This window comes from Salvelinus alpinus, chromosome 3 (assembly GCF_045679555.1).
Source record: "Salvelinus alpinus chromosome 3, SLU_Salpinus.1, whole genome shotgun sequence".
NCBI classification, from domain to species: domain Eukaryota; kingdom Metazoa; phylum Chordata; class Actinopteri; order Salmoniformes; family Salmonidae; genus Salvelinus; species Salvelinus alpinus.
The window spans coordinates 41,991,271-42,045,267 of record NC_092088.1 but is presented as its reverse complement, the minus strand read 5'-3'; the positions used below and the strand labels follow the sequence as shown (position 1 = coordinate 42,045,267).

General features: G+C 43.1%; 1 protein-coding gene and 2 pseudogenes across 1 annotated transcript; 2 read left to right on the top strand and 1 right to left on the bottom strand.

Annotated features, from left to right (window-relative positions):
- The first annotated feature begins 4,107 nt into the window (after positions 1–4,107).
- Positions 4,108–19,767, top strand: LOC139569808 (pleckstrin homology domain-containing family H member 2-like; annotated as a pseudogene).
- A 933-nt stretch (positions 19,768–20,700) lies between these two features.
- Positions 20,701–25,126, top strand: LOC139569807 (pleckstrin homology domain-containing family H member 2-like; annotated as a pseudogene).
- A 7,202-nt stretch (positions 25,127–32,328) lies between these two features.
- Positions 32,329–35,806, bottom strand: LOC139570731 (epithelial cell adhesion molecule-like). The gene is made up of 7 exons (XM_071392867.1): positions 35,321–35,806; positions 34,330–34,431; positions 33,871–34,129; positions 33,578–33,643; positions 33,307–33,469; positions 32,918–33,157; positions 32,329–32,720 (listed from the first exon to the last, which is right to left on the bottom strand). The coding sequence occupies exons 1-7, from the start codon at positions 35,376–35,378 to the stop codon at positions 32,697–32,699; spliced, it is 912 nt and encodes a 303-aa protein (XP_071248968.1). The 5' UTR covers positions 35,379–35,806; the 3' UTR covers positions 32,329–32,696.
- Between the last annotated feature and the right edge of the window lie 18,191 nt (positions 35,807–53,997).

Here is a 53,997-nt window from a genome sequence, read left to right as displayed (position 1 = left end):
CTTAGACCGCTGCGGCACTCACTAGTTAACTTATAGTTAGTTAGAAGCAGTGGCGTAGCACGCAAACCTGCAGTCGAGCTCAACCCCACCCCCCACCCCCTAAATGTTGCAAAACTATCCACAGAGTAGTGTAATTAACCCGACTTTACCTACGCTGCTCTGTACCGAATCACAGACCAAATGGCAAAATCTTCCCACTGATTGAGAGGAAACGGGCTTCTTATTGTTTACATATTGTGCATCACATGCAATGAGTCAAGAGATTGAAAATACAAGTGACAGAACCTACCGGCGCCGCAAAAAGTTGGGTAAACAACACTTTCCTGTGTATACCCGATATCCACCTCCTACTGCCAAAAGGACCAACAGCATGCGCAACCGGTAGAGTACACTCAAATCTATTTATTCAACATTCTGGCTTGCGTCTTTTTTACAGAGACTTCTTTCAGACTGATATCCATGGAGTAACCATGGTAACAGTCTGATGTTTAGGCAAAATAATCAGGCGCTAACACCAATTCCATCTGCTTACCTCTCAAGACCACAGCCTCCACTTTTACAGTTTTCTTGTTTGTCACCATGATTTGAACCTGTGACACAACAACCAGGGTTTCGCGTGAGATATCAAGCTACAGAAGTTATACTGTTGGGAGCACAGTTGAGTAGTTGAGTCAGGTGTGGTGGTGTTGGGCTGGAACAAAAGCCTGCACACCCTGGCTGTAGCTCTCCTGGAACAGGATTTGTGACTAGGGGTGTTGTGGTGACCATATTACAGGCCACACCGGCGGTCTCGAGTCACAAAGACAGTCAAATTCCACGTGACCGTTTAGTCAGGGTAATTAGGCTTCTCCAAGCTCTGATGCTGCTGATGGTCATTAGTAGCCTACCAAACTTGCTAACTGCCTGGTACTCAGCACTTTATTGTCCCTCTAATGACTGACTATGCAAATGTAAACTAAAATCTAATGAAACACTTAATGAAAACCCATGAGCACATGTTGTGCAACATTTATACAGGCTATGCAATTGCGTGAGAAATCAGTGTGATGCCGCTTAAGAGGAAGATCCCATCAGCTTTCTATAGGCTAGGCCTACTATATTTATTTCTCATCTTTCCTAATATTAAGCACATTGCTTCTCTTTACAACAGGAGTATAGCCTACCTGACTGGCATGAAAATGAACCACTTGAAAAACGTCCTCCATTCGCTATTTATGTCACACCCTGATCTGTTTCACATGTCTTTGTGCTCGTCTCCACCCCCCTCCAGGTGTCGCCCATCTTCCCCATTATCCCCAGTGTATTTATACCCGTGTTCTCGGTTTGTCTGTTGCAAGTTTGTTTTGTTTTGTCAAGCCTAACAGCGGTTTTCCCTTGCTTCTGTCTTGCTCTAGTTCATGTTCTCCAGTTTTTGACCATTCTGCCTGCCCTGACCCTGCCTGCCGTTCTGTACCTTTCGGACTCTGCTCTGGAATACTGACCTCTGCCTGCCCTTGACCTGTCGTTTGCCTGCCCCCGTTTTTGAGCTTTGACAATCTAAGTGCATAGATGACATGTATTTTTTCCCCCTCTTTCGAGACAGGTGCATGATAATGGTCCATCCTAAATCAAAACAAATTTCACTCATTATTTAGTATATGTAAAGACAAGATTAAATCAAGAATAGACTGATGGGTGACAATATTACCTAATGGAAGAGTCGCGCTTATAGCCTACTGCCATGTGCGCATTGCTGCGCTTATAATGTGAAGAAATAGCCTAATTGATTATCAACATTTTACACTAAACTTTCTGATCAGTTTTTTTGATGTATTAATTTGGGATCGACCGCATCCGACAACTGTCCCAGACTATGTTTGGAACATTTATTTCTCGCACAGAATAGGTCAACTTTTGTACTATGGGGATAGTAGATTGACATAGCCTAATGAGCAGCAAAACACAAGCCTTTCTCATCTTGTTGGCTGACAAAAAGTAAATGTGGACAATTCTTCCCATATCTTCAAAATACACTTCGAATTGGATAAGGACGTGCACAGTTGCGTCCCCGATGTGTTTGTCTTCACTTGTAGCCTGTGAGAAAGACCGGATCACATGATGGAGAGCCATGTGAGTGAGAGGTGCTTCGGAGCACGCAGCACTCAGGGAGAAGGGAATTCTATTTTTTATATTTAGCCCAAGGGCACAACGGCCACTGGCCGCAAAAGGCCTGGATTTTTTTTAGGGTGCAACACGGCCACGCAAAGGGGATGCCGCTGGGAAATTTGAGGCATTATCAAGTGCTTGTCAAATTGTGAATGAGAGACTGATGAAGTGTGTACAGCCTGAAGAAAAAAAAATAAGCAGAGCTCATGCATTTCAAGCAATTTTTTCAAAATCATCATTAGAGTACCATCATGCAATCTTCCAATGTATTAACAATCAAAACATACAGTGCATTTGGAAAGTATTCAGACCCCTTGACTTTACACATTTTCTTACATTACAACCTAATTTTAAAATGTATTAAATAGTTTTTTCCCCTATCATCAATCTTCACACAATACCACATAATGACAAAGCAAAAACAGGATTTCAAAAGTTAAAGCTACTTTTAAAAACTATTTTTTTGTATTTAAAATGTATAAGTATTCAGACCCTTAGTACCTTGTTGAAGCACCTTTGGCAGCGATTACAGCATCGAGTCTTCTTGGGTATGACGCTACAAGCTTGGCACACCTGTATTTGGGGAGTTTCTCACATTATTCTCTGCAGATCCTCTCAAGATCTGTCAGGTTGGATGGGGAGCGCTGCTGCACAGCTATTGTCTATTGTCAGGTCTCTCCAGAGATGTTTGGTCGGGTTCAAGGCCGGGCTCTGGCTGGGCCACTCAAGGACATTTGTCCCAAGCCACTCCTTTGTCTTGGCTGTGTGCTTAGCGGTCATTGACCTGTTGGAAGGTGAACCCCAGTATGAGGTCCTGAGCGCTCTGGAGCAGGTTTTCATCAAGGATCTCTCTATACTTTGCTCCGTTCATCTTTGCCTCGATCCTGACAAGTCTTCCAAGTCCCTGCCGCTGAAAAACATGCTTCACCGTAGAGATGGTGCCAGGTTTCCTCCAGACGTGACACTTGGCATTCAAGCCAAAGAGTTCAATCTTGGTTTCATCAGACCAGAGAATCTTGTTTCTCATGGTCTGAGAGTTTTTAGGTGCCTTGTGGCAAACTCCAAGCGGGCTGTCATGCGCCTTTTACTGCGGAGTGGCTTCTGTTTGGCCACTCTAACACAAAGGCCTGATTGTTGGAGTGCTGCAGAGATGGTTGTCCTTCTGGTAGATCCTCCCATCTCCACAGAGGAACTCTGGAGCTCTGTCAGAGTGACCATCGGGTTCTTGGTCATCTCCCTGACCAAGGCCCTTCTCCCCTGATTGTTCAGTCTGGCCGAGCAGCCAGCTCTAGGAAGAGTCTTCCAAACTTCTTCCACTTAAGAATGATGGAGGCCATTGTGTTCTTGGGGACCTTCAATGCGGCAGAATTATTTTTGTACTTTTCCCCAGATCTGTGCCTCAACACAATCCTGTCTCTGTGCTTTAAGGACAATTCCTTTGACCTCATAGCTGTGGGACCTTATATAGACAGGTGTGTGCCTTTCCAAATCATGTCCAATCAAATGAATTTACCACAGGTGGAGTCCAATCAAGTTGTAGAAGCATCTCAAGGATGATCAATTAAAACATGATGCACCTGAGCTTAATTTTCGAGTCTCATAGCAAAGGGTCTGAATACTTATGTAAATAAGGTATTTCTGTTTTTTATTTCTAATACATTTGCAAAAATGTCTAAACCTCTTTTTGCTTCATCATTATGGGGTATTGTGTGTAGATTGATGAGGGATGAGTCTCATAGCAAAGGGTCTGAATACTTATGTAAATAAGGTATTTCTGTTTTTTATTTTTAATACATTTGCAAAAATGTCTAAACCTGTTTTTGCTTCATCATTATGGGGTATTGTGTGTAGATTGATGAGGGAAAAATGTATTTAATCAATTTTAGAATAAGGCTGTAACGTAACAATGTGGGGGAAAAATCAAGTTGTCTGAATACTTTCCGAATCTCTGTATTTTGGGAAATGGGCTTATCAGGCTCATCAGAAAGTATAACCACGCGAGAATCAGGTGAAGGCCAAGGATAGTTTGGCATTGTTTTAAGAGCCTTTGAGATAATAGGATTTCGAATTCTCACCCCTGTGTTCCACAGAGAAAGGGACAGGGGGCATGGTGAAGGCAGAGGAGGCCCTAGGACAGGAGGACTGGAAGGAGAAGTGTTTCGTCCTGGAAGCCCTGCTCATGAAGTTCCGGGTACAGAAAATCAAAATCAGAGAGCTAACGGCAGACAAGGTTGGTCTTAAGTAACAAGTTGTACCAAATTATAACAAATTGAACGTGTACGTTGTCGAATGATGTCAAGTAGCCTTTACATCCCAGGCTCTCCTATAGGATGCAAACTAAAGTAAACACATCAGCGGTAACGCATCACCTAAATAACACGACTGTAGCAAGTATTAACTCATGAATTATGGACTCATGAACTAGAGTGTAAAACATGTTTTGATTCAACTCATGTATTATATTGAATGTAGGCTACCTGTTCTGTGTGTGTTCATGTGTGTAAAACTGCCTCGGCTGAGAGGTTAGGCTACCGGCAGTGGTGGAGGGTAAACGCAAGTAAACACCATTTACTCACCTTTTTCAGAAAGGCATTTCAAGTATCGACCATTCCGTTTCAGACCAATTTCAGGTGTCCCAAACTTTTCAGGCTACAAAAAAAGGTACATTTGTCAGCAAGACGCATCAATTCATCTAGGCCTAATCAATCGCAATCGCTGAATGTCATTAGGCACACTGTTTGACGTTTCGTAACAGATTTCCATTCATCGAATGGGGCGCGTATACACTCAGTTTGGATGCTGGTATTTTTTGGGAGTGGACAAATCTGCACAGGTAGAATACTTTGTTTGAAGTGATTTGTTTGACAATCGGATGAAAATATCAAAACTGGTTGTGTTTACGCCACATTAAAAGGTCATTCATTTTTACAGTTTAAATTGTCTTTATTATTTGCACCATACATTTTCTTTTTTCGTGCACCTCAATAGAGACCCCCCCCCCCACTGAATGTCATGGTGTAATTCCTCACTCTGCTCAGCAGAATCCTCCCTCTCACTAGTAGTCAAGTGTCTGCTGTGTGGAAGTATAATCTGATGGAACCACTGCATGGAAATCAGTTGTTACCACTAGAGATGTAGTGTAGGCCTGCTGGTTACAGAGGAGGGCTTTAGGAGCTGGCTAGAGGGTTGTATGTGTGTGGGGTGCATGCTGGCTGGCTGACCACAACAAGGCAGGCCTAGAATTCCAGACAAACTGGAGTTTGGATCCAGTGGAGAGGTTGCAGGGTGGAGTGATGGAGAGATGTTAGGGGCAGCTAAGTTGAGCATGTTTTTGTGCTTCAATTGTGTAAACCTTCTGTGTTTATGTTGACATTGTTTTTTTTATTGTTTTTTATTTAACCTTTATTTAACTAGGCAAGTCAGTTAAGAATAAATTCTTATTTACAATGACGGCCTAGGAACAGTGAGTTGACTGCCTTGTTCAGGGGCAGAATGACAGATTTTTACCTTGTCAGCTCGGGAATTCGATCTAGCGACCTTTCGGTTACTGGCCCAAAGCTCTAACCACTAGGCTACCTGCCGCCCCAGGTAGACGTTGGATGGCGAAGACATAGCCTACAGTAGGAGACAGGAGGAGTGGTTGTCTGACTGGAACTGGGACTTGCTAATGGGCCATAACACAGATTACCAAACTACTCCAGTAACTATCATTAACAAAGTCCCATCAGAGCTTTTCAGGAAACGATGGACAGTGATTCAGCCTTGAAGACCGAGATGGCAGTGTGTGCATGAGTGTAATTTCTCCCTTTCTCCAGCTGTACTCTCTATGATTACAGTTATATTCTCTGCCTGATGCTATATGTGTGAATTGACAGAAAGCTGTGGTTTGTCATTTGTGGATGACCTTGGGCTGTAGAGAATAATTTCTAAGAAGATGTGGCTAAGTGTGTGCCTGCGTCTCTGCGTGCATGTGCGTGCATTTGTGTTCATGTGTCTGTGTGTGTGCGTGGTGACCTATTTGCAGGTTTCATGTGTGTTTTGGATCAGAACACACCCTTTGGTCCAGCTGGCACACCACTGGCCACAGTTAGGGTAGTGTGTGTGTACAGTCTGCCTCTACTCTCTGCTGTGAATAGGCCCAAGGCCTTCCCTCCCTCAGCCAGAGTTGGAAGACAGAGTGGACTAGACCAGTTCAGACAGGATTTGCTGTGTACCACTGGCTTCACTGCCCTTATAAAATATATCACTAGGCAGGTTTACTGAAATGCCCATATAACAACTTCCTTGATCAGACAGGATTTGCTGTGTACCACTGGCTTCACTGCCCTTATACAATATATCACTAGGCAGCCTTGTCCTCATCAACACTCACACCTGTGTTAACGAGAGAATCACTGCCATGATGTCAGCTGCAGAAGGTGGTGTCCAGTCCAAGCCAGGGGAGGCCCAGCGTCTCAGCAGCCTGACGTTTGGCTGTTTACAGGTACAAGGGAAATCCCCCCAGTTCCTAACAGGCCCGAGCCCACCCAGAGGACCCTCAGCACCCAGCCTGAGGGAGAGGCCAAAGGGGGAAAAAACACCAGTCAGTCCCTACCTCCTCACTCCACATATCTACTGGATGACCACCACCGATCATTTCCATGACTATCAATGTATACTGAACAAAAATATAAACGGAACATGTAAAGTGTTGGTCCCATGTTTCATGAGCAGAAATAAAAGATCCCACACATTATCCATACGCACAAAAACCTTATTTCTCTCAAATTTTGTGCTCAAATTTGTTTACATCCCTGTTACTGAGCATTTCTCCTTTGCTAAGATAATCCATCCACCGGACAGGTGTGGCTTGTCAAGAAGCTGATTAAACAGCATGAACATTACACAGGTGTATCTTGTGCTGGGGACAATAAATGGCCACTCTAAAATCTGCAGTTTTGTCACACAACACAATGCCACAGATGTGTCAATTTTGAGGGAGCGGGTAATTGGCATGCTGACTGCAGGAATGTCCACCAGAGCTGTTGCCAGAGAATTGAATGTTAATTTATCTACCATATGCCGCCTCCAACATAATTTTAGAGAATTTGTCAGTACGTCCAACTGGGCTCACAACTGCAGACCACATGTAACCACGCCAGATCAGGACCTGCACATCCGGCTTCATCACCTGCAGGATCATCTGAGACCAGCCACTTGGACAGCTGATGAAACTGAGGAGTATTTCTGTCTGTAATAAAGCCCTTTTGAGGGGAAGAACTCATTCTGATTGGCTGGGCCTGGCTCCCCAGTGGGTGGGCCTATGCCCCCCAAGGCCCACCCAATGCTGAGCCTCTGCCCAGTCATGTGAAATCAATAGATTAGGGCCTAATGAATGTATTTCAATTGACTGATTTCCTTCTATGAACTGTAACTCAGTAAAATGATTGAAATTATTGCATGTTGTTATATTTTTGTTCAGTATAGTACTATGTTTTTTACTCCTGGTCCCGGGGACCCACAGAGTGTGCAGGTTCTAGATCCTCTCCAGCACTAACACACCATAATAAACTTATCAACTAAGCATAATACCTTTGATTAGTTGAATCAGGAGTGTTAGTACTGGGCTGGAACAAAAGCCCTGTAGGTTCCTGCACACCCTCTAGGTCCCCAGGACCACAATGGAAGAACTCGATTTAGTACAGAGTAGTTATTTAGTAGTGCGTTATTGTTACATAGTATATTACATTATATAGACATGAAGAGTGAGAGGGGGGAGGTGTGTGTGAAGGGGGTGTATGTACGCTGCAGTGCAGTCGTCCCGGCAGCGACACCTACCTCACTGCGTCCAATGACAGCAGCTCTCTGTTCGACGGTGACATGGAGCGCACCAAGCGCCCCCCACTTCCACCTGCCGGGGTCCGTGGAGGGGGGGCTGGTGGAGAAGGAGGGGATCAGAGAGAGGAAGCTAGAGGACTGATCCTCAGACAGACTCGACAAAACGCTTCCAGTCTCAAAGACTAGACTCCTCGCCCTCTTCCAGTGACCCCTCCGTCAACCCCAGCCCCATCCTCACCCCAGCCCTCACTCCCAAGTACCCTACCCATAACCTTCCAGAAGGACAACCAGCAGCACTCCACCAATCAGGCCTTTATGGTAGAGTGGCCAGATGGAAGGCACTCCTCAGTAAAAGGCACATGACAGTCCGCTTGGAGTTTGCCAAAAGGCACCTAAAGACTCTCAGACCATGAGAAACAAGATCCTCTGGTCTGATCAAACCAAGATTGAACTCTTTGGCCTGAATGCCAAGCATCCCGCCTGGAGGAAACCTGGCACCATCTCTACGGTGAAGCATGGTGGTGGCAGCATCATGCTGTGAGGATGTCTTTCAGCGGCATTGGATTGGGAGACTAGTCAGGATCGAGGGAAAGATGAAGGGAGCAAACTACAGAGAGATCCTTGATGAAAACCTGCTCCAGAGCGCTCAATACCTTAGACTGGGGCAAATGGTTCATGTTCCAACAGGACAACGACCCTAAGCACACAGCCAAAACAACGCAAGAGTGGCTCGGGACAAGTCTCTGAATGTCCTTGTCACGCCCTGATCTGTTCCACCTGTCCTTGTGATTGTCTCCACCCCCTCCAGGTGTCGCTTATTTTCCCTGGTGTATTTATCCCTGTGTTTCCTGTCTCTCTGTGCCAGTTCGTCTTGTATGTTCAAGTCAACCAGCGTGTTTTTCCCATGCTTTTCTATTCTCTTTTACTAGTCAACCCGGTTTTGACCTTTGCCTGTTTTTCTGGACTTCATTCCCGCCTGCCTGACCATTCTGCCTGCCCTGACCTCGAGCTTGCCTGCCATTAGGTACCTTTTGGAACTGTGAACTGGTTTTGACTTTTTGCCAGTCCACAAACATTCTCTTCCCTTTTGGAGTGTTAATAAACATCTTGGACTCTAACCATCTGCCTCCCGTCTGCATCTGGGTCTCGCCTTGTGCCCTTATAGTCCTTGAGTGGCCCAGCCAGAGCCCGGACTTGAACCCGATCGAACGTCTCTGGAGAGACCTTAAAATAGCTGTGCAGTGACGCTCCCCATCCAACCTGACAGAGCTTGAGAGGATCTGCTGAGAAGAATGGGATAAACTCCTCAAATACAGGTGTGCCAAGCTTGTAGCATCATACAAAAAAGACTCAAGGCTGTAATCGCAGCCAAAGGTGGTTCAACAAAGTACTGAGTAAAGGGTCTGAATACTTATGTAAATGTATATTTCCGGGGTTTTTATTTAATACATTTGCAAAACATTTATAGAAACCTGTTTTTGTTTTGTCATTATGGGGTATTGTGTGTAGATTGATGAGGGGAAGAAACAATTTAATCAGGCAGTATGGTAAGGCAGGCGGGTTCAGAGTCAAGGCAGGCAAGGGTCAAACCTGGGAGGACTAGCAAAAGGGCGATAAGAAAAATCAGGCGCACGGAAAAACACGCTGGGTGACTTGACAAGACAAACTGACAGACAAACAGAGAACACTGGAATAAATACCCAGGGACTAATGGGGAAAACGGGTGACACCTGAAGGTGGTTGGAGACAATCACAAAGACCGGTTGAAACAGATCAGGGTGTGACACACAACAATAGACAAACATAGTGTGCTTCAACTAATAACACACAAATTATTGTCTTTTTCTTGTCTATATTAAATACGTCATTTAAACATTCACAGTGTAGGTTGGGAAAAGTATGTGAACCCCTAGGCTAATGACTTCTCCAAAAGCTAATTGGAGTCAGGAGTCAGCTAACCTGGAGTCCAATCAATGAGACGAGATTGGAGATGTTGGTTAGAGCTGCCTAGCCCTATAAAAAACACTCACAAAATTGGGGTTTGCTATTCACAAGAAGCATTGCCTGATGTGAACCATGCCTCGAACAAAAGAGATCTCAGAAGGTCTAAGATTAAGAATAGTTGACTTTCATAAAGCTGGAAAAGGTGACAAAAGTATCTCTAAAAGCCTTGATTGTCATCAGTCCACGGTAAGACAAATTGTCTATAAATGGAGAAAGTTCAGCACTGTTGCTACTCTCCCTAGGAGTGGCCGTCCTGCAAAGATGACTGCAAGAGCACAGCGCAGAATACTCAATGAGGTTAAGAAGAAACCTAGAGTGTCAGCTAAGGACTTACAGAAATCTCTGGAATATGCTAACATCTCTGTTGACGAGACTACGATACTTAAAACACTAAACAAGAATCGTGTTCATGGGAGGACACCATGGAAGAAGCCACTGCTGTCCAAAAGAATTGCTGCACGTCTGAAGTTTATAAAAGTACAGCTGGATGTTCCACAGCGCTACTGGCAAAATATTCTGTGGACAGATGAAACTACAGTTGAGTTGTTTGGAAGGAACACACAACACTATGTGTGGAGGAAAAAAAGGCACAGCACTCCAACATCAAAACCTCATCCCAACTGTAAAATATGGTGGCGGGAGCATCATGGTTTGGGGCTGCCTCAGGGCCTGGACAGCTTGCTATCATCCCCGGAAAAAGGAATTCCCATGTATATCAAGACATTTTGCTGGAGAATGTTAGGCTATCTGTCCGCCAATTGAGCTCAACAGAAGTTAGGTGATGCAACAGGACAATGACCCAAAACACAGAAGTAAATCAACAACAGAATGGCTTCAACAGAAGAAAATACGCCTTCTGGAGTGGCCCAGTTAGAGGCTTGACCTCAACTCGATTGAGATGCTGTGGCATGACCTCAAGAGAGCAGTTCACACCAGACATCCCAAGAATATTGCTGAACTGAAACAGTTTTGTAAAGAGGAATGGTCCAAAATTCCTCCTGACCATTGTGCAGGTCTGATCCGCAACTACAGAAAACGTTTGGTTGAGGTTATTGCTGCCAAAGGAAGGTCAACCAGTTATTAAATCCAAGGGTTCACATACTTTTTCCACCCTGCTGTCACGACTTCCGCCGAAGTTGGCTCCCCTGCCTGTTCGGGCGGTGCTCGGCGGTCGTCATCACCGTCCTACTAGCCGCCACCGATCCCTTTTTCGTTTGTCTGTTTGTTTTGTCTTATTAGTTTCACCTGTGTTTCTGTTTGGTTTAATGAGCTTCCCTATTTTTAGTAGGTGGACCCGCCCTTGTTTTGTGTGGGATTGTCTTTATGTTACGTGTGTGCGTTTTAGGTAGAGGTGGATTTATTTTCTTAAACTTGGCACCCTGTGTTTTTTGGGTTGTCACGTTGTTGTCCGCGCCCTGTATTGTTGGGCTTATCATTTTGTGTGCCGAAGTAAAGAGCACTTTTCCCCAGTGGAACTCTCTGCGTCTGATTCCTTCACCCACCTAGTCCCGCATGACATGATGTGCTGTTCAATGTACAGTTGAAGTCGGAAGTTTACATACGCCTTAGCCAAATACATTTAAACTCAGTTTTCATCATTCCTGACATTTAATCCAAGTAAAAATTCCCTGTTTTAGGTCAGTTAGGATCACCACTTTATTTTAAGAATGTGAAATGTCAGAATAATAGTAGAGAGAATGATTTATTTCAGCTTTTGTTTCTTTCATCAAATTCCCAGTGGGTCAGAAGTACACTCAATTAGTATTTGGCAGCATTGCCTTTAAATTGTTTGGGTCAAACGTTTTGGGTAGCCTTCCACAAGCTTCCCACAATAAGTTGGGTGAATTTTGGCCCATTCCTCCTGACAGAGCTGGTGTAACTGAGTCAGGTTTGTAGGCCTCCTTGCTCGCACATGCTTTTCAGTTCTGTCTACAAATTTTCCATGGGATTGAGGTCAGGGCTTTGTGATGGCCACTCCAATACCTTGACTTTGTTGTCCTTAAGCCATTTTGCCACAACTTTGGAAGTATGCTAGGGGTCATTGTCTATTTGGAAGACCCATTTGTGACCAAGCTTTAACTTCCTGACTGATGTCTTGAGATGTTGCTTCAATATATGCACATAATTTTCGTACCTCATGATGCCCTCTATTTTGTGAAGTGCACCAGTCCCTCCTGCAGCAAAGCACCACCACAACATGATGCTGCCACCCCGTGCTTCACGGTTGGGATGGTGTTCTTCAGCTTGCAAACTTCCCCCTTTTTCCTCCAAAATGGTCATTATGGCCAAACAGTTCTATTTTTGTTTCATCAGACCAGAGGACATTTCTCCAAAAAGTGCAATCTTTGTCCCCATGTGCAGTTGCAAACCGTAGTCTGGCTTTTTTATGGCGGTTTTGGAGCAGTGGCTTCTTTCTTACTGAGCGGCCTTTCAAGTTATGTCGATGTAGGACTCGTTTTACTGTGGATATAGATACTTTTATACCTGTTTCCTCCAGCATCTTCACAAGGTCCTTTGCTGTTGTTCTGGGATTGATTTACACTTTTCGCATCAAAGTACGTTCATCTCTATTGTTGGTACAGATGAACGTGGTACCTTCAGGCGTTTGGAAATTACTCCCAAGGATGAACCAGACTTGTGGTCTTGGCTGTTTTCTTTTGATTTTCCCATGATGTCAAGCAAAGAGGCACTGAGTTTGAAGGTAGGCCTTGAAATACATCCACAGGTACACCTCCAATTAACTCAAATGATGTCAATTAGCCTATCAGAAGCTTCTAAAGCCATGACATCATTTGAACTTTTCCAAGCTGTTTAAAGGCACAGTCAACTTAGTGTATGTAAACTTCTGACCCACTGGAATTGTGATACAGTGAATTACAAGTGAAACAATGTCTGTAAACAATTGTTGGAAAAATTACTTTGCCATGCATAAAGTAGATATCCTAACCGACTTGCAAAAACTACAGTTTGTTAACAGGAAATTTGAAGAGTAGTTGAAAAACAAAGTTTTAATGACTCAACCTAAGTGCATGTAAACTTCCGACTTCAACTGTACATGTAACCAGGTCAAAAATCCCGACCTACGGTTCGCAATGCTCCCATTTAGGGAAATAGAGCTTGCGAGAAGAGCCCTGTATCTTCAGGCTATTCGGTGTGGGAGAGTGGGAAATGTGCGGACCTGGTGTCCAGGTGGGCTGCACGTGAAACAGTATGTGTGTGGAAAACATTTCATCACACAAGACATTCAACTTGTTAAGTATAGTCCGTTTGTAACTTTGTAACTCACTACTTGTAGCTGTATAGTCTGTTTGTTTGTGTTGTTGGTCATGTCTAGCTTAAAGGGATACTTCAAGATTTTGGCAAACACCTTACAAAAAAGACAGCAGAATAACTGCAGTGTACTGCAGTTCAACTGCAGGTATACTGCACTCTAACTGCAGTACACTGCGAATTTACTGCAGTAAAAAAACGGTGTTATTTTGGACTCTATTTTGGACTCTATTTGCAGCATACTGCAGTTATACTGTAATCTGACTGCAAAATGTTTTTGTAAGGGAGAATCAGATAAACTCGTGGATACAATTTTTATGTCTCTGCGTACATTTTGAAGGAAGTTGCTAACTAGATCTAGCGCAATTGCTAACTAGCATTAGCACAATATTGCTAGTTAGCATTGGCTATCCACGAGTTCATCAGACTCTGGGGAAGTAGATAAGGGGCCTCACTGCCAATATCCTGAAGTATCAGGTCGGTAGCTAGCCAGCACTCACTCACGTGGTTGCTAGCACCGTCATTAAAAGGGGCATGAGGGAAGCCCTACAATATTATGTTTTTCTAAGTAGTGAGAACGCTCGGTAGTAGGCAATGTTGAAACGTCATCTTTAGACATGTTGTACTTTTCTTAAATGTAGTTTTGTAATTGACTAAAATAAGCAGACAAAAAGAAAATTGCGTTTGAAAAATGTCACGTTTTTGCTGTGAGCCAATGACATAACCAAGGTGACCACAGGTTGTTTTCCCCACAGGCCCCGTACAAAAAAGAAACTGCAGTAAAAGTGCAGTAACTGCAGTATTATTTCGGACGCAGTAATTGCTGTACACTGCAGTTATACTGCACTCTGACTGTTATCTGCAGTTACAATGCAAATTTTTTTAAAGAAAGTGTAGTTACTCTTTAATTCAAGTGTGCAGGCACCTAGCACTATTGTTTGGTTAGCAGTGTTTCTGTAGCACTAGCGATGGAGTTTGCAAAACAACTGGATAGATGCAAATAGATGCAAATAATCATGATATAATTTTGCCAGGTAGGCATAGGATACTTTGTAACTAGTTAACATTTAATTAATAAGGTTTTTGGTAAAGCCTTTCCATCTACCAGAAGACGGTTAGGCCTATCATTAGCATCGCTCAATTTTTCCTATTCCTTTATTGTTTTAAACCTGGGTGTTTTACTTCATATTATGAGGCATGTCTTTCTTTGCTTCAAAGTAGCCTATAGCCAAAATCCCACCATAGAAACGTGGAGGCAATTATTTTATAAAGACTTCCTCATATGCATTCTCCCTTTCTCCTGTTCTTCATTCAACTTTCCTTCATTGTCTAGCAACCAAAGGCATTATTAGTAGTCATATTAGCAACCCATGATAGTTGTTACATCTTTAGATCTCCCCTCTCAAAATTTCGAATGGATATTTCTATTACTGTCCATGAAACCGCTTGTGCGGTGTGCATTTTAGAACAGATGTTTTACCCCAAATTGTATTTTGGAACATTCGCACTGTGTGAAGAAATAATAGTTTATCAACAAGCTAAACATTCTGATCTTTTTAAATGGATTTATTTCACCTTTATTTAACCAGGTAGGCTAGTTGAGAACAAGTTCTCATTTACAACTGCGACCTGGCCAAGATAAAGCACAGCAGTTCGACACATACAACAACACAGAGTTACACATGGAATAAACAAACATACAGTCAATAATACAGTATAAAAAAAGAAACGTCTATATACAAAAAGTGCAAATGAGGTAAGATAAAGGAGGTAAAGGCAATAAATAGGCCATGGTGGCGAAGTAATTACAATATAGCAATTAAACACTGGAACGGTAGATGTGCAGAAGATGAATGTGCAAGTAGAGATACTGGGGTGCAAAGGGGCAAGATAAATAAATACAGTATGGGGATGAGGTAGTTGGATGGGCTGTTTACAGGTGGGCTATGTACAGGTGCAGTGATCTGTGAGCTGCTCTGACAGCTGGTGCTTAAAGCTAGTGAGGGAGATAAGAATCTCCAGCTTCAGTGATTTTTGCAGTTTGTTCCAGTCATTGGCAGCAGAGAACTGGAAGGAAAGGCGGCCAAAGTAGGAATGGGCTTTGGGGGTGACCAGTGAGATATACCTGCTGGAGCGCGTGCTACGAGTGGGTGCTGCTATGGTGACCAGTGAGCTGAGATAAGGTGGGGCTTTACCTAGCAGAGACTTGTAGATGACCTGGAGCCAGTGGGTTTGGCGACGAGTATGAAGCGATGGCCAGCCAACGGACAGGTCGCAGTGGTGGGAAATATATGGTGCTTTGGTGACAAAACGGATGGCACTGTGATAGACTGCATCTAATTTTTTGAGTAGAGTGTTGGATGCTATTTTATAAATGACATCGCCGAAGTTGAGGATCGGTAGGATGGTCAGTTTTACAAGGGTATGTTTGGCAGCATGAGTGAAGGATGCTTTGTTGCGAAATAGGAAGCCGATTCTAGATTACATTTTGGATTGGAGATGCTTAATGTGAGTCTGGAAGGAGAGTTTACAGTCTAGCCAGACACCCAGGTATTTGTAGTTGTCAACGTATTCTAAGTCAGAACCGTCCAGAGTAGTGATGCTGAACGGGCGGGCAGGTGCGGGCAGTTATCAGTTGAAGAGCACGTATTTAGTTTTACTTGCATTTAAGAGCAGTTGGAGGCCACGGAAGGAGAGTTGTAAGGCATTGAAGCTCGTCTGGAGGTTAGTTAACACAGTCTCCAAAGAAGGGCCAGAAGTATACAGAATGGTGTCGTCTGCGTAGAGGTGGATCAGAGAATCACCAGCAGCAAGAGCGACATCATTGATGTATACAGAGAAAAGAGTCGGCCCGAGGATTGAACCCTGTGGCACCCCCATAGAGACTGACAGAGGTCCGGACAACAGGCCATCCGATTTGACACACTGAACTCTATCAGAGAAGTAGTTTGTGAACCAGACGAGGCAATCATTTGAGAAACCAAGGCTGTTGAGTCTGCCAATAAGAATATAATATCTGTTCCAACAGCCTTATTAATTGATACTGCATATACAGTGGCAAGAAAAAGTATGTGAACCCTTCGGAAATACCTGGATTTCTGCATAAATCTTCATATTGGTCACAACAATAGACAAACAGAGTCTGCTTAAACTAATAACAAACAATAAGTTTTCATGTCTTTATTGAACACACCATGTAAACATTCACAGTGCAGGTGTCACGTTCTTTGTTTTAGTATGGTCAGGGCGTGAGTTGGGTGGGTTATCTATGTTTGTGTTTCTATGTTGGGGTTTTCGTTTGGCCTGATATGGTTCTCAATCAGAGGCAGGTGTTAGTCGTTGTCTCTGATTGGGAACCATATTTAGGGAGCCTGTTTTCTGTTGTGTTTTGTGGGTGGTTGTCTTCCGTGTCTGTGTGTTCCACACGGAACTGTTTCGGTTTTTGTTCGTTCAATTTATTGTTTTGTATTTCAGTGTTCAGTTTGTTCTATTAAAGTTTCATCATGAACACTTACCACACTGCGCTTTGGTCCTCCTCTCTTTCTCCAGACGAAGATCGTTACACATCAGCTTTTCGGCACATTTTGTTGTTTCTGTATAACTAAACTAATGGGGCTCAATGGAAAATAATGTTTGTTTTGGCCAATTTGTGAGCATCGTTGAGGGGAATTCCTTCTTATGAAGTGAATATTGACTTGGAGTAGACAGTGACACAGTCTACACATATACCCTACACCTGATACTGTACACACCACTCTCCACCTCCGGTGTTTGTAGGAACCCATGGAGAAGTCAGGGTACCTCTTGAAGATGTTGAAGAAGACTTGGAAGAGACTTTGGTTCGTCCTCAAAGATTGAGAGCTGCTCTATCTTATTTTGAACACTCTTTTGTTGCTGAGAATGTTCCTGCAAAGTAGGAAATGCAAACTTGTAGTGCATTTGAATTTTAAAAAGGCTTTTAACGTGTGTAATTTCCATTTCAGACTTGATTTGCCCTAACAAAAAATGTAACCACTACAAAAATGTTCATTAATTACAATACCCATAATAATTCACAATTCCTGCAGGATTATTTTCCTATTTCCCACTGGCTCAAGATCTTACATCTGTACAGGCTACCCAGCTAGCACATAATGTTCTGAGAACCATATGTCTCTTAGAGCTTGGTGAGAGCGCGGTTGTCCTATGGATATTTTGCATACAACCTTCCAACAACTTTCTGGGAATGGTGAAGGATATTTGCCTGGCTTTGGAACATATTTTCTTAGTATTTCATTACTTTAACAGAACATTTCCTAAAAGTTCAAACACCTTTACATTTAAATACATTTTTGATAATGTTCTAGGAATGTTCTCCAACTGGTTTGACATTGGGAATGTTCAGAGAACGTTAAAAAACAACATTCTTCTGTGGGAATTTCAGTACTTCAGCATAATGTTTCCTACAAGCTTCCTCATCATGGTTTCTTTTTAAAGTTATGTTGTCAAATTGTTGCGAGAACGTTCTATTAAAAAAACTTTCTGCAAAAAACACAAAAAAAGTTCTAAAAAGTTAACCCCAAATAAGCTAGCAGTGTTATTAAAATTCTTATTGAAAATGTTAAGGAAGTTATTGAAAAACTCAAAATATTCTACAGAACATTAATAAACCTCCCAGGAAACTTTCTGGGAACCATAGTAAAATGTTCTCAGAAAAAATGTTAAGTTTTACAGGTCAGAAAATATATGGCTCGTTCCCAGAACCAATGGGAAACCAAAAAAGTTCCCATCACTTTCAAAGGGATCATATCTGCTAGCTGGGTCTCATGACTGGTCCTGTGATTTGGTTCAATGAACTGTAACACTCTCACTGTTATGCCATTTACTGAACAAGCCCATGTGATTGTCTTCCCAGAGTGATATCATCTGGACACCACAGGGTCAGATTGAGTTTAACGCCACCAGTAGTATCGCCCACGGCGATGGGAAGCAAGTGCTCCAGGTACTTGTGTGTGTGTGTGTGTGCAGACACGTGCACAAATAGGGGTCTACCTGAGCACGAGCACCTGCCCCTTTGCCCTCCCACTCGTCAAGTGCCCTTTTGGGTGGTGGTATAATTAAAACATTGTTGTTCTGAACCCAGAACATGTGGTGTGCCCACATTGGTAAAACATTCTACTACTTCCGCAGTCAGGAAGATAAGGTACACAACTCATTCACTTATACCCATATACATGTCTTCTCTACTCTCATATCTTCCCATTCACCATACTTGCTCACAGTGGTGTGGGAGGCTCGGGTGAAGGAGGTGGACAGGCGACATGAGTCGGACGAAGAGCTGAAATCATGCGGGAGGGGCTTACAAGCCACACCCCACACCATAGTTGTCAAAGTCAAAACTGTAATTAGGTCACTCAGGAACATTCACTGTCTTCTTGGTATCAACTCCAGTTTAAATTTGTGTTTTATGGTATTGTCCCTCAGTCTTTGCCGATGACAAGCATACCCATAACATGATGCAGCCACCACCATGCTTGAAAAATATGGAGAGTGGTACTCAGTGATTTGTTGTGTTGGATTTTCCCCAAACATAACGCTTTGTATTCAGGACAGAAAGTTAATTCCTTTGCCACATTTTTTGTAGTATTACTTTAGTGCCTTGTTGCAAACAAGATGCATGTTTTGTAGTATTTGTATTCTGTACAGGCTTCCTTCTTTTCACTATGTCGTTTTGGTTATTTGTGGAGTAACTACAATGTTGTTGATCCATCCACAGTTGTATCCTATTACAGCCATTAAACTCTGTAACTATTTTAAAATCACCATTGGCCTAATCTTGGTTACCCAGAAGTAAAATTTTTGCTAAAATTGTCACTTCCAATTTACACGTGAATCTGTCCATGAGAGATTACCATTGGCCTTATGGTGAAAACCCTGAGCGGTTTCCTTTCTCTCCGACAACTCAGTTTTGAAGGACACCTGTATCTTTGTAGTGACTGGGTGTTTTGATACACCATCCAAAACATAATTAATAACTTCACCATGCTCAAAGGGATATTCAGTGTCTATTTTATTTTTTTATCCAACAATCGGTGCCCTTCTTTGCAAGGCATTGGAAGATCTCCCTGGTCTTTGTGGTTGAATTTGTGCTTGAAATTCATTACTTGACTGATGGACCTTACAGATAATTGTATGTGTTGGGTACCGAGTTGAGGTAGTATTTAAAAATATATACTATTGCATACAGAGTGTGTCCATGCTACTTTGTATGTGATTTGCACATTTTTACTCCTGAACTTATTTAGGCTTGCCATAACAAAGTGGGTGAATACTTCTATATACAATTTTTATTAATTTGTAAACATTTATAGAATGTTATTGTCACTGACATTCCCCACTCTCCCTCTCTTCCAGACATGCCAGCTCTTCATCAATGTGGTCAATGATGCTCCAGGAATTGACTACCACATGTCCCTAGCCCAGAGTGCTTTGCAGGTGTGCCTGACCAACCCAGAGCTACAGAATGAGTTCTTCTGTCAGCTCATCAAATAGACACGCAAGAGACAGCCCCAACAGCCCAGACCCTTGCTGGTACTCATGCACACTCTACACCACAGGGGGGCAGCATGAGTACATGTAAACTACAAACAGTCCACATCTGATAAATGCAATGGCTTGTGGCGGTCAGGAATAGACTGTTGTTAATGCATTATGCCTGCACTAAACTGGAACATGCGGAGTATGTATTTGAATTTGCACTAGTGAACTGCAATGGATTTAAACAGTTTGCCCTTATCTAGTGTGTATGTATACGGAGATGACCCTATACAACAAAGACATGGAGACTCCAGGTGACAAAGGCATGGATGCCTTTGCACGCATGCAAATTGTCCCTAGTCTGACTTTCTAGTCTCTCATTTGGTAACACAATCCAGTATTTGTCTGCAATTTGACTGTACTTTTCCGTGTCTCGCTCAGGACAGAGGTGGGTAAGTACGCCATCTACTGTCAGTGGTCGGTAGAGCAGACGCAGCAGAAGGGTGACGGAGATCCTGTCTATCCTTCTTAGGAACCCCTACCACCACTCTGCCCTTCAGTCTATCGGTTCACTTCCTCAACAACACAAACCAGGTCTCTTTACCAGTTAGTGTACACAGAGAGAGAGAGAGAGAGAGAGAGAGAGAGAGAGAGAGAGAGAGAGAGAGAGAGAGAGAGAGAGAGAGAGAGAGAGAGAGAGAGAGAGAGAGAGAGAGAGAGATTCGAAACTCGTATGGTCCAGGCGGCGTCAGTAGCAAGGCACTTCAGGCATGCGCAGACCAGCTCGCATTACTGACCTTTTCTATTGTATTTTGACTGCGTGTTTGTTTATTCCATGTGTAACTCTGTTGTTTGTGTCGCACTGCTTTGCTTTATCTTGGCAAGGTCGCAGTTGTAAATGAGAACTTGTTCTCAACTAGCCTACCTGGTTAAAAAAAGATATAAAAATGCCTGAAACACTACCGTAGGACCTCCACTGAGGAACAGCTCGGGTAACCTGCTGGAATGTGTTCTATTATACAGACCTGGGTTCAAATACTTTTAGCTGGGTTTGATTGAGGTTTCCTGGCGCAATGGAACCAATAGAATAGTTGTAAAAGTGTGAATCCCGCTCATCTGGCACTCAGAGGAGGCTAAAGCAAACACTGAAAGTATTTGAAAGATTTTAAATAATATTTGGACACAGGTCTGGTATTATATCCTTCTCTACCCAAGTTTCACACACCATTCTAGGGGGATTTCTATTCTCTCTCGGTCTGACTCTCACATACTTTCTGTTATTTATTAACCCCCTCACATACTCTGTCAATGATGAATGACCTTCTCCCACCCCCCAGGCAACTGTACCGGTGTCTGTCAACCCGATGGGCATCACTCAGGGGTCGAAGTTCATCCGAGTGTGTATACATCTACCTGACTGTGGCCAGGAAGTGGCCTCTCTTCGGGGCCAAGCTGTTTGAAGCTGAGGTAGGTGCGTGCGTACTGGACAAAGACCAATGAAGTTCTTTAAAAATACTTCCGCAGTTCTTTAAAAATACTTTAGCGTTAAGATTTCAATTCACTGGAACTATGGAGCCTAGCCCAAACCATGAAAAACACCATCAGAACATTATTCCTTTTCCACCAAACTTTACAGTTGGCATTATGCATTGGAGCAGGTAGCGTTCTTTTGGCATCCGTCAAACGCAGATTTGTCCGTCGGACTGCCATGGAAACCCATTTCACGAAGCTCCCGACGAACAGTTATTGTGCTAACGTGGCTTCCAGAGGCAGTTTGGAACTCGGTAGTGAGTGTTGCAACTGAGGAGAGACGATTTTTACGTGCTACGTGCTTCAGCACTCAGCGGTCCCGTTCTGTGAGCTCGTGTAGCCTACCACTTTGCGGCGGAGCCATTGTTGCTCCTAGATGTTTCCAGTGCACAATAAAAGCACTTACAGTTGACCTGTGAACTGACTTGTTCTTTTTTTCCCCCTCATCAATCTACACAAAATACCCCATAATGACAAAGCAAAAACTGTTTTTAACTTTGGCTAATTTATTAAAAATGTAAATGTGCATTGTTGAAGCCCCTTTGGCAGCGATTACAGTCTTGAGTCTTACTGGGTATAACGCTACAAGCTTGGCACACCTGTATTTGGGGAGTTTCTCCCATTCTTCTCTGCAAATCCTCTCAAGCTCTGTCTGTTGCTACACAGCTATTTTCAAGTCTCTCCAGAGATGTTTTATCAGGTTCAAGTCCGGGCTCTGGCTGGGCCACTTAAGGACATTCAGAGACTTGTCCCGGAGCCACTTCTGCATTGTCTTGGCTGTGTGTTTAGGGTCGTTGTCCTGTTGGAAGGTGAGCACCTGAGCACTCTGGAGCAGGTTTTCATCAAGGATCTCTCTTTACTTTGCTCCGTTCATCTTTGCCTCGATCCTGACTAGTCTCCAGGTCCCTGCCGCTGAAAAACATTGCCACAGCATGAGGCTGCCACCACCATGCTTCACCGTAGGGATGGTGCCAGGGTTCATCCAGACGTGACGCTTAGCATTCAGGCCAAGCAGGCTGTCATGTGCATTTTACTGAGAAGTGGCTTCCGTCTGGCCACTCTACCATAAAGGCCTGATTGGTGGAGTGCTGCAGAGATGGTTTTCCTTCTGAAAGGTTCTCCCATCTCCACAGAGGAACTCTAGACCTCTGTCAGAGTGAACATTGGGTTCTTGGTCACCTCCCTGACCAAGGCCCTTCTCCCTCGATTGCTCAGTTTAGGAAGAGTCTTGGTGGTTCCAAACTTCTTCCATTTAAGAATGATGGTAGCCACTGTGTTCTTGGGGACCTTTAATGCAGCAGACAATTTTTGTTACCCTTCCCCCTCAGATCTGTGCCTCGACACAATCCTGTCTCAGCGCTTTACAGACAATTCCTTTGACCTCATGACTTGGTTTTTGCTCTGACATGCACTGTCAACTGTGGGACCTTATATACAGTACCAGTAAAAAGTTTGGACACACCTACTCATTCAAGGGTTTTTCTTTATTTTCCCTATTTTTTACATTGTAGAATAATAGTGAAGACATCGAAACTAGGAAATAACCCATGTGGAATCATGTAGCAACCAAAAAAAGTGCTAAACAAATCAAAATATATTTTAGATTTTAGATTCTTCAAAGTAGCCACCCTTTGCCTTGATGACAGCTTTGCACACTCTTGGCGTTTCCTCAACCAGCTTCATGAGGTAGTCACCTGGAATGCATTTCAATTAACAGGTGTGCCTTGTTAACAGTTCATTTGTGGAATTTCTTTGCTTCTTAATGTGTTTGATCCAATCAGTTGTGTTGTGACAAGGTAGGGTTGGTATACAGAAGATAGACCTATTTGGTAAAAGACCAAGTCCATATTATGTCAAGAACAGCTGAAATAAGCAAAGAGAAACTACAGTCCATCATTACTTTAAGACATGAAGGTCAGTCAATCCGGAAAATGTCAAGTTTTCCCAAGTGCAGTCGCAAAAACCATCAAGCGCTATGATGAAACTGGCTCTCATGAGGACCGCCACAGGAAAGGAAAACCCAGAGTTACCTCTGCTGCTGAGGATAAGTTAAATAGAGTTAACTGCACCTCAGATTGCAGCCCAAATAAATGCTTCACTGAGTTCAAGTAACAGACACATCTCAACATCAACTGTTCAGAGGAATGAATCAGGCTTCATGGTTGAATTGCTGCAACAAAGAAACCACTACTAAAGGACATCAATAATAAGAAGAGACTTGCTTGGGCCAAGAAACACGAGCAATGGACATTAGACCGGTGGAAATCTGTCCTTTGGTCTGATGAGTCCAAATTAGATTTAGACACATCTCAATATCAACTGTTTAGAGGAGACTGCGTGAATCAGGCCTTCGTGGTCGAATTGCTACAACAACAATAAAACACTTCTAAAGGACGCCAATAAGAGACCCTGGGTCTCGACCCCGCCCTGTGCAACTGGGTCCTGGACTTGCTGACGGGCCGCCCCCAGGTGGTGAGGGTAGGTAACAGCATCTCCACCCCGCAGATCCTCAACACTGGGGCCCCACAAGGGTGCGTTCTGAGCCCTCTCCTGTACTCCCTGTTCACCCACGACTGGGTGGCCATGCACGCCTCCAACTCAATCGTCAAGTTTGCAGACGACAATACAGTGGTAGGTTTGATTACCAACAACGACGAGACGGCCTACAGGGAGGAGGTGAGGGCCCTCGGAGTGTGGTGTCAGGAAAATAACCTCACACTCAACGTCAACAAAACAAAGGAGATGATCGTGGACTTCAGGAAACAGCAAAGGGAGCACCCCCCTATCCACATCGACGGGACAGTAGTGGAGAGGGTAGTAAGTTTTAAGTTCCTCGGCGTACACATCACGGACAAACTGAATTGGTCCACCCACACAGACAGCGTGGTGAAGAAGGCAGTTAACTCACTATTCCTAGGCCATCATTGTAATTAAGATTTTGTTCTTAACTGACTTGCCTAGTTAAATAAAGGTTAAATGGGAAAAAAATAGATATATAGATAAAAAGTAGTATGCATTATTTGCATTGAATGACATAGAGATGTTCACCTGTTGTTATTTCTCTGTGCTCTCCCCTGATTTGTCTCTCTGTCCATGTGATTGTTCAGTCCACCATGCCCTCTTCAGAGCAGGATGCCTGCCTGTGGCAGGCAGTGCATGAGGATGGCATTAGCTCATTTATATCTCTGTCTTTACCAGTGAAGACGATATTCGTCTTTGGGTTTATGCATAGTTTCCTGTGGTCTCCTGCTCGTCTTTCTTCTCACTACGCCTATCAGTCTCCATGTTCCATTTTACTGTGTAGAAACTACTGGTGTCCCATCCTTATAAGAACCTGATTATGTTTGGAGCCTGCAGACAGGACTTTATGCTAATTGTAAGCCAGAGCATCGGCAGTAATGCTACCAAAGACAAGCCCACAGAGAAACACCTGTTCACCATGGTCACCTCCAGGGTAAGTGTGTGTGAGGCACACAGACATAGACACACACTCTCTCTCTCTCTCTCTCTCTCTCTTGTGTGCTTTCACTCTCCTACTCTCTCTCTCTCTCTCTCTCTCTCTCTCTCACCGCAGCCACTTCCAGAGTCAGAGGCTCAAATTAGCTGTGCATGTTGATTTGCACTCATGTGAGGAGGTCCCGTTTTGTTTTGAAGATCAGGGAGATGACCCTTCTCATCTCCAGCTACATCGACAGCGCCCATCAACAAACAGAAAGCCACTCCCCACCACCTCTCTGCCCTCGTCTTCCTGGTGGCTCAGCCTGTCAATCTCAAGAGCAAAACGCTAAGGAGCAAGTCAACACCAGCGGTGTGCAGACCTAGCAAGGCACCTACTCTCCTGTGATCCCCTCCAAGGTTAGTGTGTGATAAACACACACTCACTCACCCTCTCTCTTGAGAGCTCTCGCTCTCCTCCTACTCTCTCTCTCTCTCCCTCCTGTGATCGCCCCCTACAGGCTGTAAGTACAACTACATATATCAGGCCAGGGGATCAGCAGCGTACGTGGAATTAGTGTTGCGTTCAGTAGGTACAAAATGGATTGAAACAGGGAGGCACAATCTTAACCTGTCCAATGAGAAACAACCATTTTCTTTTTACGTTGTGGCTTAATGAACACCACCCAGTCTCTTCTCTGTTCTCATGACAGGGGACTGAGGAACTCCAGTGCAGAGACTTATGACATGGTACAATGGTCAATGGTGAGCCATGTCTCATCACAGGACACTTTCATTCATTCAGCTGTTGATTCTTCTCTTCACGCACCAAAGAGCAATGTCAGTCTTAATTATTGACAGAGAGCCTTAAGCTCCAAAGCCTTCTGTGGTTTAAGCATTTAAGTATCTTCTATTGCTTGTTTTATATTCTTTGTGTATATATATATATATACCGTTCAAAAGTTTGCGGTCACTTAGAAATGTCCTTGTTTTTGAAAGAAACATTTTTGTACATTAAAATAACATCAAATTGATCAGAAATACAGTGTTGACATTGTTAATGTTGTAAATGACTATTGTAGCTGGAAACGACAGATTGTTTTATGGAATATCTTCAGAGGCCCATTATGAGCAACCATCACTCCTGTGTTCCAATGGCACGTTGTGTTAGCTAATCCAAGTTTATCATTTTGAAAGGCTAATTCATCATTAGAAAACCCTTTTGCAATTATGTTAGCACAGCTGAAAACTGTTGTTCTGATTAAAGAAGCAATACAACTGGTCTTCTTTAGACTAGTTGAGTATCTGGAGCATCAGCATTTGTGGGTTTCGAATACAGGCTCAAAATGGCCAGAAACAAATAACTTTCCTCTACAACTAGACAGTCTATTCTAGTTCTGAGAAATGAAGGCCATTCCATGTGAGAAATTGCCAAGAAACTGAAGATCTCGTACAGCGCTGTGTACTACTCCCTTCACAGAAAAGTGCAGACTGGCTCTAACCAGAATAGAAAGAGGAGTGGGAGGCCCCGGTGTACAACTGAGCAAGAGGACAAGTACATTAGAGTGTCTAGTTTGAGAAACAGATGCCTCACAAGTCCTCAACTGGCAGCTTCATTAAATAGTACCCGCAAAACACCAGTCTCAACGTCAACAGTGAAGAGGCGACTCCAGGATGCTGGCCTTCTAGGCAGAGTTGCAAAGATAAAGCCATATCTCAGACTGGCCAATAAAAATAAAAGATTAAGATGGGCAAAAGAACACCGACACTGGGCAGAGATATGTTTTTTTCTTTGCAGCTCTGCCTAGAAGGCAAAAACAAGGACTTTTCTAGGTGACGCCAAACTTTTGAACGGTAGTGTGTGTGTATATATATATACACACACACACAGTTGAAGTCAGAAGTTTACATACACCTTAGCCAAATACATTTCTACTCAGTTTTTCACAATTCCTGACATTTAATCCTCATAAAAATTCCGTGTCTTAGGTCAGTTAGGATCACCACTTTATTTTAAGAATGTGAAATGTCAGAATAATAGTAGAGAGAATGATTTATTTCAGCTTTTATTTCTTTCGTCACATTCCCAGTGGGTCAGAAGTTTACATACACTCAATTAGTATTTGGTAGCCTTGCCTTTAAATTGTTTAACTTGGGTCAAACGTTTCGGGTAGCCTTCCACAATAAGTTGGTTGAATTTTGGCCCATTCCTCCTGACAGAGCTGGTGTAACTGAGTCAGGTTTGTAGGCCTCCTTGCTTGCACATGCTTTTTCAGTTCTGCCCACAAATTGTCTGAAGGATTGAGGTCGGGGCTTTGTGATGGCAACTCCAATACCTTGACTTTGTTGTCCACAACTTTGGAAGTATGCTTGGGGTTATTGTCCATTTGGAAGACCCATTTGCGACCAAGCTTTAGCTTCCTAACTGGAATGTCTTGAGTGTCTTGAGATGTTACTTCAATATATCCACAATTTTCCTCCATCATGATGCCATCTATTTTGTGAAGTGCACCAGTCCCTCCTGCAGCAAAGCACCCCCACAACATTATGCTGCCACCCCCGTGCTTCACGGTTGGGATGGTGTTCTTCAGCTTGCAAGCCCCTCCCTTTTTCCTCCAAACAACGATGGTCATTATGGCCAAACAGTTCTTTTTTTGTTTCATCAGACCAGATAACATTTCTCATAAAAGTACATTCTTTGTCCCCATGTGCAGTTGCAAAGCATAGTCTGTCTTTTTTATGGCGATTTTGGAGCAGTGGCTTCTTTCTTGCTGAGCGGCCTTTCAAGTTATGTCGATATAGGACTCGTTTTACTGTGGATTTGGATACATTTGTACGTGTTTCCTCCAGCATCTTCACAAGGTCCTTTGCTGTTGTTCTGGGATTGATTTGCACTTTTCGCACCAAAGTACGTTCATCTCTAGGAGACAGAACGCGTTTCCTTCCTGAGCGGTATGATGGCTGCGTGGTCCCATGGTTTTTATACTTGCATGCTATTGTTGGTACAGATGAACGTGGTACCTTCAGGCGTTTGGAAATTGCTCCCAAGGATGAACCAGACTTGTAGAGGTCTACAATTTTTTTTATGAGGTCTTGGCTGATTTATTTTGATTTTCCCATGATGTCAAGCAAAAAGGCAGTGAGTTTGAAGGTAGGCCTTGATATACAGTGGGGCAAAAAAAGTATTTAGTCAGCCACCAATTCTGCAGGTTCTCCCACTTAAAAAGATGAGAGAGGCCTGTAATTTTCATCATAGGTACACTTCAACTATGACAGACAAAATGAGGAAAAAAATCCAGAAAATCACATTGTAGGATTTTTAATGAATTTATTTGCAAATTATGGTGGAAAATAAGTATTTGGTCAATAACAAAAGTTTATCTCAATACTTTGTTATATACCCTTTGTTGGCAATGACAGAGGTCAAACGTTTTCTGTAAGTCTTCACAAGGTTTTCACACACTGTTGCTGGTATTTTGGCCCATTCCTCCATGCAAATCTCCTCTAGAGCAGTGATGTTTTGGGGCTGTTGCTGGGCAACACGGACTTTCAACTCCCTCCAAAGATTTTCTATGGGGTTGAGATCTGGAGACTGGCTAGGCCACTCCAGGACCTTGAAGTGAGCAAAAATCCCAGAACCACACGGGGGGACCTAGTGAATGATCTGCAGAGAGCTGGGACCAAAGTAACAAAGCCTACCATCAGTAACACACTAGGCCGCCAGGGACTCAAATCCTGCAGTGCCAGACGTGTCCCCCTGCTTAAGCCAGTACATGTCCAGGCCCGTCTGAAGTTTGCTAGAGAGCATTTGGATGATCCAGAAGAAGATTAGGAGAATGTCATATGGTCAGATGAAACCAAAATATAACTTTTTGGTAAAAACTCAACTCGTCGTGTTTGGAGGACAAAGAATGCTGAGTTGCATCCAAAGAACACCAGGCCTACTGTGAAGCATGGGGGTGGAAACATCATGCTTTGGGGCTGTTTTTCTGCAAAGGGACCAGGACGACTGATCCGTGTAAAGGAAAGAATGAATGGGGCCATGTATCGTGAGATTTTGAGTGAAAACCTCCTTCCATCAGCAAGGGCATTGAAGATGAAACGTGGCTGGGTCTTTCAGCATGACAATGATCCCAAACACACCGCCCGGGCAACGAAGGAGTGGCTTCGTAAGAAGCATTTCAAGGTCCTGGAGTGGCCTAGCCAGTCTCCAGATCTCAACTGGATTTTTTTCCTCATTTTGTCTGTCATAGTTGAAGTGTACCTATGATGAAAATTACAGGCCTCTTTCATCTTTTTAAGTGGGAGAACGTGCACAATTGGTGGCTGACTAAATACTTTTTTGCCCCACTGTACATCCACAGGTACACCTCCAATTGACTCAAATGGTGTCAATTAGCCTTTCATAAGCTTCTAAAGCCATGACATAATTTTCTGGAATTTTCCTAGCTGTTTAAAGGCACAGTCTGTAAACAATTGTTGGAAAAATTACTTGTGTCATGCTCAAAGTAGATTTGCCAAAACTATAGTTTGTTCACAAGAAATTTGTGGAGTGGTTGAAAAACGAGTTTTAATGACTCCAACCTAAGTGTATGTAAACTTCCAACTTCAACTTTATATTCATATTTATCATTCATTTAACAGTCCAAAAATGTATGTAGTCATTCCTTATTGGTTCTTTAAAAACAAGTACCATGTAGGATATGATTATTTAGTGGATTTGGGATAACATAGGATGTTGTTTTAGCTAGTTTAACTGCTGTTTTAGCAATCTGGCCTTACGGTTTGATAGATGAAGAGGCTTACTTTATGATAGTTAGTTGTATGTATAGTACATAGATTAAGGAAAGGTTAGTGGTGTAAGTGGCTAGTTTGTGGAGACATCGGAAAGTATGCAATGGAAGTGAGTGATGCACAGTACTGTGGAAGTGGTACAGTAGAGTATTGAGAAAGACTATGCTTTACGAACAGAGTAGTTGGTATGTTATGATATGGTCGCGCCCTCTGGGTTACTGAGTGGAGTGTAGTGTGGTGAAACTGAAATGGTCCGAAACTCAACCTACTAGATTACTGCTAGTTGACCAGTGACCACCATGTTGTTTTCACTTATTCTTTCAGATCAGCCAAGATTAAGAAATAGGAACATAGAACCTGTTTTTTGTCTTAAAGACATCCTCTAGCGATTAAAAAAATTTTTTTTACGATATCCCACGTATTATAGAGTAAGGTACACAAACCAATGCGTAAAAATAAAAATGTTTTGAGCGAAATAGTGTTAAGCAAATCAGGTGTTAAATTAGTTGAAAAGGAGACTGGAGTGCCACAAAGAGGCTGTTGTTCAGTGATAGGATGTGGTGTTTGAGAGAGTGGATTGATGGAATAATATTGAACAGTGATTGAAAAGCATGTGTGCTGTTTCACAAGAATTGTGGGCCTGTGAGGGCAAAGAGACATCTAAGAAAGTAAAACAGAGGTGTTATAGTGGACGTGGGCAGAGTTTGGGAAGGTGTGTCAGTTGACAAGTTCCCTCAGATGACAGGAATTTTAAACCAAAGCATGACTCATTCAATTTTGAATAACTGGAAAGCATATTTCTAGATCAGTATGATCATTTATTAGAACCTGAATCCATTTTAAACTGCTTGTTTCCTATGTGAGTTCTTGATGTATGTCATTCCCAAATACAAGCTTATAATGCACCATCGAGAGCATTCTGACCAGTTACATCTCCACTTGGTATGGAAACTGCTCGGAATCTGACCGTAAGGCGCTACAGAGGGTAGTGCGTACTGGGGTCAAGCTTCCTACCATCCAGGACCTATACACAAGGCGGTGTCAGGAAGGCCCAAAAAATTGTCAAAGACTCCAGTCACCCAAGTCATAGACAGTTCTCTCTGCTACCGCACGGCAGTCGGTACCGGAGCTCCAAGTCTAGGACCAAAAGGCACTTTAACTTCCCCTGATAGGCTGTTCTGTGGTTGATGCTGTGGAGCTTAATAGGGCCTGCCGGGAACTGACACACCCTCATTTCAGGTACGCAGGAGGAAAGGGGACATACAACACCCAAACCTGTCTAAACTAGTTAGAGGCACTTTGTGTTGCTTATGGGAGGCGGGAAACAATGAGATAAAAGGAGAAGAGTTTGAAAGGGGAACATAGGCAAAGCAATTGGTAATGACTATTGAAAATGCCTATTTATTCCTTGATAAAGCTATTTTTGTATATGTGTGTATTTTAGTTCTTATTTAAAGAAAAAAGAGAAATTCCAGTAAGAAAGTCCTTTGTCATTAATGTACCGATTTTACAGTAAGGTGTCCGATTCATTGGTCCAATAATGTAACACTTACAAAGACTTATCCCAAAATGCTACCTACTTGTAGTTGTACTGCTTGTAAAAATTTCCAGAACCAAACACCAAACTAAACAATGTGAGCAAGCTGGGACAGGTTATCCGTTGATAGCTTCTAGTGTTAATGTGGTAATGACCGCCTGTCTGGTACCTTTCAAATACAATACTGTTTAAAAATGTGAATCTTAACCTGACAATATGGCTTATAATCTTTCTCTGTATAACTGCTGATATATAAACTATTAACCAGTCTCGCTACAGAACTCCACTGATGTGCTATGACCTTGTATTTTGACTTAACTTTCTAACACTAAGGGCCTTATATACAGGTTACCATCCTCTCTGTAGACTTGAGTATTATGATGACCTCAACTAGACAAACAGGTTTGACGTAGCGCCAAATGGTTTCAGAGCAGACGTTGACTAACCACATCCCCTCACGAAATAGGTGGGGTCATAGTATCTACACGCAGGCCCTTCTCAGTCAACTGACATGAACATGCATTCTCAAAAAGTAATTTTAGTTCACATGAACAAGCTCAGTGAGATCTTTCATTAAAAATCCCCACATTCAAGATCTGTAATTAATCTACATGAAAAATACGTACATTAGAAAGCCTCCTAAACATAATGATCCCATGACCGTAAGGGCCATGAAGACACTCAGTAGCATTTCCAGAGTATCGCAGATACTGAACATGTGACCGGAGGTGAACACACCCTAGTCTTTTCACCAGCATATCCAAATGGAGTACATTGGTTTGGCGTGTTAAAACCGGTTCTGAAGTATACATTGTGTTTCCTGTTTCCACCCTACCTCATCTGGGATCAAGTCAAGAGTTGTGTAACTAAGCATGTCATGGAGTGAAGTGCACTGTTGGAGCTAGGAACACAAGCATTTAGCTACATCTGCTAAATGTTTGTGACCAAATAAAATGAGTTACAATACATGGATACGTATCACGCAAGACCAATACTAGCCATAAACTTGTTTAGGGGTGACCATGTTAACAGTTTAGATATGTTTTATAGACTTGGTTTGAGTATATTCCTCATTAGTTGGCTGGGAAACAAAGTAATTTCATGCCAATTGTTCCCCTCCCCCATTAGTTTGACTCTGCACAGTAATTTTCCATTGAGACACCTTAAGGTACACCTGGCTATAATGCTGAACACCATTCCATTAAACTCAGTCTAAGAACCCCCTTGTCATTCTAGAGGCAAATAAATTGATTGTAACAAAATTGTAAGGCAAAGCAAAGGATATTTTAAGACTTTATTAATAACAATCCATCAAAACACAATGCATATATGAAACTGTACAGGTTACCATCATTCAGACTTCATTTAATAAAAACATTGATGCATTTAAATCAACCTGGACATGTATCATGTGTTTCTGAAGCACTGTAGCTTTGCCATTTTACAGACATTAGGATTTAAAATGACACCAGTTTATATACAAAGATGCTTGTGGTAGTAACAGTGCCAAATATAAAGTCCAGTCCTTTACAAACAGCATCCCTCAAGTAACAATATTAAAAACAGCACAATTGCAAACAATGTTTTGTTAAAGGGCTATGTACAAGCTGTTAATATTCCAGCGTAGAACCGACTGGTGAAGGATTGTCTACAGGGCCTCCATCTCTCTGGGCTGAAAGGGAAAGCAATCAAACAAAACATTAGGCATCATGGGGTAAATGGTCTTTCAATGTGCCAGTATGGTTTTCAATTTGGAGAATGTCCTTACTATATACATAAAACCATGACCACAACAGGAACAGCTTATAGACGCAGTGTTTCAAATGCTTCTTTAACCTCGTTATCAGAGGAACATGTTGGACCACTCACCTCCGCCTTGCTGTACTTCTGCTCTCGCTTCCTTGCAAAGAAAAGGACCAGCAGTCCAGCGACCACGGCCAGGATGACCACCACGATGACTGCGATAATGCCCCCGGTCAGCCTCTTCATGGTGAAGGTGGGGGCCTCCTCATCCACATAGTACACCAAGATGTTCTCCATCTCCAGCTTCTGACCGTCCACACTGGGCTCAAACTTTTCTTGGTTGGCGAACAGGGGCAGCACCTTGACCTGGGAATAACAGAATATTCACAGGTCAATAATCTGGGTTTTGATTTGAATATGTTTTATTTAACTGAGATCAGAAGACATGTCGAGGGAGACCACGATATGCGTCACTGAAGTGAAACAGCAAAGGGAGGGGAGAGGTCATGACTTACGTCTTTCTCCATGTAGTAGGCCATACGCGATAGGTCGGCTTTGCGGTCTCCCTTCTCCTTCTTGACGTCGACGACGATCATGCGAGCATCGGGGTCATACTCCACCTCCTTCACAAGGGTCTTGTCAAAGCTGTAACGGGTTTCGATGGCATTTGCAATGGCACTGCAGGAGGACAAAGTTCAGTGAGTAGTTTCATGCACGTGTTAATATTACAGCACTTGTGAAATGTTAAGTTGACACGAATACCATGAAACGGACGTAAATACTTACGCCTGCAACTTATTTACATCCACGGCTTTGCTCACTTCCTTGTGCTTGAGCTCCAGGCGAACCCAACTGGAGGAGAGAGGGACAGGGTTAGATTTCAATACCCAGTACAATTTCCTAGTCATCAGAATTTAGATTCGGCCTATCACTTCCCTTTTCTTAGTCATCCTGAATTTGTGTTTCACAAGCATAATACGTGTGCTCAGTCTGTATACCAGTTAAAGCTGAAGCCACATCCTGCATGAATGATGGCAACCCATGATTCTTAATCTAAATACACATGATAGAAAACTTACTAGGTCTCCACGAGCTTCTCACACTTGAGGTTCTTGTCTCCCTTGTCGGTTCTGCGCACGCCAGCACTGTTGACACACCAACACTCCTCAGTGTTGTTGCACTGTTTGGCATGGAAGGCACCAGTGGCCTCACAGACCGGGTCATAGATACCATCATTGTCCACGAAGGCAGTCTCGACTGGCTTTCCTCCAGTACGAGTGGACAGGTTGTTCTTAGCACGGTACATCTCTGCCTTCATCAGGTAGCATTTGGGGATCACTAACAGAGGGATAAGAGACCTTAAGAATCATTCATAGGCAAAATAACACTGGATGAGAACAAGTCACACCAGTCCCAGAAAAGTTAACCCACAAACCCCTTTTTAAAAATGGATGTAGGCTAGTTGTAATATTTATAACAGGAAGTATTATGTTTCACAAATTAGATTAATGTTGCTTGACATAATGAGAGGTACTTACATGTAGAGCAGTTCAGGTTTTGTTGCATACCAGCTTCAACCATAATGCTACATTGGCAAGGGGTGCCATCGCATGTGGCCCACTTCATACTTTCACATTTGCCTGTGGAAGACAAATTAAACATGAGGCTAGTCTGAAAAACATAATTGGTACAGCCTGAAACGAATACTTGCAAAGTCGTGTACATTTCTTTACAAGCCAGAACATTTTTTTTTTTTTTTACATTTAAAAAAGTATGAGATGGTTTTCGGTGCGGTTTGTCCAACAGCTGCCCGATATGAGGCGAAATATCCACACGAAAGTATTGTTTACCCGACTTTTTAGAGACCCGGTAGGTAGCGGTTATATGGTTCGGTACCGAGGTAAAGTTAGGAACATTTACACGACTTCCCAAACATTCGTTTTAGGCTGTATATACCAATTAAATTGTGTATTACAGCCCGACTAATCAGACTACCATGAGGCCAACAACAGGTGATGTAATGGAGTAACAAATAGCCATGTTTATTAGAGCGGAAGCAGTTAAAAACAAGTCCCAAAGGAATTCCCACGGAGGGTGTAGGCCTACAGGTAACGTTAGAGAGCTCGAACTGGGCGTTGGTTACACAGAACAATACCTTCCCGACCCCCCACTCTTTAACGCACCGAAACTAGTCTTGGAGTATAACTATGTCCAATGTATAAAGAAAACATACAATTGTGTAACATGCAACGTCATTGTAATATTTTGCCCATAAACAATTGGTTTATCATAACGAAAAGCTTGATTTGGGCTGGCTGTCTAGGGCTAGGCAGCGAAACGCAGAGGTCAATACAAAAAAAGTTAACTTGTTAGCTATCAATTTTGGGACCGATTGCCTCCAACTATCAAAATTGTCTAGAGATTATGGTTACTTTCTTACACATTTTAAAATGTGTCTTCTCATAAAAAAAATAACTAAATGCTAATAAATATTTCCCTTGTTAAAATGCCTAAATTAAATCAACTTACATTGAGCTGAGGCACCCACTGCGAAAGTCGCAAGAAGAAGTGCAATCCAAATCGTCATGGTAGAAACTTTGAGAACAAATTAAATGTCCTTAGTAAGCGTTGTGACCGTCCAGCACAAAGCACCAAAATGGAGTAAACACCTGAGCGACAGAAGGGTCCTTTTCTTTCCACAGGTGCGGCTCGTCCAACCAGTTGAGATGAACTCCAATGAGATCTTGTTCACCAAACAAGCACGGATACGGATTGGTGAGCAGTGGTGTGTGTAATTACTTAACAAATTCGATATCACCTGTGAAAACACTTAAGCCATCGAATTTATAAAATGTAATACTGTATCTGATACTGACACCTGTAGTTGAAAAATACTTTGATTTCTAAGAACAGAGTCAGTCTCATGACGTCGGCTAATTTAAATAATGAGGACTGTGTGTGGCGTTTTACCTGACTCGCCTTTTTTCCCGTCATTGCCATAGGAAACAAGCTCTCTCTCTCTCTCTCTCAATTCAAAGAGGCTTTATTGGCATGGGAAATATTTGTTTTATTGTCAGCAATGTACAGTGTTTTAGCAATGTGCAAATAGTTGTAGTAGGAATAGTGGGGGAAGATAAATCATGGTTTCCAAAACTTGGTCTTTGGGACCCTAATGGGGTGCACATTTTGCCTTTTGCCCTAGTATTACACAGCTGATTCAAACAATCACCTAATCAAGCTTTCTTCTCTTGAGAGCCATGTCTGGTATGTTGACCTCTCTCAATATCAAGGCTATGCTCACTGAGTCTGTACATAGTATCTCTCTCTTGTGTATGTGTGATGTAAACATATGTTTTTCATGGCAATAAAGCCCTTTGAATTTAATTAAGAGAGAAAGATAGAAAGAGGGTGAGAAAGATGGAGAACAATATAATTTAGAAAATACAAACATTTATATAATCAAACTACTGCCAATGAGTTTTTCTCGGATCCCAAAATTGAGATCCGAACCGAATTCGTTAAATTCATACCTGACCCCAACTGGATCCAATCTTTAAAAAATATGTATATTCAAGGTGGACCAGATCCGACCCAAAACATGTCCGAGCTGAGAGAGAATTAGATCCAAATGGGGGTGGGTCTGTATCGCATAAAATGCAGATTTATTGCCTCGCAAGCCAGCGAAATAGTTTTTACTTGTCTGACAGTAAACTTTAACTGTGCATTTTCAGTTGTATTTAAAATTATTTATTTGTGCTCTACAGCTTTGCATTTTCATAATGACACCCCAATAGTTAGATGTAGAACGTTGAGGTTTTCAGAAATGTTTGCCTTGTTTCTGTTGACCAAATATTTTAGTAGGATTTCTTTTTTTATGTGCCTGACTGCAAGCATGCTGCAAATAGTTAACTTTTGTCTCTAACCTAATATTCCGCAGGCCTATTCTTTTACTGAGAAACATTACAATCTATCCTATTTAACTGCTTTGATCAACATTGATTTAGACTAAAGGTAGGCTATAGCCTGTTTGACCAATTCAAAATCAAATTTGAATAGGCTATGGAAGGATTGCGTCTCCCATCTGCATTCCAGTGTCATTTTCAACAATTGGGATTTGTAGGTCTAAGGTTAGTAGGCTATTCCCGCTATGACAAAGCTATATTTGGATGTAGAATATTGAGTTTATCAGAGATCGGTTCATTTGTTTCTGTTGACTGAATATGAGATTAGAAGACTTTTATTTTGTGAGTTTAGGATACTAGTGAGTGTTGTGTGTTAGACATATTTTGGTAGGTTTTAACTCAGGTCTAACTCAATATAATAATCTAATATGTTTTGTTCTAAATGAAATGTTTAGGCCTACAGAATCAGCCTGAGGTTGTTTTGGTTGCGGGTTTGACAGAAAAGTCATCCACGCCACAGCTGTGTAGGTCTACTGTCCAAGAGAGTTAATAAAATATTAATCAGTAGCTCTGTTTCCATCCAATTGGCAACAGATTTTCATGGGAAATTTCTGAAAGGGATCTAACCCTTGATTCAAGAGTTAACTACAAAATGTCTCAGGTTGATCCGTGAAGACCTCTAATGAGAGGTAATCAGAATATGTATTAACGGTAGGCTATTTTGAGAATCAAAATGTATAAATGAGGAGACATTTATTTTCCCTACAATGATTACACCCTGCTGTTCTATATATATATATATACACACAGTATCATTTGAACAACCCAGGTTTAAAAAAAAATAATCCCAAAACCAAAGGTAGAAACAACAGCACTGACGGAAGTCTCCATGGTGATGACTAATTTGGCTATGAGTCATATTTCTCAGATGGATCAGATAAAGCAGTGTGGAAAATAATTTAGGCTACTCATCTACCAGTGGAGAATGTATCATACAACATGACTAAACATGAGTTTTATCTGAAGTACGATCATTTCAAAGATTTCTGATCAGAAAATAAAAAAGGTATATCAAAACACTATTCAGGGGATTATTCCACCTGGGAACTAAAATGATAAACCAGACAGGTAGTTTACCTTTAACTGGCCTTATCAACACAGTAGTACTTTATTACCTATATTATCTACCTGTAGCCTTTATCTCACCACACAGCTGATTAGCAGGTCTACCAGTGAATAGCCTCTGCCAAGTTCCCAACAACCTGATATTACGGTTTTCAGAGGAAATGGAAAGAGAGCCTGTGACTAAACTTCCGCTTTTGGAAGTTAACAAGGCGACACTCCATCTTAACTCCTCCTCCACATTTACTGGATTGGTTAAACAGTGTAGAAGAGAAACTCACCCAAATGTTTTTTTTTCTTCTGGTCAAGACCAGTAGGCCTATGTAAGGGATCTAATTTCAGACCTTTATTTTATGCCAGCTATGTTAGGTTAACAAGTGAAGTACCTACAATGAGACCACAAAGCGTCTCAGATTAGGAGGGCTGATCTAGGATCAGATTCTCCTTGTTGACCATAATGAATAAGAAGAGAGACTTGATCCTAGATCAGCGCTCCTACTCTGAGACGCTTTGTGAATGCAGGCCCTGATTCCTAGTGCCGATTTTAGAATGTAAATCTTGGTGGGGCAAACTTTTGTTTGTTGTTGATGCATGCCAGCAAAGCCACTACACAACACAAAACTAAACAATACATTAACTGCACTATAACGGTGACAAACGGTGCCCACAAACTGTTAGGGTCTACATAAAGCTGTCACATAAGCAGAGCTTTCTCTTCAGCACCATGGAGTGAATCCTTACCACTGCTACACCTGGCTATCAGCGGAGCCTTGTCTGGCAGCGGAACAGTTAATTCAGCCTCATTTACAGCCTTTTTAAAAAACATAGCTGATATGGCTGACTTGCTTGAACAAATCTGGTTTCTACTGACAATTGAGATGTACAAATTATGGCATAAGGGAACGATGAGCAGATAAGAGACAGTCCGTAATTTCGATTAAGACATTACTGAGCGAGCTAAGACGGACGTAGTCAATTTAACTATATGTTCAGCACTTTTGAAATGTACAGCGACAGAATTCAGAACATGGCCCGTTCTTACAGTGTTCTTCCTGTACACTAAGTCAGAACTCTAGGATAAATAAAGGGGCATACAGTATAAGCAGACAATGAAAGCTCTTACAATATTTGAAGATTACATTTCTCTAAAACAGGATATAGGCTACATGTGCACCACCAAGTCAGAACAGTAGGTTAAGTTGTGAAGGGGAAAGGGACAACATTATTAGGGTGAGGCACATGGGCTGCTAACAGCGTACTACACAACATACACTTAGTATTACTTTCTTAGCTACAGACAGTATACATATCTCCCTGGCACACAATTTATGCAGCAGCATACAAGACATTTTTGGACTTACTGTTGTTGTGCTGTGCTCACTTGAACAGGAAGGTGGTGTGGCTGTCCTTCTCGTGGGCAAATTTTGTCATGAAACTTTGTCATCAAAGTCTAGCATTCTCTGGATTTGTGGTGCTTTCAAGACAACTGGGAACTCAGAAAAAACAAGGTTGAATCATGACATCAGTGATCTTCAGGTCAGAGCTCTAGAAAGAGGCCCGAGGTCACGACTTGGAATTCTGAGTTGGATGACCGTTCAAAACGTATTTTCCCAGTCAAAGCTCGTTTTTGTCTAAGTTCCCAGGTGTCTTGAACTCACTGAAGTCTGAGATTTCCCAGGTCCCGAGTTTCCAGTTGTTTTGAATGAGTCAAAAGTCATGTTGGATTGACAGCATGGCCAATGTATTCAACATTTTCTGGCTCATGTTACGTGTGAATGTTTATCCTTTTAAGCTTGGATAAGAGGCCCTTAATAGCAAGCAGGGGAAGCAAAATAGTGATTGCTTTGCAATGCTTGCAGTTAGCCAATGATTCCTTCCCAACCACTCATTGTTGAATTTGCAATTTCCAACATGTTGTGTAATGTTTATGTCCAATGGCCAATGAGCACCGATACGTTTTTATCTATAATTTCTCTTCAAAGGACAAGGATTGAAAAGGATTTGCCAGTAGATTGTCAACATTTGTCACGATGATGACTGCTTGTCTAGCTTGCTAGCTAAGATTTTGAAAGTATGATGTTGACATGATCAGTCCAAACAAAGCTACGGTAGATATAAAGTGATTTGACGTCATTTTATCTGTGACCAATGACCTTGAGCCTTCTTGGATGGGCCCTTCTAATGTAAATCTATGGCAGCACCCAAAGGGGCTTGAACTGCCTAGCTCTCCCTGTAGATTCTGCAGTGATGTAGTGTCCCCATGAGTGACAGAACACTGAGCCAATCAAATCAAATTGTATTAGTCACATGCGCCAAATACAACCTTACAGTGAAATGCTTACTTACGAGCCCCTAACCAACAATGCAGTTTAAAAAGAAATACAGATAAGAATAAGAGATAAAGGTAACAAGTAATTAAAGAGCAATTTATATATATTTTTTAAACTTTATTTAGGAGCAATCATGGCAATCATGGTGCAAGTAGATACGATTACCAACACCTACGCTCTGTATTTTCCGCTGGCTGCCCCTTCACCACAGAAATAAAATGTGCATTTTGGAGCTACTTTACTCAAAAAAGCAAAAAAGAGACCATGTTAAACAGTTTTTTACATTTTTTGAAAACTGGTATGTGACAGGTATTAATGTCGAAATAAAATGCAAAACAGGCAACACATTTTATTTTATTCTTAGCTAATTTGAGATAAAGAGGTGGGGCTCAAAACAGGGGGGACGTCTGCCCAACCTGCCCTGAATGACAGGTCGCAACTGCACGCTGTACAGTTTATGCAAAGGCGTACTTCCTGTTAAACAATAAGCAGCCATGATACATGAAGAATGGAAGCCAACTGTTAAAGGCTTACATCAGATAATTATGAACTACTGTATTCTCAGAATAGCACTGTAAAACACTTCCAACACTTATTTGTAGATGAATCCATCCTGACCAGTGTCCCTTGTCTATTTGGCTCTATCTCTTTACAGTGAGGAGGACAAATGAATGCATCAGGGGACTAGTCCAGTTGTTGTGAGAGGAACGATACATAAAGGTGAGTAATGTGGGTGTTCCCCTTCTCGGCGGTTTCAGGTGTCAGAGAGCTCTCAGATATGGTAGATGTCCTATTGTTTTGGGTCCCTAAGAGAGACAAGAGACAGCAGTGGAGGCACTGAACTGGCACACAGCCTGGGTAAGAAAGGAGGAGAGGACACAGTCACATCCACCTCAGAGAGACGGAAAAGACACACACTTTATATTCGAGAGAAGCCTGCACTCTCAGCCCCAATGAAAGCCTCCTAGACACCGAGAGTATAGAAAAATATGTGGTGAGTACATCTCTGCTCTGATCATAGCCGCGCAAGTAGCGGTGCTGAGGGTACTGCAGCACCCCCCGATAAATCGAAAAAGAAATATATGCAGACGTTCTCAAATTTGTTGGTACCCTTACAGCTCATTGAAATAATGCTTCATTCCTCCTGACAAGTGATTAAATTAAAAGCTATTTTATCATGTATACTTGCATGCCTTTGGTATGTCATAGAATAAAGCAAAGAAGCTGTGAAAAGAGATGAGTTATTGCTTATTCTACAAAGATGTTCTAAAACAGCCTGGACACATTTGTTGGTACACCTTTAGAAAAGATCATAAATAATAGGATTATAGTGATATTTCAAACTAATTTGTTTCTTTAATTAGTATCACACATGTCTCCAATCTTGTAATCAGTCATTCGGCCTATTTAAATGGAGAAAAGTAGTCAATATGCTGTTTGGTATCATTGTGTGCACCACACTGAACATGGACCAGAGAAAGCAAAGCAGAGATTTGTCTGAGGAGATCAGAAAGAAAATAATAGACGAGCATGGTAAAGGTAAAGGCTACAAGACAATCTCCAAGCAGCTTGATGTTCCTGTGACAACAGTTGAAAATATTATTAAGATGTTTAAGGTCCATGGAACTGTAGCCAACCTCCCTGGGCGCGGCCGCAAGAGGAAAATCAACCCCAGATTGAACAGAAGGATAGTGCGAATGGTAAAAAAAAGAACCAAGGATAACTGCCGAAGAGATGCAAGCTGAACTCCAAGGTGAAGGTACGTCAGTTTCTGATCGCACCATCCGTCGCTTTTTGAGCGAAAGTGTGCTCCATGGAAGAAGACCCAGGAGGACTCGACTTTTGAAAGAAAAACATAAAAAAGCCAGACTGGAATTTGCTAAAAAGCATATTGACAAGCCACAATCCTTTGGACAGATGAGTCAACTGGAGCTTTTTGGCAAGTCACATCAGCTCTATGTTCACAGAAACAAAATTAAGCTTTCAAAGAGAAGAACACCATACCTACATACCTACACCATACCTATGTCAATAACTACAGACCAGTATCCCTTCTTTCTTTTCTCTCCAAAACTCTTGAACGTGCCGTCCTTGGCCAGCTCTCCTGCTATCTCTCTCAGAATGACCTTCTTGATCCAAATCAGTCAGGTTTCAAGACTAGTCATTCAACTGAGACTGCTCTTCTCTGTGTCACGGAGGCGCTCCGCACTGCTAAAGCTAACTCTCTCTCCTCTGCTCTCATCCTTCTAGACCTATCGGCTGCCTTTGATACTGTGAACCATCAGATCCTCCTCTCCACCCTCTCCGAGCTGGGCATCTCCGGCAAGGTCCACGCTTGGATTGCGTCCTACCTGACAGGTCGCTCCTACCAGGTGGCGTGGCGAGAATCTGTCTCCGCACCACGTGCTCTCACCACTGGTGTCCCCCAGGGCTCTGTTCTAGGCCCTCTCCTATTCTCGCTATACACCAAGTCACTTGGCTCTGTCATATCCTCACATGGTCTCTCCTATCATTGCTATGCAGACGACACACAATTAATCTTCTCCTTTCCCCCCTCTGATAACCAGGTGGTGAATCGCATCTCTGCATGTCTGGCAGACATATCAGTGTGGATGACGGATCACCACCTCAAGCTGAACCTCGGCAAGACGGAGCTGCTCTTCCTCCCGGGGAAGGACTGCCCGTTCCATGATCTCGCCATCACGGTTGACAACTCCATTGTGTCCTCCTCCCAGAGTGCTAAGAACCTTGGCGTGATCCTGGACAACACCCTGTCGTTCTCAACTAACATCAAGGCGGTGACCCGTTCCTGTAGGTTCATGCTCTACAACATTCGCAGAGTACGACCCTGCCTCACGCAGGAAGCGGCGCAGGTCCTAATCCAGGCACTTGTCATCTCCCGTCTGGATTACTGCAACTCGCTGTTGGCTGGGCTCCCTGCCTGTGCCATTAAACCCCTACAACTCATCCAGAACGCCGCAGCCCGTCTGGTGTTCAACTTTCCCAAGTTCTCTCACGTCACCCCGCTCCTCCGCTCTCTCCACTGGCTTCCAGTTGAAGCTCGCATCCGCTACAAGACCATGGTGCTTGCCTACGGAGCTGTGAGGGGAACGGCACCCCCGTACCTTCAGGCTCTGATCAGGCCCTACACCCAAACAAGGGCACTGCGTTCATCCACCTCTGGCCTGCTCGCCTCCCTACCTCTGAGGAAGTACAGTTCCCGCTCAGCCCAGTCAAAACTGTTCGCTGCTCTGGCACCCCAATGGTGGAACAAACTCCCTCACGACGCCAGGTCAGCGGAGTCAATCATCACCTTCCGGAGACACCTGAAACCCCACCTCTTTAAGGAATACCTAGGATAGGATAAAGTAATCCTTCTAACCCCCCCCCCCCCCCTTAAAAGAGTTAGATGCACTATTGTAAAGTGGTTGTTCCACTGGATATCATAAGGTGAATGCACCAATTTGTAAGTCGCTCTGGATAAGAGCGTCTGCTAAATGACTTAAATGTAATGTAAATGTCTACAGTGAAACATGGAGGAGGCTCGGTTATGTTTTGAGGCTACTTTGCTGCACCTGGCACAGGGTGCCTTGAATCTGTGCAGGGCACAATGAAATCTCAAGACTATCAAGGCATTCTGGAGCGAAACGTACTGCCCAGTGTCAGAAAGCTCTGTCTGTCACAGGTCATGGGTCCTCCAACAGGATAATGACCCAACACACACACACAGCTAAAGTCACCCAAGAATAGATAAGAACAAAACATTGGACTATTCTGAAGTGACCTTCTATGAGTCCCGATCTGAATCCTATCGAACATCTATGGAAAGAGCTGAAACTTGCAGTCTGGAGAAGGCACCCATCAAACCTGAGACAGCTGGAGCAGTTTGCTCAGGAAGAGTGGGCCAAACTACCTGTTAACAGGTGCAGGAGTCTCATTGAGAGCTACAGAAAATGTTTGATTGTAGTGATTGGCTCTAAAGGTTGTGCAACAAAATATTAGTTTAAGGGTCCCATAATTTTTGTCCATGTCTCTTTCATTTCTTTTGTTATTTACAATATTATGTTGAGTAAAAAATCTAAAGCAAAGTCTGCTTTCTATTAAATATGGAATAAACAATGGTGGATGCCAATTTACTTTTGTCAGTTTCAAGTTATTTGAGAAAATTGTGCGTTTGTTTTTTGTGGAGGGGTACCAACAAATTTGAGCAGATCTGTGTGTGTGTTTATATATAAACTCAACAGCACCCCCAATCCAAACATCATCCCGTGGACATGGCTATGATACCTGTAGCAACAAATGTCTAGTGGCCTTTTTGAGTCACATTCATATATCATTTTTTTCTGTGACTTGTTGGTGCACACTAACTGACTTACAGACAGATGAGGGTTACTTAAATGATACATTTTGAAATGGTTCCAAATTGGTCATTTAATACTGTGATTTTGAAGGTTTTTTGGGGGGGATCAATTCTTCATGTACTCCGATGTCTGTGATACTGAGCAACAAACGTAAACATAAAGACATTGTCTGATGACAAACTTTTCCCTGTCAAGGGGACCAGAACATTTCCAAAGGGAATCCTTACATCCCAGATCATCGTACCTTGGCCATATTATTTTCCTATCTATAGTCTTTGAGAATTTTTTAAAAATCGATACAAAATGTTTACCTTATCCGTAAGTGAAGGCAATGGTATGTCTCTTTCACCTTCATTTGCCAAGTCGTGATATAGATCATTTGGGTTTTCAACATTGAAACTGGAATGTTGTATCAGAGCAATTCTAATCTAATAGATTTCTGGACCTGAAAACAAATAGCCTACACTTCATGGCCCAGTAACTTACCCACGGAATACAGTGGATACTGTGCTTCATGTTGAAATGTCAGGGTTTGATAGGAGGCAAACATGACCTTTTAGTTTATTGAAACTGTATGACTTTAACTCTACCTACATGTACATATTACCTCAATTACCTAGACAATGTTTTACTTATCTAATTTTTACTTAACACTTCTTTTTTTTTCTTAAAACTGCATTGTTGGTTAAAGGGCTGGTAAGTAAGCATTTCACTGTTGTATTCGGCGCATGTGACAAAGACAATTTGATTTGATTTACTGTGCAGAATAAGGTCCTATGGGGGTGGCAGAAAACAGGGATTGTTTTTTTTATCAGTTTCCTCTATTCAGTGCTTTCAGGGGATGTTTATTTCCAAACTTTCTGGACTTACAAGTCTCATCTATTTGGATGCTCAACAATACAGTCCAAGGCATTATGGGGACATTCTTTGAACAAACAATAAGGGTTTCCAGTAGTGTCCTTTTTCTCAGGTTGTTCATTTTGTGGCCTAATCAAAGAAACAGCAGTTACTGCCAAATTATTAGTCGAAACATTTTACCAAATACCTTTTTGGAATATGTCTTGACATTTTTTATGATACAAATGATCTATATTTCCAACACAAATATGAATAGCAACTACCGCTCTGTCATTTATTTCAGTTTCCTCCCTATTTTATCCTATCGATGCTTAGCAACATTCCGGTTATAACGGGAGAACAGTATCAGTAGTTTTTCAGTGATCTCCTGTGGTGGGGTTGATTCTTGTCTCAAAAATAGGCTTCATGTTAAGGTAGTAGTAGACCTTGCGCTAATGTTTGGAGTGGAAGTGGGTACGGAAACAAAAAGGACCCTAAGAAATGGAACAAATACTCTACCACCATTAAGCACAAGAAGGAATTGGGGCCGGAACGACAACCTCTCCCTCAATGTCAGTAAGACCAAAGAGCTGATCGTGGACGACACACAGACGGGACTATGCATTTTCACTGTACTCTTTTTCCTGCATGTTACCACTGCTAAGACTGGTGTGTCTTTGTGCAGTGCTGGGATACTGCTCTGTAGGTGAGTCGGTCCACGATCTGGTCGCATGTCATCTTGACTGTAGTCGTCTCTCTCTTTATCAGTTACATTTTGTTTTGGTCTAGTATAGTATATGAGTTCTAAATAAACGAACTGCCTCAATACGTTTATCTCTATCCAAATAATGCTTCTCTCCCCTCTTTCTCTTTCTCTCTCTAGTTGCTCAGCTGAGTGACTAGGAATCGGTGGGAAGTAAATGCCACACCCACGTCGAGTCCCTCAAGGCTGAAGTCAATGACTGTGTATATGTGTGTCAGATTGGCTACCATGGAGATGGACTACTGGGTGAGGACATTGACGAGTGTGTTACTGGCCTCCACGGCTGCCACTCAAAGGCACATTACACAACACACTGAGCAGCTGCAGCTGTGTGTGTCTGGATGGCTACCTCGGCGACAGAGTCCAATGAAAGGACATCGACAAATGCCAGACTACTAACCTCTGTACGAATAGAGGAGGGCAAGACTGCAAGTACATAAGAGGCTTCAATGGAAATGGGTTTCAGTGCACGAACATTGACGAAATGCACAAACCGTGGCATCTGCCATGGGAATGCCGCCTGTCACAGCGTGGCTGTAGTGGAGCGGGTTGAGAGCTTCAAGTTCCTCGGTGTCCACATCACTAAGGACATATCATGGTCCACACACACCCAAACAGTTGTAAAGAGGGCACGACAACACCTCTTCCCTCTCAGGAGGCTGAAAAGATTTGGCATGGGTTCTCAGATCCTCAAAAAGTTCTACAGCTGCACCATTGAGAGTATCTTGACTGGCTACATTACCGCTTGATATGGCAACTGCTTGGCATCCTACCGTAAGGCGCTACAGAGGGTAGTGCGTACGGCCCAGTACATCACTGGGGCCGAGATCCTTGCTATCAAGGGCCTCTATACCAGGCGGTGTCAGAGGAAGGACCTAAAAATAGTCAAAGACTCCAGCCACCCAAGTTATAGAATGTTTTCTCTGCTACCGCACGGCAAGCAGTACCGGAGCACCAAGTATGGGAGCAAAAGGCTCCTGAACAGCTTCTACCCCCAAGCCATAAGACTGCTGAACAGTTGATCAAATGGTCACTGACTATTTACATTGACCCGCTTTTTATTGCACCGCTCTCTTGCACCGGCTCTATGCACACTCACTGGACTCGACCCATACACACTACACTGACACTCCAACACACTATACGCTCACACACACAAAACACACACGCATATTGACGCCACACAGACACACTTTCACATACGCTGCTGCTATTCTGTTTATTATCTATCCTGATTACCTAGTCACTTTTTCCCCACCTACATGTGTATATTACCTCAACTACCTCGTACTCCTGCTGTAACGTATATGCTAGGAGTCAGGAAGCAGGTGCACAAGGTGAGTTTAATAATGAAAATAAGCAAATAAGCAAAACAGGAGAAGCGTACTGAACGTGAACAAAACCAATAGTGACTGAGGCTGCTGAGGGCTAAATAAAGGGAAAGTAATAAAGGTAACGATGAAGTCCAGGTGTGCGTAATGATAGTTCCCAGGTGTGCGTATTGTTGGTTGCCAGGACCGGTGGTTAGTAAATCGGCGACATCGAGCGCCGGAGAGAGAGAACGGGAGTAGGCGTGACACCTGCACATTGACTTGGTACCGGTACTCCTTGTATAACCTTGTTATTGTTCTTTTGTTGGGTTACTACTTCCTTTTGTATTTTTTAAAACACATTTTTTTTACTTTTTTACTCTGTACTGTTGGGAAAATGCTCGTAAGTAAGTATTTCACGGTAAAGTTGTATTCGGCGCATGTGACAAATAAAATTTGATCTGGTACAAGCAGCTCCTATGTGTACATCTATAACACAGGCTTTAAGGGCAATGGGAACTACCTGTGTCTGGATATACATTTACTTGACATTTTAGTCATTTAGTAGACACTCTTATCCAGAGCAATTAGGGTTAAGTGCTTTGCTCAAGGGCACATCGGCAGATTTTTCACCGAGTCATCTCGGGGATTCGAACCAGCAACTTTTCAGTTACTGGCCAAACGCTCTTAACTGCTAGGCTACCAGTTCAGAGACTCCCAGTTCAGAGTCTCTTCGATGACTGTGTCTACATGCTGGGCTTGTATCGCTGCACCTGCTTCGATGAATTTAATGGGAATGGGCTGACCTGTAGGGCCATCAATTATTGTAATTGGCAGAATAAATGTGATCTCAACACTGTCTGTATCAATGTGCTGGGCAGCTATGACTGCTCCTGCCGCTCCGGATATCTAAGGGATGGAAGAGAGTGTGTCATCCCTAATATCTGCCCTGCTTCGGCCGGGTCTGTCAACACCGTAGTTCCGTTCTACTGCAACTGTGGCACCGGATACATGACATTCAATGACTCCCAAGTGCACGAACCTGAATGAGTGTGCCATTGGGCACTGTAGCCCCTTCTTCACCTGTGCCAACTTCCCGGGCTCCGTCACCTGTAAGTTCAGGGCAGGGTACAGGGGCAACAGCATCACCTGTGAGGACCTGGACAAGTGCTCCATGGCACAGCAGTGCAACCCCAATGCCCTCTGCACCAACCTGGCGGGCATGTTCATCTGCAGCTGCCAAGTGGATTACTCCGGGGATGGGGTGATCCAGTGTCCAGATGTGAACTGGTGGACAAAGGAGGCTGCTGGAACAATGCCACCTGCGTCAACAGTAAAGGTTCCTTCTCCTGTCTGTGTCCACACCCTGGTTCGACCTGGTCAGCCGCACCATCTGCCAGGATATACACTGAGTGTACAAAACATCAAGAACACATGCTCTTTCCATGCCAGACTGACCAGGTGAGTCCAGGTGAAAGCTATGATCCTTTATTGATGTCACGTGTTAAATCCACTTGAGTTGGTGTAGATGAAGGGGAGGAGACAGGTTAAAGAATGATTTTTAAGCCTTGAGACAATTGAGACAACGATTTTGTATGTGTGCCATTCAGAGGGCGAATAGGCAAAATATTTAAGTGCCCTTGAACAGGGTATGGTAGCTGCCAGGCGCACCGGTACGAGTGTGTCAAGAACTGCAACGCTTCAGGGTTTTTCACTCTCAACAATTGACCATATCTATCCAGAATAGTCCACCATCCAAAGGACATCCAGCCAACTTGACACAACTGTGGGAGGCATTGGATTCAACATGGGCCAGCATCCCTGTGGAACGCTTTCGACACCTTGTAGAGTCCATGCCCCGACAAATTGGGGCTGTTCTAAGGGCAAAAGGGGGTGCAACTCAATATTAGGAAGGTGGTCCTAATGTTCTGTACACTCTTTGTAGATGAGTCCCAGGCCATGGAGGAGCCGTGCCACCTCAATGAGCGCTGCTCCAACACTTTGGGGGCATACGGGTGCCCTAGCCAGGTGACCATGGCCTGTACGGATATCAACGAGTGCAAAGGGGACAACCCCTGGCACGTCAATGCCACCTGTTTGAACACTGTGGGCTCCCATACCTGTACCTGTAAGCACGGATTCACAGGCAACGGCTCCAAGTGTGAGGATGTGGACGAGTGCGTTGCAAATGGCACCTGCCACCCGTGGGTACTGTGTGCTAATGTGCACGGCGACTTCTCTTGCTCTTGCCAGCAGGGCTTCACCGGGGACGGCTTCTGGTGCCAGGATGTGGATGAGTGTGCCCTCTCCAACGCCGCCACCTGTTCCCCCATGTCAGAGTTTGTCAACTCCCCCAGAGCCTACATTTGTTCCTGTATGAACAAGACAGTGACCTATAATGACACCTGTGTGGCCCCCAGTTTCTAGTGTGCCTCTGCCTGCCACCTTCATGGGCTCTGCCAACCCTCATCCGCTGGCTACCTAGGCTTTGGGGGGGATAGACTCACCTGCTCTGACTTAAGTGAGCGACAGGAGAATGTGTGCTCCCAGAATGAGACTGTGTGAATATCCCAGGCTCTTTTGCCTGCCTCTGCAAAGTGGGCTACAGACAGAACGAGACAAACTGCGCTGGTAAGAAGACTTGATTTAGTCACAAAAACTACCAGAACCACTCAATATTTCACAATAACCATTCAATTGCAAAGTCCTGTCTTTCTTTATTCAAAATCTGGTGTTTGATCTTACTTAGAATATGTTGTTCTGTACAATTGATAATGTGGTAAGACGGTGTTCAGGGGACTAATTCTCTCTCTCTCCTTCTCTCTCTTTTCCGATATGGATGAGAGTGAATCTGGAGAAAAGGAGTGCAGTATGTTTGCCCAGTGTGTGAGAGCCACCTCTGGTTTCTGTCGCCGTGGCTTCGCTGGCGATGGGAAGAATTGTTCTGGTAAGCATACCATTTCTCTTATCATTTGTATCATCAGTATACATTACATTACTTTGTTTAGACTGTTCATCTATACTGTACCTGCCCTGCTTTTGTGTGGATTTGCTTGTGAGCTTTCTTTTAGCAACTTATGGGGCTGTTTCCTTGACACTGTCCGATTTTGGATGAATTATAGACATTGATGAGTGCCAAACCCAAAATGGAGGATGCCACCCCGTTGCCAGCTGCTACAACATGGTTGTGTCACATCTGCTCCCACTACGCCCTCTGGTGATCATCCGGTGTCGTCCTAACCTGCAGTTCTCCCCCTGTATACTCTCTCTTGGTGTGATTGTGTGGTTGGAGACAGGTGTGCTGGAGTCAGAGCAAATCCCTACCAGCTGCAAATCATCCCATAAATCAAGACCTCTATATATACTCATTCCTGCCACCTCAAACTCTGCTAGATTGTAATCTCTGCTCAGTCAGTTGTTATTTTAGCCTTTTGTCAGTTCTCAAGATCCTGTTGCTCTGCTGTACTTGTTTCCCTGCCTTACACTGTTTTGTCCTCTCGTTGCAGTTACCTCTCAGTTACTTCACTCACCACCACACCCTTGGATTTCCCTCAGGACCTGTTTACCCTGTTCAACTCAGTCAACTCCAACCTCACTCTATACTTAGTGTTTTTTCTGCAACTCCTCTGAGCAACCCCGGCTCTGCACTCAATATCGCTCTGTGTACAATAAACATTTTGGTTCATTCATCTCTGCATCTGAGTCCGCTCTTGGGTTCCCCTGTGTTCGCTTCATGTAACCGGTTGGATCCTTCAACTGGCACTGGGGGCATTGGTTATGAGTGCCAGGATGTTGACGAGTGTCCCGACAACTCCACCCAGCCCCACAACTGCAGCTGCCTGATCCTTTCCAACAATACAAACGGTTGATGGTGCCCCGAGGGGTACAAGGGGGATGGGTTTGTCTGTGAGGATGTGGATGAATGTCTCTCACCCTCCACCTGTGCGGGGAACATGACGTGCCACAACGCCCCCAGGAGGTACAACTGCACCTGTATCCTGGGCCTAGCTTACGGAGCAGGCACGTGTGTGTCTGAAGAGGACTGCCTGAATACCAGCAGTATGTGGCACCCTCACGCAGGTGTTTCAGCCTAGCTCAGTGCTTTCTGTAGTGGTGGTGGGGCAGTCAGCGGATAATACAGAGGGTAGGGGTTGGTTATGTTCTCTAGTTGAACCGTGATTGGCTCAGTGTTTTCTCACTCATGGGGACACTACGTCACTGCAAAATCTACGAAGAGAGCTCGAAAATTCAAGCCCCTTGGATGCTGCCATAGAGTTACATTAGAAGTGCCATCCAAGAAGACTCAAGGTCATTGGCCACAGATAAAATGTCAAATCAGATTAAGTCTATGGTAGCTTTGATTGGACTGATCATGTCAACATCATACTTTCAAAATCTTAGCTAGCAAGCTAGCAGTCATCATGAATCAATTGGACAATCTACTGGCAAATCCTTTTCAATCCTTGTCATATGAAGAGAAATTCTAGATAAAAATGTATCGGTGCTCATCGGCCATTGGACATAAACATTATACAACAAGTTGGAAATCACAAATTTCAACAATGAGGGGTTTGAAGGAATCAGTGGCTGACTACAAGCATTGCAAAGCAATCACTAGCGTGCTATTCAGTGGAGTGGGCGTGTGGTCCAAGTCTGGGTTTAAGGGTCTTTTTTCCATGCTTAAAAGGATAAACGTTTAACATTGGCCATGCTGTCAATCCAACATGACTTCTGCCGCATTCAAGACAACTGGGAACTCTGGGGGGGGGGAACGAGCGTCGACTGGGAGATTAGATTTTGAAAGGTCATCCAACTCTGAATTCCAAGTCAAAAACTCTGGCCTCTTTCTAGAGCTCTGACCTGAAGATCACTGACATCATGATTTGACCATGTTTTTTTCAGAGTTCCCCGTTGTCTTGAAAGCACCATAAATCCAGAGAATGACAGATTTTGATGAGTTTCATGATAAAATTTGCCCACGAAGGACCGGCGCGCCACCTTCCTGTTCAAGTGAGCACAGCACAACAAGGTCCAAAAATGTATTGTATGCTGCTGCATAAATTATGTAATATGCCAACGAGATATGTATACTGTAGCTAAGAAAGTAATACTAAGTGTATGTTGTGTAGTAAGCTATTAGTAGCCCATGTGCCTCACCCTAATAATTTTTTCCCTTTTCCCCTTATAACTTAGCCTACTGTTCTGACTTGGTGGTGCACATGTAGCCTATAGCCTGTTTTTAGAGAAATATCATCAAATATTGTCAGAGCTTTCATTGTCTGCTTATATGCCCCCTTTATTTATCCTATGGTTCTGACTTGGTGTACAGGGAGAATACTGTAAGAACGGCCCATGTTCTGAATTCTGTCGCTGTACATTTCAAAAGTGCTGAACAAATAGTTTTAATGACTACACCGGTGCTAGCTCGTCATTAACGTCTTAATCGAAGTTACGTATTGCCTCTTATCCGCTCATCGTCCCCTTATGCCATAGTTTGTACATCTTAATTGTCAGTAGAAACCAGATTTGTTTAAGCAAGTCAGCCATATCAGCTATGTTTTTTAATAAGGCAGTAAATGAGGCTGAATGAAAATAAATTCTGCCAGACAAGGCTCCGCTGATAGCCGGGTATAGTAGTGGTAAGGTGTTCGGACTTCTGTTGGGACTCTGCTGTTGGGACAGCTTTCTGTAGGCCCTAACAGTTTGTGGGCACCATTTGTCACAGTTATAGTGTAATTAATGTGTTGTGTTGTGTAGTTCCTTTGCTGGCATGCATCTAAAACAATTTGGGGGAGTTTGCCCCACCAAGATTTACATGCTAAAATCGCCACTGGCGTGGATGAATGTTTCATCCTGACGGAGCCCTGTCACAAACATGCCCTCTGCCACAACAGGCCCAGGTCGTTCCTGTGTGTGTGGCAGCCAGGCCTACGGGGCATCAGGCCCGGTGTGTGGACCTGGATGAGTGCCAACAGAACAACGGAGTATGACATGCTGCTGCCACCTATTGTACTCCCCTTTACCTTCCATTCCCTAACTATGTGTGTGTGTGTGTGGGGGGGGGGGGGGGGGGGGGTGAAAGTGTATCATAATGTCATAATTATAATGTGGTGTGCCACTGTTTGAGTAACTGTGCGTTTCATTCACAGAGAGTGATTCGTACCCGTTTGGTGACCAGGTGGAAGATTGAGGATTGTGGTTGGACACAGAAGTTGGGATCTCTCCTTACGTCACATCAATTTTGGATTTCCGCTTCATGGGCAAGCTGTTTGATCGGATCTATGTAAGTATCCACATCTTTACTCACAACTCTGATACTGGAACCCCCGAACTAAAGAGAGCAAGATAATAAGTGATGAGTACTATTTACATTTTTAGTACAATTCTATTTTTCCTCTATTTTGCAGTTGGAAGAAAATGTACATCACTGTGATTCTTCTCTGAAATGGCCTTTGCTGTGGACATTTAGTGAAACATTATTCTCTATCCTGCTTAGTTCTCAGATAATGGACTGTTCCAGTTCGTCAGTCAGAACTAGTTCCTGCTTCCTGTCCCCTTCCCTAAGGGTTTCTGCCATGCTG

Bases quoted from the DNA above. Each gene is read 5' to 3' on its own strand.
- LOC139570731 (XM_071392867.1), bottom strand. From the start codon at position 35,378: ATGACGATTTGGATTGCACTTCTTCTTGCGACTTTCGCAGTGGGTGCC. The intron at 34,432-35,320 runs GTAAGTTGATTT...TGTCTTCCACAG, and splicing joins AGTGGGTGCCTCAGCTCAAT to GCAAATGTGAAAGTATGAAG. The intron at 33,470-33,577 runs GTAAGTATTTAC...GTCCTCCTGCAG, and splicing joins GATGTAAATAAGTTGCAGGC to TGCCATTGCAAATGCCATCG.